This window comes from Talpa europaea, assembly GCF_964194135.1.
Source record: "Talpa europaea genome assembly, chromosome: 9".
Classification (NCBI taxonomy): domain Eukaryota; kingdom Metazoa; phylum Chordata; class Mammalia; order Eulipotyphla; family Talpidae; genus Talpa; species Talpa europaea.
In genome coordinates, this window is record NC_140076.1 from 106,939,140 (window position 1) to 106,994,259 (window position 55,120).

The 55,120-nt window shown below is 39.6% G+C and overlaps 2 protein-coding genes across 3 annotated transcripts; one reads left to right on the forward strand and one right to left on the reverse strand.

Annotated features, from left to right (window-relative positions):
* Nucleotides 1-12,361: 12,361 nt before the first annotated feature.
* On the forward strand, nucleotides 12,362-19,647 carry RBM15 (RNA binding motif protein 15; the record flags this gene model as incomplete). Of its 2 annotated transcripts, none has more annotated exons than XM_084243265.1 (2): nucleotides 12,362-15,218; nucleotides 19,613-19,647. In XM_084243265.1, the coding sequence occupies 2 exons, from the start codon at nucleotides 12,362-12,364 to the stop codon at nucleotides 19,645-19,647; spliced, it is 2,892 nt and encodes a 963-aa protein (XP_084099391.1). The 2 variants fall into 2 exon arrangements, with proteins under 2 accessions (XP_084099391.1, XP_084099390.1); XM_084243264.1 differs by lacking the exon at nucleotides 19,613-19,647 and adding an exon at nucleotides 18,441-18,520.
* Nucleotides 19,648-33,265: 13,618 nt separating this feature from the next.
* On the reverse strand, nucleotides 33,266-54,286 carry SLC16A4 (solute carrier family 16 member 4; the record flags this gene model as incomplete). Its single annotated transcript, XM_084243814.1, has 8 exons — nucleotides 33,266-33,423; nucleotides 42,467-42,560; nucleotides 43,537-43,748; nucleotides 45,537-46,058; nucleotides 47,309-47,470; nucleotides 47,642-47,785; nucleotides 48,499-48,631; nucleotides 54,263-54,286. 8 exons carry the CDS (start codon nucleotides 54,284-54,286, stop codon nucleotides 33,266-33,268), a joined length of 1,449 nt encoding a protein of 482 aa, XP_084099940.1.
* Between the last annotated feature and the right edge of the window lie 834 nt (nucleotides 54,287-55,120).

Sequence of the window (55,120 nt, forward strand, 5' to 3'; positions counted from 1 at the left end):
AATTCCTACTTCCTACCTCTTGGAGGAGGCTCAGTGGCCCAGAGCAGAAAGGCTTCCCTAAGAATGTTCTGAGGCTGCAGGGTCCTGGTGGGAGGAGAGGGTGACCCCGGTCTCTGGTGTCCCCATAGGGTCAGAATGTGAGCAGGAAATGAGATAATGCCTACAAAGTGGCGTGGGACACAAGGCAGGTCTTCACCCAGTGTTATCAACAGCCTAAGATCTCAACTCTGCAACGTTGGGATATTAGGATGAATCTGTGTTTATCTCCAGACATAAGATGGAATTGATTTTTTCAAAATAAACACATCACTTGTCTTTACATCTTCATTTTCCTCTTTTCTCTCATCCCTATTTACCTTTCTATTTATGTTATCCAATTTTACAGACCTTCAGGGAGAAAGGTCACACGATATAAAATTGCTTGGTGCTTCTTATCTGAAAAGAAAAAGAGAATCAATATGGAAATTGAACTCTGTTCTGCATTCCCAATGGTTATTTATAAAATCTACCTTGAGGGAGAAACAGAACTCTAAATATAAAAACCATGTGAAAACTTCCATTTACAGAGCCCCCAAGGACTTTATTTTTAATTTATTACTAAGACTGTGGAGGCCATTGCTAAATTGCAGACACTGTGGGGTGATGCGAAACCCTGGGTGATTTTTGCTCATACCCTCGCTGGGGCAAGAGGCAGAGAAGCGCTGTGAGCTCTTTCCTGCCCCTTGCAAGCACAGGCCAACACTGCCTGGGTGTAGATTCCACAGGTGCACTTTCCAAATATCCCAAAGCAGTGTTGAATCTGCAAACAGAAAGGTGATCCAGGGCCCAGGCATGCCCTGGGTATGAGAAAGCTGCAGCCAGTTTCCTGATCCTCAGGATAGCAAAGGAGTTCTTTGCCCACACAGACTCCCAGAAAACCTCTGCCCTTTCTCTTTCTCCTTTGACAATGGCTGGATGCTGTCTCTCCAGGCAAAAAGAATGGTTAAACATAATTATACCTGGCATCCGGGCACCACTTTATAGCCATTCATTAGTTGAATGTACACAGCGCCCTGTGTGTCTAAGAAGGATCCCTGGCTCTGTGCTGTGGGCAGGAACAAAGGGGTGGGGAGCAAGACCTCCGGCTAGTCCCACACCCTATTCCACTCTAGGCAACAGCAAAGGTCTTAGGTTTCTTCTCTCCCTGAAAGACAACAAAGTGGCAGTTACCTAAACCACTCATGCTGCAGTCATGGAAATTGAGAGCTGTGTGCTCTGGATAATCTCGATATTAGTCAGAGCCTCTGACTGACAGATCAGCTCTGATGATAAATATATCATATATATGTACCTCCCTGTGCTGAACATCCTGGGGAAAAGCAGGCCGCCAGCCCTTCCCGGAACAGCGTTCCACCTAGCTGGGGTGGAGAGAGGCAAAACAACATACACTAATAATCAGAGGGTGAGTTAAGATGGAGAGAGATGTGGAATGGAGTTTGCTGTAGGTCAAATGAAAGATGGGCTTGAAGTTGAGTCTGGGAGTCCCGAAGGGAAGGTATGCCTCAGTGGTATGGAGGGTCTACAAGGCACTGAGGCACTCAGACTACAAGGTCTGAGAGGCCAGGGTACTGAACCTCTTCAGTGAGGCACTGGTCACTCCAGCAGCTGTCCGCCTCTTGGGGGGCCTCCTCAACCTCAGAGAGTTGCCTTACCTGAGGTCATGTACTTTCCACAGGGGCCTATCTCACGACTGAGCAAAACAGAAATATAAAGGCCCAGTCAACTCAGTCCCTTCTGAGGGACTCTGCAGGTCACTAGCAGGACATTCTAATTCCTGTACTTCCCAGGGGGGTCAGCCCAGGCTGTTGTGGGACCTGCATGGCAGCTCCATTTTGTCTTCGTCTGATCCTGCTTCTGTCCCTTTCCTTCCACAGATGAGGATCCCCAAAGTCACTCCTTAAGAAACACCCTGCATGTTAACCTCTGTCTCAGAGCTCACTTTCTGGGGGACCCATTTATTAGAAAGAGATAAATGGACTTGTATGAGGGATGCACTCCAGAATGCCGAGTAGGAAAGTGGGATGTGGGGTTTGGGAACGACTAACCAGGCTGGGGTGTGCAACATGGGTAGGCGCAGGAGAGAGGAGGGAGGTAAGAAGAGTTGAGGGGTAGAAGGTGAGGAAGAGAGGGACCAGGGTGATGTCAGGGATGAAGACAATCCAAGAGCCAAGATGAAGGAGGAAGAAAATATAGGATTTGGTAGAAAGTTATTTATGGGGAGAGAAAAGTCAAAGATAAAAGTTTTGGTTTATAGTATTTTGTCAAAGTCACCACATTACCAAAGCAATAAAGTAAGACTACTGGTTGAAGGCTGGGATTAATCCTGTTTTAGATTTGCATATATATAAGAATATACATACTCTATTAGTCCTGTTTCTCTGGAGAACTCCTTAATACAGGGGGAGCACAAATAGCTTTTAAAAACGTGATCCCCAGGTGATATATTTTTAAATTTGTTTTATTCCAAATATGCTAAATTTTCCTTTTCCTTTTTTTTTCATTTTTAGTGATTTTGATTCTGACATGGGTTGCAAACCCTAACTTGTAAGATATAGCCCTCCACAAGCCAATATTCCATGGCCCCCATTTGTTGAACATAAAGATCTCACCATCACCCTCAAGAGGACAATGGCTCTGCCCAAGGGCCACTGTATCTTTTATATTTTTCCACCAGCTTTCTTGATTTGAGCTTTAATTTCTGTAATTCGCATTATAAAAATAATTTTATTCTCATTCTTGATATATAAATGTCTAAAATTGAACCTATACATTAATAATTTATGAACTGTGGTTTTAAATATTCATGTGCATAAAACTTATAAATTAAGTAGCAACAATAGGAAAAAATGTCTCTTTCATATAAATAGGATCCCCATTATCACCCCTTCCGTGCCCCAGAGAATCTGATCTGCTGCCCCACTAAACTGAAAACCACTACTGCAGCCACCAGGGCTCCCTGAATATTCCCTAGGCGTGCTGTCCTCTCTACTTTGGTTCCTTGAAGAAATATTTATTTAAGATTTAGCATGTGCCAGGCACTGTGTTACAGGATGTAGCTCCCTCCATCCCCACCCCAAGAGAAACAGCTGATTCCTTCTCCGACAGTCCAGTCGTAGCCCCGAATCTGTGCTTCTATCACAGCCTTGTCATTCCCTGATCTAGTTAGTTGTCTCCCTCACTAGGCTGCGCTGCTTCTTAGGTCAGGGGTTGCGTCTTGTTCTTCTTTATACATCTTTGTCTGTTTACTGGCACAGAGCCCGATAGCTAGTAGGAACTCAATTAATGTTGATGAACGAGTTAATAAATGAATGATGATAGCCCAGTGTCTGGCACATCACAGATGATCAATAAATATGGGTTGAAATGCAATTGAATTGAAAGCGCGAGTCACAGAAACAAGGGCAGAGAGGATTTCAAGGAGGGGTGGTTGAATACTCAAAAAGGAGGGTGAACGGGGTGGGAAGGTGGTGCTGAGGGGGAGAGAGAAATCATTAACTATGACAAAAAGGATGTTAATATTAAATCCTGAATAAATAGCATTTGAGTAGACTGACAAGATCAGCATTTCTTAATCCACCCCCTCCCCTCACAGTGCTCCTGGCCCCTCTTTAAATATCTATGGCTACAGGGCAAGCTCCCTTGAACTCTGAGGCTTATTATGCCATAGTCTGCACTAACTAGCTAGTAAAATGTCCACGCAATGTTTCAATGTTTAAATTTCTGCCACTCACACTTGGATTTTAAATTTAGTCATACAATGATCCTTTTTATTTATTTATTTACATCATTGCTCATTTTTAAACAATATTTGCTTCCTCCGACCCCCTCAGCTTTAGTCCCCATAGAGTTTCCTTCACCAATGCAACCATGCACCCTTATCCTATTTATGAAAAAATGGGACCACTGGCTGAGGTGAAGTTGCCCCTCAGACTTTCTCCCTTGGTTCATTCTCTGAACGAGTATTCATTGTGCTTTCAACAGGGCTGAGTGGATTCCCAGGGCAGTTTAACTGCTGGCAAATTCTAGATTAGTAAATGTGTAGGACTTTTCCTGTCGTTCACTGCATCCAGAAACAGCACTAATATGACTAGCTAGGGTAACCCCCTTGAGTAGACACATTACTCTGGTTTATATTCTGTGGTCAAATTAAGTTGAGAGCATCTTTACTCTGGCCTGGACTGGCCAGAGTCGTTTACGTGCAGAGATGAATGGGAGTACGGGTAGAAGCTTGGATAATACGGTAAAAGTGTTTGCTAAACTTATCTGACTTTTTTTCTTAGGACCATTTTATAGGATATTGGGAAAAAACACCATAGATTATATTTACTCACTCAGCAAGTTTATGTGTGTGCCAATTATATGCTGGGAAGCTGCTAAGAGCTGTAGATACTGTGGTGAGTAACCAGACACACAGACCTGTCCTTCTGAAGACTTGGATGGAGAAAACCATGGTCTTTGGGGCCTATCATTTACCCTGTGTGATTTTCAGTGGTTTCTGGCATCTGGGAATTTTATTTTATTTATATCTTTTTTTTTTTTGCATAGAAACTGGGGTGTAGGCCAGAGGTGCAGGGGTGGAGGGGGTGGGGTGGTAGAAGGTGAGATGATTCACCAGAGACAGAGTGGGGAGCAGAACGGACAGATTTCCTGAAATACACCGCAAAGGGGAACAGTGTGGGTGACAGGACAGGTCTGCTGCATAGTGTGTGGGTTGGCTACTTGGCCAGGGATCTAACTCAGGCCTAGAAGTGATAGCGCTGAGACTTAAATCCTAGGCCACTAGGGAGGCCCTGTCTAGAATTTTTAAATAAACACATACAACCTCCTGACTATGCCAGACTGCTATCACTAAACTTTTATACTTGACTTAATTTTTAAATTTTTATATTTTAGTAATTCAGTGACTAATTTTAAGTGTATCTCTGATTTTTGTCTACACCCAAGCAAATTCTGGTTAGGGACTGTGTCAAATAATTTCTCCTTGTATTTTCACCGTGCTGGGCACATATAATATGCTTAATATTGATTCATGCTTGAGTATATGTAGCATGATTATTTCCATCACATTTTTACAAAATATCACCTGCTTTAATCAATCAATTAAAAGTTTAGTCATTTCTTTAGAAATGAGATCTTTGATTTTTTAGGTGGACTATAGTAAATAAAGAATGCATTTCCTAGTCTTCCTTGCTGCTAAATGTGGCCAGATGTCTGTGTTCTGGCCAGGGAGATATAAGTGGAATTTAATGAGTTACTTCTAGGTAGTGTCTTAAGAGGAGGGGGGCAAGCTGTTGCTCTGCCCTACTGGTTGCTTGAAATGCTTGTTTGATGGTTGGAGCTCAGAAAATCATATAGATCATGAGGTAGCATTATGGACCACAGGACAAAAAATAGAAGGAGATGACCCATTCCTTGGAAATTTTTTGAGCCATTTAAAATAAGTTGGACATATTCATGTCCTTTACCCTTAAATATTTCAGTATGAATTTCTGAGATCAAAGGTAATATCATAATAACTACAGTATAATCATCAAAAGCAGAAAACATTACATGGATACATTACCATGAACTTACCTACAATAGACATTCAAATTTCATTAGTTGTTCTAGTATTTCCCCTTATGCGACAACTTACATTGATTTTGTCATGTCTCTTTAGTTTACTTTACCTTAGAGAAAACTCAACTTCTAGGCACAATTAAAAATGTTCAGCAAACAAGGAAAAAAGTGGATTTCCCTAATATAAGGGTAACAAAAATCAAACAATACCTGAAGTAAACATTATTCTAAATGGAGAAGCATTAGAAGGATTCCCTTTACAATCAGGAGTAATACAGGAGTGCTCACTGTCAAGATTCTACATAACATAGCAAGCCTAGAAAAACTTAAGATGAGAAGGATTAAAAAGGAAGAAATACTCATTATTTATAGACTATGATTGTCTGCACAGAAAACTCAGTTATTTATACATTAAAGTAACATAAATAATGAAACAGTGGCTGCACTTCAAATCATTGACAACAGGCAAATAGAAAGCATGTCTTTTAAAGAAAAAAGACATCATTAATAATAGCAATAAACCATAATAAAAGACTCATAAGAGCACTTACAAAATTATAAAAATTTTGTCAATGGAAATTAAATAAGACCTAATGAAATGAAAAGATATCCCTCTTCACTGAAAGAAAGACTTAATTTCATAAAGAGATCACTTTTCCTGAAATTAATTCCTAGATTTAATGATATCCCTGTCATGCATAGTTGTTTAGGGAAAATTGGTGATTGATTCTAAAATGTATAAAAAAAGAAAAAAAATAGTAATATAGGTTAAAATACTGATGGCATGGAAAGAAATCATCAAAATAACAAGAGAAATATTTTACACCATTTGTTTGGCAAAAAAGAAAAAGTTATAAAATGTCAATGACATGGATCAATAAGATCTCTTACACACTGTAGGTGAAACTGTAAATTGATAACTAACATTTGAGAAAATGATTTGGCATTATCTTGTAAAATCAAACATTCACTATACCCTTAAACCTAATAATTCCACCCCCAGATATCCATGTCCTTACCTACCACATCCCTATCCCATCCCAGAGAAATTTTTGCACATGCACCTTGGGACACATGAATATTCAGAATCTTCAGAGTAGCAGTATTCATAATAGCACAAACACAGGAAAAAGATCACATACCTATCAAAAGACTGGCTATATGCTTAACGATAGACTCAATAAAATTAAATATTGCACAGCAATGGAAATAAACAAACTATGGCTACAGAGATAATAAGGAAGAGTCTTAGTAACATTATGAATGAAAAATGAAAGTCTCAGATTATACACTGTATGGTTTTCAAATCTAAGTTTGTATGAAGTTCAAAAATAAGCAAAATTAAAACAATATATTTTTAAAGCAGCATCTGTGTACATGAGCACTCATCCACATAGGAACAATAAAATTCTTTAAAGTTCTCAAAAAGGGATTGCATAATACCAGGTGCAGGATGGTAGCTACTTATGAGGAAAGGCAGTGGATAAAAGTGAAGCATTTAGGTAATGTAAATTATCAGAAAGTTTCTATTTTTTGGATTGAGAGGTGGGTTCAAGGACATTCATCATGTTATTTATAAATAAAAGCTTAAAGGATGGACCCTTTGGTGGACCATCGAAAGACCACCATGCATAAACTATTGATGTTTGTGTGTTATGAATTAAGGATCATGATTAAACCAATTCTATGTGCTCAAGTTCAAAGAGAAAGTGTAAGTAATAGCAAATATTTATATAGTGTTAACCATGTACTAAATATACTGTTCTGTTTGTATGTTTTAACTCATGCGGTACTCCCAGTGAAGAAATTCCATGATTATTCCCATTTTGTAGATTAGAAAATCAAAGCCCAGAGAAATTAACAGTAACTCTACTGATACCCACAGCAGAGTTAGGATTAATCCAGGCTGACTGGTTCCAGAGTCCCTGCTCTTAACCACTGCTCTATAAGATGTTTAAATAAATGAAAGAGATAATTATATTAGGGGTTAGTCATGGAGGAGTAGTTATAGCAGAGTGTTTTCTATAATAATGTTAAAGGATTAAAAACCACTGAGTTGTATACTTTAAATGGGTGAACTTTATGGTATGTAAATTATGTCCTAATAAAACTGTTCAAAAAATAAACCCACAAGCCACAAAAGAATAAGTGACTTTATAATGCAAATTGGGTCCTAAATGATTGTTTGCTATTTTAGGGATTTCATATATGCCTATGGATAAAATGTGTACTTTTTCTGCAAACTAAACAAAACAAACCTGTCACTTTATGAAAAGAGATGAAATAGAAAATTGTCATCTGTTATTGTGGGTAAGAAAAAGTTCAATTGCAGCTTTAGTCCTTTTTGCATCTGACAAAAAAGAAATGGCTCTCAGTTCCCAAGATAAATTTCATATTACAATTAAAGTTGTCTATGTGTATACTAAGGATACACAAATAAAATGTAAGATGATGTAAAGAAGACATTTGACTGAAAACATACTAAGATCATTTAATTTTGCAGTTTTATTTTATAAGCATAACTTTGCTTTTTCCTTTTTTTAAAAAAAAAAAATTTTATTTATTTATGTATATAAGAACTGGGGTATAGGCCAGAGGTGTGGGGGGTGAGAGGATCCACCAGAGACAGAGTAGGGAACAGAACAGACAGACTGACTAAAATACACTGCTGACGGGAGCAGCAGGCCAGTCAGGAGAGGTCTGTTAGGCCATGTGGGTCAGCTCCCTGGTAGGGGATTGAACTCGCTCCAGTGGCTGTGGATAGCTTCATAGTGCTGCATCTTTTTTTTTTACTTAATATATTTTATTTTATATAATTCTTACATCATTTTTCATTTTTGCACAATGTATGCATTTTCATTTTGGCTACACATAGTGCTGCATCTTAACCCCTTGCGCCGCCAGGAGACCCTGCTTTTTCCTTTTAAATGTAAAACTAATTTGAAAGGAGATAAGCCACATCATCTGGAGAGCTAGTTGTGGCTACTCCCCTGCTGGCTGTATTCTTGTAGGGACTTTGAGTTGTACAGTTCCAAGGGGCCAGCACTGATGCCAGAACCAGCCACTGCAGCTTTTCCACCTCACTATTTCTTGGTTTTTGGCAAGGCACTAAGAGGAGAGACCAGCATTATGTTGCTGTGATACTCAGAAAATCTCTTCATAGCTTACCTAGGTTTTCATGACTATGAAAGATTTTTCTTACCCAGGTCAGCCTTAAAAAATTGGGCACAGATCACAAGGAGGCCAGATGTAAGCTTGGACTACCTCTCAACAACTCCATCACCAACATCACTGAAAGGATTCAAAGTCTTTGCCTGCTAAACTATGGGTCACTTTTACCCTTTCTCAGCCCTCTCTCTCAAGTACGAATGTGAAAATAGGCTGACACGACCTCACTAAAAGGGCTTCACACTTTAAAGAGCATAAAAGGAAAGGAAAACAAAACAACAATCATTTATTTTAATTACAGCACAGATCAACAAATTTTGCCATTGTTCAGTTCTGTCCTGGGCATTCTCTCTCCTACCCACACTCCTTGTTTCTCTCTCCTCACAGCCCCCACCCCACCCCAACACTAGCTGTATTTTGGCTGTTACTATCCATAGTAACATAATCCAGACCCTTTTCCTGTCTATGCATAAAATTTACCAATTCTTTTGACACACTATCAGTCTACAAGCCTTTCTGCTTGTAGATGCTACAAGCCGCTGTGGGCAGTGGCTTCCATCAAGCTCCCTATATTTCAAATGGCAAGTCACTTAGACTGACAGAGCCTTAGATACTGCCACACACCTTAATACCAGGCCCCTGAATTCTCTCCCTCAACTACAGTGCTTCCTCCATCTTTATCATGATGTTTGGGAAACTATACTGATTTGTTTGGTCATTACCTTTTTCTTTGATTAGTGAGTCACCTTCACAGGTCAATTTAGACCAAAAATAATCACTCTGGAGTCTGGTTTATTTGAATTGACTATTACATTGAATAATAAGATAATGGCTTTACTTCAATCTTGCATTGTATTAATATAAACTTGAAACAGATTAAAACCTCCTATGTAAGGCTTTTTCTTTGAATGCTCTGTGCTTTTACGAATAATGTGTTCATTTTTTTTAATCCTCTAGCATCCTGATTTTTATCTTTAAATATAATTTCCCACTAAAAGGAACCAGAACTCCTGGAGACATGGCTAATTCCATGTCTGGAGCAGGAAATATACCAGATAAGCCTGGAACAAAATAATGAAGTGAGGAGAGAATGGGAAGAGCGTAGATGAAACAATATTGACATGATTTGAAAATTGTTGAAATAGGGTGTTGAGTACATGTATTCTATTTTTGTATACTTTTTCCCTGGAAGTCTTGTTAAAGTTAAAAATTACTATTTAACAAAATTTACAGCATGCATGTGTTGAGACAAGGTTTTTTTTTTTTTTTTTTAGTAATTCATAAGGGTATAAAATAACAGAGTATTTCTCCCACCAGAGCCTCAAGCCCCACTTCCACAGTGTAGTCTTGGTAATGATTTCCCAAGTATTCTCAATGAAATTTCTATGAGTCTATTAAAATATGCATGTACATATATATTTTTAAACCTTCAAGTAGTAGCATATTATACATATTGCTCTCCACCTAACGGATCTTTATTTTATTTTTAAAGATTTATTTATCTATGTATACAAGAGCTGGAGTACAGGCCAGAGATGCGGGAGGTGAGAGGATTCACCAGACACAGAGTGGGGAGCAGAACAGGCAGATCCACTGAAATACACTGCTGAGGAGAAGCAATGGGTGAGTCAGGAGAGGTCTGCTGCGCCATGTGGGTAGCTCCCTGGCCAGTCCGGATCGAACTTGTGTTGCAGAGGCTGCTGATTGCTTCATAGTGCGTTGCTTAACCCCTTGCACCACCAGGGAGGTCCCAGATTTTTATTTAATAGCTAGTTTTAATACAATGAGGGTATCTACATACTACACTACCATGGATTTTTATTCTTTTATATACTGGGTTCTTTCAAGCTTCCTTGAACTGTATAAAAAGTCCACATCTTCCTTTCAAGATTCTTTAGAAAGAGAATAGCCAGGGTAGGGTTAAACAGATTGCATCCCTTATCTAAAACAGTTTTCGAGTTCAGGTTTTTGGGGGGACAATATTGGTACCTTGGAAAATGTCACGGGCAAATACATCCCATTCCCTAGGCGTGGAGAGGATCGGTACAAGATCTCACTCCCTCTGCCCCGAGTGCACCTGGGGAGACAGCAGAAAACCCAAGCGTTGTAAACTCCGCACTCCCCACCTCCACCAGGCGGAGAGCGGCGGGACAGAGCCCTTCTGCGATCTCCCCATCACCAGCCCTCGCACCGCTGTTGCATTGTCTGATTCTGCCAGGTCTGTGGAAAGAATGGAAGCCGGGTTATGGACAGACAGTGATGGCGAGAGCCAAAGGAAGTGAATTTAGACCGCAAGTTGGCCGAGCTACTGGATTCGACCATAAACTAACCGGATGCGGGGAGGCACCTGTGCATAGAGTGTCCCTTTCACTCGATTGCTTAACGGGGAGGGGCATTCGCTACAGAATAACAAAAAAAAAAAAAAAAAAAAAAAAAAAGCTGTAACACGGAATTTGAAAATCTACGTGCCCTGGCAACATAAAGCAGCCCACACAGACGCGTCTGTCGCGGAGCAGCCAGCCCGGCCAAGCCTGCGGGTGGCGAGGCTGGGCGCACCGTCACCCCCTCGGTACCCCGGGAATTTGGGCGGGAACAGGGAACCCCGCGAGCCGGGCGCCCGAGCGAGCCCGTCCGGCGCCGCTTCCCAGCGGCGGGACCTCAGGTCGCCCCGGGGCGTTAGTGAACCCCGACTTCTCGGCCGGCAGTTCCCGGGAGGCGCCGCAGGCGGCAGAGCCCGCGGGCCGCGCCTCCTCGCGCTCGGGAAGGTGGGGCTTTTCCACGCCGTTCGCGACGAGGCCACAGAGATTAAAATGGTGTCCGCCCCGGGATCTGTGGGCCCCGACAGCGTCGGGCCTGTCCAGTAGGGCGCGGGGAGCCCGAACGTCTCGAGCTCCGCGTGTGGAAGCGCAACCAAGCACGCCCGGGACGGAATAAACGTTTGAGGGGAAAGCGCCAAAAACGTGGGGAGGCGGGGCTGGCTGTCGGTCACCATTTCGCGACGTCTAAGTGACGTCGCACAGCATGCGCGTGCTCTATTCTTTCACCTTCAGTCCTCAGGCCCCCAGCCTACTCCTGCAAGCGAGTGATGGACAGTTACTTGAGCCTATCAACGTGCTCGACAACATCCAATCAAATTTAAATTTCTTTCAGCCGCCGGAGAAGTTGGTCGAACGGGGAGCGCTCTTTCTCTCGCGAGATCGCTGAGAGCCGGCCTCTCAGAGAAAAACGCTGGAACAGATGGCCCAACTTCCCAAATAGTGGGTTAAAGGACGGGACCACAAACCAATGAAAGGGATGAGGGGGCGGGACCACCGCTCTCAGCGCGCAAGAGGTACCGTTACAGGGCAGACTCTTTGTCCAATCAACGCCTCCAGATCTCGGGTCAGGTGACCACAGAGTGCGAGGGGCGGAGCTACAACCTGGCGCGAGGAACCGTTAAGATGGACAAAGAATATAGCCAATGAGATACTCTGACTAGGGCGTTGGGAACCCAATAACAGTGGTTGGGCGGGCGCCTTCCCAGAGCGCGGGGAGATGTAAAGACTGACAAACAGCTTTCCCAATGAGACTGTAGAAGAGGCGAGCCAGCTGACCAATGAAGACTGCGGGGCGGGATCCTTTGCCGCGGCGGAGTCCAAGATGGCGGCGTGCGGTTCCGCTGTGTGAAACCAGCGCGGGGCGGCGGGTTAGTCAGCTCCGCGGAGACGACCTCCGACGACCCGCAGCGATGAAGGGAAAAGAGCGCTCCCCAGTCAAGCCCAAACGCTCCCGAGGCGGTGAGGACTCGACTTCCCGCGGGGAGCGCAGCAAGAAGTTAGGGGGCTCTGGCGGCAGCAATGGGAGCAGCAGCGGAAAGACCGACAGCGGCGGCGGGTCTCGGCGCAGCCTTCATCTGGATAAGTCCAGCAGCCGAGGTGGCAGCCGCGAGTATGACACTGGAGGGGGCAGCTCCAGTAGCCGCTTGCATAGTTACAGCTCCCCGAGCACCAAAAATTCTTCGGGCGGGGGCGAGTCGCGCAGCAGCTCCCGGGGTGGAGGCGGGGAGTCACGTTCCTCTGGGGCCGCCTCCTCAGCTCCTGACGGCGGGGAATACAAGACCCTGAAGATCAGCGAGCTGGGGTCCCAGCTGAGCGACGAGGCGGTCGAGGACGGACTGTTTCATGAGTTTAAACGCTTCGGTGATGTAAGTGTCAAAATCAGTCACCTCTCGGGTTCTGGCAGCGGGGATGAGCGCGTAGCCTTTGTGAACTTCCGGCGGTCAGAGGACGCGCGGGCGGCCAAGCATGCCAGAGGCCGCCTGGTGCTCTATGACCGGCCCCTGAAGATAGAAGCTGTGTATGTGAGCCGGCGCCGCAGCCGCTCCCCCTTGGACAAAGATTCTTACCCCCCGTCAGCCAGCTTGGCCGGGGCTTCTGTCGGGGGTCACCGGCACCCCCCGGGAGGAAGTGGTGGAGGCCAGCGGTCCCTTTCCCCGGGGGGCGCAGCCTTGGGATACAGAGACTACCGGTTGCAGCAATTGGCGCTGGGCCGCCTGCCCCCTCCGCCTCCGCCGCCGCTGCCCCGCGAACTGGAAAGAGAGCGCGACTATCCGTTTTATGAGCGAGTGCGCCCGGCTTACAGTCTTGAGCCCAGGGTGGGAGCCGGGGCAGGTTCTGCTGCTTTCAGAGAAGTGGACGAGATCTCACCCGAGGACGATCAGCGAGCTAACCGGACGCTTTTCTTGGGCAACTTAGACATCACTGTGACAGAGAGTGATCTCAGAAGGGCTTTTGATCGTTTTGGAGTTATCACAGAAGTAGACATCAAGAGGCCTTCCCGGGGCCAGACCAGTACCTATGGCTTTCTTAAATTTGAGAACCTAGACATGTCTCACCGGGCCAAATTAGCAATGTCTGGAAAAATTATAATTCGGAATCCTATCAAAATTGGGTATGGTAAAGCTACACCCACCACCCGCCTCTGGGTAGGAGGCCTGGGACCTTGGGTGCCTCTTGCTGCCCTGGCACGAGAGTTTGACCGATTTGGCACCATACGCACCATAGACTACCGCAAAGGTGATAGTTGGGCCTACATCCAGTATGAAAGCCTGGATGCAGCTCATGCTGCCTGGACCCACATGCGGGGCTTCCCGCTTGGTGGGCCCGATCGTCGCCTTAGAGTAGACTTTGCAGATACAGAACATCGTTACCAGCAGCAATATCTGCAGCCTCTGCCCTTAACTCATTATGAATTGGTGACAGATGCTTTTGGACATCGGGCACCTGACCCTCTGAGGGGTGCTCGGGATAGGACACCACCCTTACTTTATAGAGACCGTGATAGGGACCTTTATTCTGACTCTGATTGGGTACCACCCCCACCGCCAGTCCGGGAACGCAGCACTCGGACTGCAGCTACTGCTGTGCCTGCTTATGAGCCACTGGATAGTCTGGATCGTAGGCGGGATGGCTGGTCCTTGGACAGGGATAGAGGTGATCGAGATCTGCCTAGTAGCAGAGACCAGCCTCGAAAGCGAAGGCTCCCTGAGGACAGTGGGGGACGACATCTGGATAGGTCCCCAGAGAGTGAACGCCCACGAAAACGTCACTGTCCTCCTTCTCCTGACCGCAGTCCAGAACTGAGCAGCAGCCGGGATCGCTACAACAGTGACAATGACCGTTCTTCCCGTCTTCTCTTGGAAAGGCCCTCTCCCATCAGAGACAGACGAGGTAGTTTGGAGAAGAGCCAGGGTGATAAGCGAGATCGTAAAAACTCTGCATCGGCTGAACGGGATAGAAAGCACCGGACAGCAGCCCCCACTGAGGGAAAAAGCCCTCTGAAAAAAGAAGACCGGTCTGATGGGAGTGCACCCAGCACCAGCACTGCGTCGTCGAAGCTGAAGTCTCCTTCCCAGAAACAGGATAGTGGGACAGCGCCCGCCGCAGCAGCCTCTCCGAAACTCTGTCTGGCCTGGCAGGGCATGCTTCTATTGAAGAACAGCAATTTTCCTTCCAACATGCATCTGTTGCAGGGTGATCTCCAAGTGGCTAGCAGTCTTCTTGTGGAGGGCTCAACTGGAGGCAAAGTGGCCCAGCTCAAAATCACTCAGCGTCTTCGTTTGGACCAGCCCAAGTTGGATGAAGTAACTCGCCGCATCAAAGTGGCAGGGCCCAATGGTTATGCCATTCTTCTGGCTGTGCCTGGAAGTTCTGACAGCCGGTCCTCCTCTTCCTCAGCCACGTCAGACACTGCCACCTCTACTCAGAGGCCACTTAGGAACCTTGTGTCCTATTTAAAGCAAAAGCAGGCAGCTGGGGTGATCAGCCTCCCTGTGGGGGGCAACAAAGACAAGGAAAACACCGGGGTCCTTCATGCCTTCCCACCCTGTGAGTTCTCCCAGCAGTTCCTGGATTCCCCTGCCAAGGCACTGGCCAAATCTGAAGAAGATTACCTGGTCATGATCATTGTCCGTGGTGCGTCCTAAAGTCCATGTGTAACTTGTATTTACTACTTTGACATGGGTCCTGTTTTGTGATATGTAATGGGATACAGCATCAGATGATATTTTCTTTTTGATTACTTGTTTAGTTGTAGCTTTTTTTCTTTTTTATATTTTTATAAACCTCTTTAAAATAGAAGTCAAGACAATTTAGCTGTATTTTAAGTGAAAGGGATGCCCTGAAGGTAGCAGGCAGCTGGGTTTGCTTTAATTAGGAGTTCCCAATTTTATGAGTAACTTTTTCCTCTCACTTTTTTTTTTTAAACCTCGAGCTTAAAAAAGAATTCCTCAAAGTTACAAAACCAAAATTTGGAAAAGTCAGGCTTTTGGAGGAGAGAGCCCAATGACTATATAAAGATGGTAATATACAACTAAAAATGGCTTGATTGGTATGTAGGTAAATAGTCCCTGTGCCAGAAATGTTATTTGTGTGGCTGAAATTTGATCAGGAATCTCAAAAGTGTAAGCTGGTAAATGGTATAGCAATATAATTTTAATCAGGTATTTGAGTATTTCTCTTAAAATATATGGTTTATTCCCAGAGAATTTCCTTAACATACACATTTTATCCTTAGTTCTTGAGTTCTGTATCCCATAAATGCACTTTTGGTTTGTAGCTGTAACTTCAGTAAAAATTGAGGCATATGTTACAAACCATTTATGTCTTACGCTTACACTAGTATGCAAGAAGTGATAGGTGCTTTTAACATCAAAATTCTTTGGTCGATTACTGGTTTGTGGTGGTGTTTCCAATGACTTTCAGAGAGGTGTAGAAGGTACAGTTGTCATTTCATTGTGCATATTTCAAAACTTAAATGTTTTCCATCCAAGTTAAGTTTTGTTTTTGTATCCATTCACATTTCTGACTTCAGTAATAGAAAGAAGAGTTGTCTGCAGGCTCATAAAGTCATCTTTTATTTCACTGGGCATTAATCAGCCATATTGAGATTACAGAATTTTTTAAAGTCATGGTGAAATGCCTTTGACATGCTCTGTAAAACTTTGGCTTGTATTTTTTTTTTTCCCCAAGCTTATACAGTAGTGGTTACATTGTTGAAATTGTTTCGATTACCTTGAAATTTCGTGTTTAATATTTTTACCAACCTCAGAATTGAAATGTCAGTGTAGGAAAACCCTTTTTTATTATTTTATTTTCCCAGATACCAGAAATTAATACAGAAGAGCTTAACCTACCCTCACAGGTTTTTATTTTTTTTTCCCAGAGCTGAAGATTCTATCAACTCCAGGTTCTTAACAAGGGCTTTTGCTGGTTAATAGTAATGGATAATTTTCCTTTTTGTTGGGATTGTTTTTGTTTTTAATCTTATTTTTCACCCTCCTGCCCCCACTCCTAGTTTCTCAGGTCATTAGTATATTTCCCCCCTTGGTTTAAATACCGAGGACTTTAGCTAAAGCCCTTGATAATTATGATTAGAAACTTTAGAAACTTTAGGACCTTTTGGATCATGGTCATGTTTCTGTTCTGTGAAAGTGACTTGTTGAAAGCCTGGCAGAAGCCAACTGTTTTCTTTCTGTTATCAAAGCTGGTAGTTTTGAAATAGCACCAATAATAACCCAGGGAAATGTCATGTAATTTATTATTTTCCGTTTTGACAGGTGTCTAAATGCATGTGAGCATGAGAGCCTCATCACTGCTGTGTCATCTATTTTGATTTTCACTATGCTTTTACAAATTTTTTAAGTTTGGAGGTTTTTGTTTTTAAACTGGAAAAATTAGCCATTTTGAGAGAAGGAAGATGAACACAACGGTTCTTGGTGTGCCTGTAGGGGAAAATACCTGAGATCCTACAGTTAAGACTTTCAGTGCTTTTTGCTTTTAAAAAGCTGTGATTGGCATGTCACTCGAGAGTAGACACCTGCTGAGAAACTAATGCAGGTGTGCATACATGGGGTCAGAGTACAATTTGTGACGAGATACATTTTTCCAGTTTAAATAATCTCACTAACCATTAACTTTTGAATATCTATTGGTAAGATGGCTGGACAAATGATTTTGCTCTTTTAGAGTGAAGTCCATGACTCCTAATTTTTACTGTAATACAAAATATGTGTGGTTTTCTCTTTTTTGTTTTCTTTTTAAGTTGATTGATGTGACAGCTTACTGTGGTTTTTGCTCCATGTTTGTTTGAATCTTTATCTGACATCAAGTCTTTTGTTAGATCTTGGCAATTTGTGCTTCAATGTTTTTTGAAACAATGGCTTGGTACATTTCTAAATGTATGTATTATAAATAACTAATTATGTTTAGTTTGGTGCTTACCTACCAAGTGCCATCGTTAGATGAATCTCTTATTTGTGTTGCCTATTCATAATATGTGTGAGCTATCTACTCAAACCTTCAGAATGGAATGAAAGCAAAAGTCCAAAACTATCTGATTCTAATTCTCATTGGCCAGAATTTCATAATCCCTACATTGGATGTTCTATGTGACAACCGATTTTACTTTTTAAAAAAATACTCGCTTACTTGATTTTTCTGAAACTCAGTTCAAATGAATGGAAAGAAATCTTTTCAATATGTATACCATTTAATGACTTATTAAGTGTTACTGGTGAAAAACTTCAAACTAATTAAGACTTTAGAACTCAACTTCAGAGTTGATGGAAAATTAGGCAATTGTTCAGCCCCTACCCGAATTTTTTTTTTATATTTGTTGGTCGTAATTGGGATTCCTATGAAGAATTTTCCACACAAAATTAAATACCTGGTGTAAGATGTATACTGTAACTGAACTGAGAGTAGATAGAGTTTTCCCTGTAAGGATTACATCTTAAAATTGCTTTGGTGACATTTTGAAGGTAATACACTCTGGCCCTTATTGGCTCAATTAGATCATTTGAGGAATAGTACAAGTAAGGTGTGTTTTCATTGCTTCCAGAGTCAAACACTGTTTAGGTTTATTTAAAAACTTTTATGAGCAAGTTTTCACTGATGATGCTTTTTTAAAAAAAAAAAATTAAATTCACGTTATTTAGACATGACTTGCTCATTATGCAAGTACGGTTTGAACTATAGTTTTTGGGTCCATATAGGAACCATTCACCAAAAACTCTGGTAACAGAATTAGGAAATCCTCTTGAGAAGAGGGCCTTATTGCTGCCTATATGGAAAAAAATTTTCTGGAGAGAATTTCTGGATTTTTTTTTTTTTTTTCTTTCTCTGTCTCTGCCACAATGTTTGGCTTTGAGATAGGAGTTAAGTATACAAACAAGAACAAAAGTGTGGAGCTGACTCTGTTAACATTCTGGTTATAGTGATGTCCCTAAAGGGAGAAATTTATTTCAGTAACCACAGTGAACTGTTAAGCATAATGAAGAATTTTATATGTATGATTTAAACAGAATTGATAAGTAAAAGTCCAAAAGTGTTCTTTGGCTGTTTAGCAATTGTATGAGTGTTTCTTAAAAGAAAGTAACAGCTGCTGTCTTTGGTAACACAGATGAAGGTGGATTTTTAAATGGCTTTATATCTTGAGCCCTTTCTACAAATAACGGAGTATTGTGTTGCTCCATTTAAATTACAGAATGAAATAGAGGAGATAAAAGTTTGAACTCCACCTTTACAGTTTCAAATCAAGTTTTTAAGTTATAATTCAATATATTGATTATAAACTTGCTTTTTCTGAAATTTCTTGACATGGCTTACTCAGTTACATGAGTATAAAGGATAGTTTCAGTCCTTTAATCCTAAATTAATTGCAGTCTTTTAGGAAAAAGCCCACCCTATTATACTTGTTATTTGTCTGTTCATAAAAGGTTTGTGCCAGTGGGTATTATTGGTGCTTTATGAAGTCACGGTGGACTGTCCAGGAAGGTCTTGTTAACGTTTATGTTCATCTATAATGGCATAGGGGAAATATATATATTTTTAATATTGTAAACATTTGTACTGAATAACCTTTTTTTCCCCCCCTGCAAGCAAAACTGGTGAACAGCAGATGAAGATACGGAATTCAAAGCTCTAATGGACCTTTTTGAAGAGAAGTTGTGGCTTATGTGGAGTTTACATGGGCCTCTTGATGGAAGAAAAAGCTAATCTGTTTAGTATTTGTGCATTTTACTAAAATGGCAGCTTAAAGTTGTGTATCTGCTATTGTGATGCCAATGCCGGTGTTTTAAGTGGAAAAAAAATGACCTCTTTGCTTTGTGCTGTGTACACAAGATTTCTGGAAAAGTAAAGAAAAAACCCTTTTTATGGCTCACACAGCTTAAAAGTAGCTGTCACTCAAACGTGCGCTCACAGTTGAGCTGCTTTTGTTTTATTCTAAATAAATTGTTTCTTTTGAGGAAAATGTTTTTCTGCCTGGAAGTGAATTGACGGCAAACCTTTGACCCCTTTGTTTGCAGCTGAGGGGGTACTTGCTGCTGCTCAGATCTTTTAAGTCTTGAGCAAGAAGCAGGGAGACCATCATTTTGACTATTGCGGTGTGTCGATGCTGAAGGATCACTAGTGTTACTGTGACCCCCCTTTGTTTGCAGTGAAGGGGATCATTTGCTTCTCGGTCCTCAACTTGCTGAGGAAATGGTGCTGTTTGCTGGCACACAAGAAGCCGGGGCAAGCACCGTAAGCCTCACCACAGTGCACGAGTCTGGGGCTTTGCTGGTTTGAAGAGCCGGAGTTGCTGAAATTTAAGTTTTGATTTATTTTGTTCACCCATCACGTTTGGCCTTAGTTTCATTTTTAATTTGAAGAAAAGTTTGAAATTGCTTTGTCTTGCACTTAACATTTGCACCAAATTGCCAAAAGAAGGAGAAATGCTCCGCTTGCTTTTAAAATGTTAATGATGATGTTAATAAAACCTTTCCTGACACATTTGAGGAGCTCCTCCATCTCCAGGGGCTTCTTACCAGAGTTATGCAGTGATGGGTTTAGTTCTGAATGGATGAAGAGTTCCTGAGAGCTAGCGTTTGTAATTAGAACCGTTACTTGGTATCTGTGCCTTATTTGACCTGTGGTTCCACATGCCTTGGATGTGCATGCACCGTGACGGTTTCATAGGTACGAACGCACACTCAGGCCCAGTCACTTCGGTTGGTAGTACAGATTGTGAGGAAAAAATGGAGGCATCCTTAAGGAGGAAAAAAGTGTTTGCCTTTAGTTCCTGCATTATCCTGTACAGGGGCTCCTGAGCTTTGGAAGCTGTTCCCAGTACAGGAGAACAACTCCCTGTTTGCCGCAGGAGACTTCGGTGCACAGTGACAACGCTGGAGTTCAAGAGGAAGCCAGCAGTGCTGCACCATTGGCTTCAGACACCATTGTTGTTTGCCAGTTTTAAACTTAACTAGTTGCAGACGAAGACCACCTTGAAATGCAGGCTTGTTGGGCTTGTTTTGAATTTTAACCTCGGATGGAAGAGCCCTAGTGCTGTCTTGCACCATGCGGGATGATGATTACTTAGGCAACAGGTGATTATCAACCGAGGATGCCACGGTTATACTCTGCAAGGTGGTGTTCCAGTGGCAAACAGCTGTATAAACTCTTGTAACCAGGTAAGAGGGTTTTTAGAGGTCAAGAATGCTTTATAATTAATAGGGTGAGGGCTTTTAATGTTTCAGGTATGTTTCTCTGGATGGAATGCCTTAGGCACTCTGCTGCCGTTACTAGCTTCCTCCCATCACCAAGTGTTGTATTTACAAATTCCAAGCCAGAATTTTTGTTCTCCTTGGCATTTTGATTTTTTAAAATATATTTTATTTGAAAAATTTATTTGGAAAAATTCTCTTGATGTGGGAGCTATGTATTAAAATCTTGGTTTTGAATTTGGGACCTACTGCCTTGAAGGCTTAACACTTTGGTAGATTCCATTAACTGTGGCCTTCACCCTAAGTTGTGGTTTGATGATGGTGGAAAAACTTGCTGCTGTAAAAATGTTGCTTGTTATAAACAATGATTTCTAAATCTCCATGTTAAGGATATTATAATACATAGCAAAAAAAAAATGTAATTTATGATACATAGCAAAGAAAAAAAAGTACCATCATACTGGGAGTGATAATTTAGCCAAATGGTTAGTTTTTTTTTTTTCTTGTCCCACAAAGAGATTAATTATAAAATTAGGCAATTGTAACTTTAGGGAAGTGAATAGGCAGTGTTGAGAAAAGCCTGGCTTTTGTCTATTCTTACCATTTTCATTGGTTCTTCTGAACAAAGGTCCTTCCAGCCTCTCGCCCTGACATTGAGTATTGAAACTTTGACATCTTAGCCCAAGCATAATTTTTTTAGTGTATAATACAACTTAGGGTTCCTTGCTTTGTTTTAAATGGGATCAAAAATTTTGAATAGAATTTTTCTTTTTTGTGATTTTTTTTTTTTTTAAAGATGTTTTTCATTTCTTCTAGAGGAGTGATTGTTGCTACAACAGTACATTTATATTAGCTACTCTCCCTTAGGTTTGATTGAACTCCTTGGCTTGTTTAGCTGGACAACTTATGTACATACATTTTAAAACAGTAAATATGGAAAAGTGAAGTCCAGAGGTTTTTCTTGGGTTCTCAGTATCATTGCAAAAGTTTTAAGCATCCATTCATGAGTTGGCTGCCCATCTAAAATTTTTGTTAAGTGATCTCTCACATTTCTTTAAACATTTTATGCCTGTTGGAAATGTGATTTTCCAGTGTATTTTGGTTCTCTGACTAGTTCACACTGAAAACTCATTATTTTTTCCTGTTGGTAAACATCTAGCGATTATGTATTTGGTATCTTTCTAAGGTCCAGGCTTCAGTTCCAAAAAAAAAAAAATGTTGCAAGAAGGGGTATTGAGACCATGTCATACAAAATAGTGTCGTACACGGCATTTCTGAAACTCATGAAATAACTTCATTTCCAGCTATTCTATGAAGGAAAATTAATTGGTTTGAGTGTTAGTTGTACAATCATTGAAAACTGCTCTTCTGAATTATTTGTGTGGTTCCCCAGTGTCTTTCCTATAATCCAAGTTTAGAAAATAGTCCTAGTGTAAAGGAAATAGTTCTAAGAGCCCCTCTGAATTGAATTGTGCTCATTTTGAAAACCTGGATGTAATTAAATTGAAAATAGGGATTATCCTAACTTCAGTAAAACAATCTAGATTTTATAAATTGCCACTTCTATAGGTTGTCACATTGTTTACAAGCTGTTTATCTGAGGCAATAAATTTAGTGCTTATGGCTTTTATGCAGCATTTTCTTTTTGAAAGAGTGTATCTGATTATGGCTTAGCTGACCACCATCTCATCTCCTATTCCAATTTACTCTTAAGTCTCCCTGATTAAAAGACTTTTTTAACTTGATAACTTGAATTATAACCTAATTTTAAAGTTTAGCAGAGGTATTTATTAATAATAAAGTTCCTTCAAACCTCAGACAAAATTGCTCTTAGATTTTGACCTTGAGGTAAAATCACTTGTTTCTGCAAATGGCTGTAATAGTAAGCTCTCAGGTAGGGTTTCTGTGAAATCATTTGAATGCTAACTGTTTAATAAGAACTAAGATGCTGAGCTTACAGAAGAAAGTATCAAATAGTCTCTACCGCAATCAAATTTATTCTGGTAGGGGGACACCAGATAAAAAAGTTAAATATCAGGGGAAAAGGTCATAGTTTAAAATAGCTATACGAAAGGTGTCACTAGTTGTTATTTGATTGATTACTAATGAATTGTTACAGTTCATATGAATAGATGAATGATTATACAAGCAGACTACTTTATTCTGGGATGGTTAAGAAAAGCCTTATGAAAGAATCTGTTGGAGAAGAATGTGGAGTGATGGAGCTAGGGTTTGAAATGTCAGGCAAACATGCATAAACAGTGATACAACAGATTGTTGATGATAGAGGGAAAAGATGCAGATCCAGGTTTTTTTTTTTTTTTTAAGATTCATTTTATTTTTATGCATACAAGAGCTGGGGTACAGGCCAGAGGCGTGGGGTGGTGAGAGGATTTACGAGAGGCAGAGTGGGGAACAGAACAGGTAGACTGACTGAAATACACTGCTGAGGGGAGCAGCAGGCAAGTCAGGAGAGGTCTGCTGTGCCGTGTGGGTTGCTTGCTGGCCGGGGATAGAACTGCTGCAGTGGCTGCGGTTAGCTTCATAGGTTGCGTCTTAACCCCTTGCACCACAAGGGAGGCCCAAGATTTAGGTTTTAACCTAGAAAACTAGTAGGATGGTTGGATCAACAAAGATAGAGACTCTTGAAGGGCAAGCCAGTTTGAGTAGGTGGGATGTAAGGAAGAATAACCAGTTGGTACATGCATAAAGCAGCAATGCTAAAAATAGCAATCATTTATTAAATACCCACTTTAGGCAAAGAATTATGCCAAGTTCTATATATATACTGTCACTCGTAAGTCACCACAGACCACAATCTGACAGCTAGTAAGTGATAGAGCAAGGGTTCTAATCAGATCTTTGTCCCAACTTGGGTTCTTGGTCACTGCTCTCATATCTCACTACTATTTTTTTTTTTTTTTTTAAGTCTGGGATGGAATTAAAGCTTCAAATTTGGCAGTGGATTTCAAACTGTAGAATGTATCAGATTTACGGTTCTTGGGAAGCATACAGGCCCTTGGCTCCTACCCCAGACATCCTGGGATTTGTTAGGGCCAGGATGACCCAGGAGTCTTTGTTCTTTTACAAGCTCCCAAGGTAAATCTGATGTAGTTTATGGTCAGTGGCCTTGTGTTGAGCAACACTGACTTGAGAGAGGAGGGTGCTGAAGTATAAACTTGAGGTGATGTCAGTTAAAGCATGGAAAGGGAAGGTGGCACTGGAAAAGCAGCACAGGTAGGAGAGCCAGAACAGTGTTCTGAGTCTGAAACTTAGAGGAAGAGCTTGCAAATGATAAAGTCAAAGCTGTGAACAAGGATAAGCAGAGTGAAACTTCCACAGGACCTGGAACTTATCATTTAACATTGTCACTTAACAGTTTTTAGTTGTGTGATTATTTCTCCAAGGAATTTAGACTAACTTAGTGTTTAATTTTACCTTACAACAGTCTGTGAGGAAGGGCCACTGTTTAATTTATGAAATGCTAAAAAGATACCAGAAAAGTTTATAATCATTCAGGTATACACAGCTAGGAACTGATTGAGTGATCTCTAAGTTTTCAGATGTTAATCTATAAATAATGTGACTTTAGTCTACCTTAAAATTGAAATTGACTCTAGGATTAAGTGTACATTTGTATCTACATATTTCAGTTATTTTCCATGAATGTTCCCTCACTTATCTCTACTTCCTCCTAACTGTTACTAATAAGAGTGAAACAGAAAGGAAATTATAGGTAAAGTTGAGTGTATCTTTGATTTGTCAGTGGTTGAAGGTTTCCATTTTGAATTATCTTTATGGGTTTGTTTACCATAAGTATAGCTAATTAATTCAAATATTTGGGTATCTGTTATATGCCTAATAGGCTTTATTTCTAGATTTTAATGTATATTGGTGAAGAAACAGGTTTTTTTCAAGTAGTTTACATTCTGAAGAAAGAAGAGATATAGACAGTAAATTATAAGTTAGGACCTTGCTCTCAAGGGTAAAGGCTTTGTATAGTGTTCTTAGTGCTGGCTGTAAGTAGAAAGTCATTAGAAGTTTTTTTTTTTTTTTTTAAGATTTATTCATTTATGCATACAAGAAATGACGTGTAGGATAGCCGTATGGGAGGTGAGAGGATTCACCGGACAGAGTGGGGAGCAGAACAGGCAGATTGAATGAAATACACTGCTGAGGGGAGCAGTGGGCGAGACAGGAGAGGTCTGCTGTGCCATGTGGGTAAGCTCCTTGGCTGGGGATCAAACTTGTACTGCAGTGGCTGCTGATAGCTTGATAGTGCCGTCATTAACCCCTGCACCATCAGGGAGGCTCCTGCCATTAGAAGTTTTAAACAGGGGGAGTAATGTGATTTGATCAAAATTTGACAGTCTTAGGGCAGTAACAGATTTCCTTCAGTTATTTCCCAAGATCTAGAAAAATGCATGATATATAGTATGTACCCAAATATTTGAAAAATTAATTAGCTATAATAGTCAAAGACAAATGCAATATAAGTAATTCAAAACAGGAACTCTTTCAGCCATTTACAAATCAATGATATTACTTCTTTCAAAAATAAATTAGTATAGCACATTCATGGAAAATAGCTTTAAATGTGTATCTACAAATAAGCTCACTTAATCCTAGAGTCACTTTCAGTTTTCATTTTTGGATTCTGTAAGACAGTTTTTTGTTCAGAGGTCATCAGTATTCTTTTATTTAAATACCATAATATAGATTTATTTTTCAAATCTATATAATATAATATAGATTTGTTTTTCAGGCTCATAATTGTTGGCCATCTTGAGGTTTCAAAAGTCTTCTTCCTACTACATCTTCATTTTCTCAATATGTTCTTTCAAATTCTTTCTGCTTTCAGCATATTGTCAGGACAGCTTCACCTGTAGTCATATAGTTTCTGACATGACGTGCTGACCTTGCTTTCTGTATTTCATATCTTGGGATTTTTCTAGTGCTATGAAACCAGATTTCCACACTGAAAATCAATTTAGATGGTCTTTAGGTAGAATGTCATCCTGTGTAAACCAGCAGAGATGTCTGTTCATACAATTTAAAGTGCTGCACTGATAATCTGACCTCAGGTGACCATTCTTTTACTTAGTAAAAGGACCTACTGAAAAACTTTTTGTGTATCTGCACATCTATGTCCATAGTAGAACTATCATTACAGCCAAAATTAATGTTTTGAGATGCTATATAAAATATGTATGTTATATGTAACACTTTTGTATATTGTATAAGAATGGATATGTTTATTACATTTGAAGGCACACTGGGAAAATTGATGTTTCGTGAAAGTTGTATTTCAGCTAATAGAAATAGACTATCAGTATTTTTACTTTGCTCCCAAGATAACTTTCTTATGCACTGTAGTTTGTGTATGTTTTTTTATGCAGAAATACTTAAGTGAACAATTGGCATCGTTCTGCTTTCAGTAGCAGAGATCTCAAAGTTGAGAACACGTTAGAGTCACCTGAGGAACTTTCTAATACCAATAACTAGGTCTATCTCTGAGAGATTCTTTTAAATTGGCCTTAAGTTGAGAGGGACTGTCAAGGCCAACTTTCATTTGCTTTGTTTTGTTTTAAGTGGCCCAGGTGACTAATGCGTAGCCAAGAGAACCACTGCGCTGGAGACAACTCTTAAACATACTTACAAACACACACATGATCACCTTCTTAAGTTTCGTTTGAAAATCAAAACCAAAAACTTAAAAGAACAGAATTTAGGTTCAGTGCAGTGCATGTATTGTTAAGTGTTTTAGAATCCTTGCTGTTGGAAGTGTGGTCCTCAGACCAGCATTATTAGCATCACTACCACCCTGCCTTGCTAGAAGTGCAGGATTTTAGGGCTTCTCTGTAGACCCATGGAATGGAATGAGATCCCAGATGATTTTGTGTGTGTTTTAAAACTTGCGGAGCACTTCTTATGTAAATATTCTGTGTAATAAAAATGGATAATTGGAATTTTATTGCTTACGCATAAGATTCTCAGATCTGTGCATTAGTCAGTGACATTTTCTTAAAATAGTCAAAAAATATTTTAACAAGAACAGTAGGGGCAAGAGTTGTTAGGTAGTGAGCTTAAAAGTTATTAGAGGTCTCTACAAGGCCAGGGGCTACTACTGCTTATCCTAGTTGGTTCTTTGGTTCTTATTTTGTTATGCTTCTATCTTTCTCTCTCCTTCCCATTCTGTTCTGGCCCACTCTTCATTGTAAGTTAGAACACATTTTTGACACATGTAGTTGAGGATATTTGTGATAATGTTTGAGAGGTGCTACATGGTTTAGAAAATTCGGTAGAGGTAGGTTTAGAGCTTTCTATGCAGGGATGGATATGGAATCAAGATTTAAGGAGTGGTTCTTAATTCCTTTGTTTTTTAATTGTAATAATAGTGACTTCATAAATAAGCTGATATTTCTCACAGAGGAACAAGAATCAAGAATCTGTTATTGAAGTTCACAGTGACAAAATACTGTAAGATTCATTCATATATATATATAGATATATATGAATGAATATACGCATATGTATGTGTGTGTGGAGAGAGAAAGAGAAGTAGAAAGAAAGAGAATGTGGAATGGTCAGTATGAATGTTCAGAGATTATTGTAAATTGCCATTGTTCTTATATCTAGTTGTTTTAATTAAGAAGCCTTAATTAACAAAAAACTTTGATACATATGGTAGTGGATCTACCTCCTTTTTAATAAATTGCCAAGTTTAAAAAGGGAGCATTTCTAAGTACAGTGATTAAACATCTCTTTTTCCTCCTGGGTTTCTCTTTAGGTTCTACTTGACAACACCTATAACCAACTTTGGGATATGGCTTTATTATTCAGCAACTAAAAGATGAATTCCAACGGGCAGACATCTGGCACTGGAACTTGTACTGTTTTTTTAGAAACTGGAAAATCATAACTACACAATGGAAAGGGTAAGTTTCTTTAATTCCATATTTATGTACCCATATCTTGTTAACTGTGGCGTGATGTAATTTTTCACATAAGGCTGTGAGTGAATTGGAACACAAATATGAACTGGTAGTTTTTGCTTGAGTGGAAACTGACATAAGTCATTAAATATAATGGAGGGTTTAAATGGATTTATTATTCTCATGATTCTGATTTCACATTTCTTGAAGTATGAACTTGGTATGTTATTTCTTTCAGTTATTTCTAATTTGGAGATCACAAAATTGATTTTTATCCTTTTAGATCTTATTTTGTTATACTTTTCTGGTAAGTACAATTGGGATATAAAATATATACAGAGGACGTTTTAAACTTGTGCGTGAATTATAATTCTCTTCTTTAGAGCAAAACTTGATTCTTTCCATTATAAAACAGCTACTGTATTACTGACCAGTGTTTTAGCCTTTTTGTTTTGGCCAACCAGGATAAGGTCAGCTGTTGGGCACATGCATTTGTTCTCATACAGGCAGACACCCATTGCTTCTAAGATTCCTGCCAATTGGTGAGTCATTTTATTGCTGTGACTTCAAAGGGCTGTGATGCATGGCTGACATATCTAAAGTTGAAACTGTTTAATCAAGTATGATAAACTCTGATCTACAGGTTGTTGTATGTAAAGAATTTATAATTGGTGCTAACTAGCTTTGAGGTGTTGGAGGATGGTAGTGTTAATTCTTGCTCTTTAAATGTAATTTTTCTTGTTTTCTTGGTCCTGAAATACTGATACTAAGGAATAGTTGTCTCTTCCCCACTTAAGGTGCGTTAATGTTGGTTGACATCAACTGAAGAATTGGATATATTGGAATTATTTCATCTAACATCATCATTTTTGTAAAAATAGTATATAAGAAGTGAAAGTTGGATGTTTTTCAACAGAGAAAGTGAATCTAGTTTTTAAAACTTCACTTTATATGTCAGTTAATGCCTAAGAGTGGATTCTCATTAAAAAATGTATGTCTCCTTTGCTTAATTACTAATGTGTATCCTTTTAGTTTCTGTTTGCTCACTGGAACTTGAATAGGTAAGAATAGAATTGAATTTGTTTTTTTGGGAAGGTGGCTAGAAAAACTTTAGTTTTTTGCTGCATGCTGTCAAGTGTCCAGACATCCCGATGGGGTCTCCTCTCCTTAGTAAGAGTAGCCAACTCATCAAATTGAAAGTTCTGAATCCGTCATTTTTAGCCAAACCCAAATAGTCGGTTACCCAATCTTAGTTTGTTCTCTACATCTATAAAAAGGCCTCATTTAGATTGTGATTGGTCATTATTTTGGAAAGGAGATTTTACAATATACTAGCTTCTGTTGGGGTATTAAGGACATGCCTCTTTTTTAAAGAAATAATTGTCCCAGTGATCCTAGGTAATGCCAGCCTACCTCTCAAAGAAATAAAACATGAATTTTAAACTGGTTTTAAAAGTTGATTCCAGGGTCTTCAGTTATTTTTCATTTGTATGTAATATGTTAAGATCATAGGTGATAAATAAAAATTGTTGGGCTTTGGTTTTATATGAAGTCTTCAGAGCCACTGTCCAAATTTTGCAGTCTTTCTTAAAAATAATTAAAATCAAATATTAATTTCTCACATGGAAAAAGGTGATTTTACAGTTAGACAACTTTGTTAACTAAGGTACTGTTTTTTTCAAACGTAGTATCACACACATAAGTATGCCTAGATTATTTGAAAAAAATCACAAAATCTTTCAGTCCATTTAAATAACATTGTTGCTTTTATTAAATTTTAAGCTACAGCATCATTCAAGGAGAAAGGCCAAGGATCATGATCTAATCAAATCAACACTTGTAGGTTTCACAGTTGGCTCTGATGAGGGCTGTCTAACTTTAGGCAAAGAGCTGGGTCTTAATTTGCTTTTGTTTCTTACGTAAGATAGGAATAATAACGATCCAAATTCCTTACATGATTGACATTGTGATAATGAGGTAGTAGGTGGAAAAAAAAGTCAAAAAGTTAAGAGCACATACTATAAGGTAGAGTTTTTGTATTAGAAATACTATTTAATGATCAGCATATATGGAAATTGCCTTTTATAGCAATGATATGGCGTTCTTTTAGAGTAAGCAGCAAGAAACGTCATCTTAACAGTTTTACTTATAAGTAAATGTAGCTGGGGAGAATAAGTAGCTGGGAGAAAGTATACTTTTATGTTCAAATTATGAGCGCAACTGAATTTTATTTATATAAATTTATGTAATATGTTAAGACCATGGGTGATAAATAAAAAGTGCTGGGCTTTGGTTTTATATGAAGTCTTCAGAGAAACCACTGTCCAAATTTTACAGTCTGTCTTTCTTAAAAATAATAAAAATCAAATAATAATTTCTGATGGAAGAAGGTGAGAAGTGTATATATATACACACACACTTATATATATTTTATTTCAAGTCTTAACGGTTTATAAACACCTCAATTAATTTTCCTTTCAGTGTTAAGGAATTTTAAGTGGCCTGGATGTTTAGGCATTACTTTTTTTTTTTTTTTTTTAAGATTTATTTATTTATTTATACAAGCACTGGGTACAGTCAGAAACACGGGAGGGTGAGAGAATTCACCAGAGCGGGGAACAGAACAGGCAGAAGGACCGAGGTACACTGCTGAGGGGAGCAGCGGGCGAGGCAGGAGAAGTCTGTCACACCATGTGGTACCCTCGCCGGTGGCCATGTTGGACCCTCACCAGTGGCCGGGGATCGAACCGGCACTGCAGAGGCTGTGGGCAGCTTCGCAGCCCAACGCTCAACCGCTGCGCCACCAAGGGAGGCCCTAGGCATTACTTTCTTTGGTCAGGTTCAGTGAATATTAGAACAGCTTAAAAAAATCATTTCTCTTAGGAAACAAAATGGGTGTACCATTTTGCTTTTCTTGAAACCTTGTATGTATCTGGGATAGTATTTCTAGATTATAAATTCTTAGACTTCTTATAATATTGTCTTTTTTTTATAATTAACTACATAATTTATTGGTACTCTTTTTTAAGGTAGTTGGAATTGCTGTGCAGTGACACTTCTAGGTTGAAGAAATTCCTTCATGATTTATTACAAATTGGATTTGCCATAAATATAGTCTCTAAGTTTTTTTCATTAGTGAATATTTTTTTTGTGAGTTAGAACTTTAATGATTTATCAATAATATGTTGTCTCTTACAAACACGTACACAGTTTAAGACAAAGGAGCAAAGAATATGCAATGGAACAAAGAAAGTTTGTTCAATAAATGGTGCTGGGAAAACTGGGTTGCTACATGTAAAAGAATGAAGCTTGACTACTACCTTATACCATGCACAAAAACAACTCAAAATGGATTAAACAACTAGACTTAAGACCTGAAACCATAAAATATGTAGAAGGAAATATAGGTGAAACACTACATGACATACACCTCAGCAACATCTTTAAAGACTCATCACCCAAAGCAGTGATAGCGAAGGCAAAGATAAACAGCTGTCAGGACTACATCAAATTAATATTGTCTTTTAAAAGTAGTAAATTAGGGCCTCCCTGGTGGCACAGGTGGTTGAGCACCGCTCTGTGAGGCTGTCCACAGCCTCTGCAATGCGGGTTCGATCCCAACTGGCATTGTATTTCGTAAGTCTGCCTGTTCTGTTACCCGCTCTGTCTCTGGCGAATCTTCTCACCCTCCTGCACATCTGGCCTGTACCCTGGTTTTTGTATAAATAAATAAATCTTAAAAAAAAGTAGTAAATTAATAGTAACAGCATAAAGTAATTGGTAATACAGTGTATACGTTAGTTATCTATGACTGTAGCTTCCTGTAGTCTCAGGATTTAGACTTTCTTAATACACACCTGTAGGTTTAGAAGAGGTTGTTACATTGAGTAGAATTACATAAGATCTGTTGCTTATCTCATATAGCTTATCTCATATAGTTTGTCTAAGTCAGAATTCAGCATGGACTTATTTTTACATAAAATGTACCCTTTGCAATTATAAGAGGAAATTATATGAGGCCCTGTGATGACAAGGGCCAGAACTGAAATTTATTGTTAACTATTGATGTCTGTGAGTGCAAGAGTCTGTGGTGTTTTTGTTTTATTCATATTCTTATATCTAAAATGTAAAAAGAATGTTAGACATTTGCATCTAAATGTAAAACTCTGCATACTAGATAGGGCCAACTATGGTCTTTAAGATAATTGAGATTTGAACCCAGATTAATTTGGCTTCAAAGTATATGCTTGGCCTTGGGGAATATAAAGGTAAATAAAACACCCATTGGGTTGATCTTGTGGACTAATAGAAGAGATTGACATATGAACTCAGAGTACTTTGTTAAAAGTTAGATGGGTTTCCAAATGAGAGAGTGACTTAATGCTGGGAAAGGTTTTCCAAGGGAGGTGGCCTTTGAATGAGTCAGATTGTAAAGGAAAAGAGAGTTTCCTGATGGAGAAGGGCTACCCTTTGGGATTGTAGCTGGCTGTAGAACTTGCAGAAAGGCACACAGAGGAAGTGAGAGGGGATGGCAGTGTGGAGCTAAAACCAGGCTTTCACTTTACAGTTTTTCTCTGTAGGGAAACAAAAAACAGTAGATATTTTAGGACAGAGATGGAAGGATATAATAATAACAATAATAACGGTTTTAAAGATGCATTCTGAAGGAAATTTTCAGCAGTTTGGTGTTGCAGAGAATTCTAGTTGTTTTCCCCTCTTAAAATCATCTAAGTACGAACGACCTCTCTATTCACATGTAATTGCTTATTCTAAGTGACATTTAGTTAGCATAATTATTCCATATTTAGGAAACTAAAATACTTTTAGTTTAAGTATTAAAGGCTCATTAAATAAGAACCCATTAAAAATTACCTATTCAACTTTTATATAAACTTGTAGTTCAAAAGACACATCTAGATATTTAACTTGAGTTTTTTAGATAATTAGATGTGGTAAAAAGTAATATTGTTTGGATGGGCAGAATACTATATAGTTTTCTTTTCAGCAGTTCTTTTTTAAAATTATGTAACGGCTTGCTTATCATTGAAATTTTAAGAAACAATAATGAAAACAAAGGTTACCTCTAATCAGTAACCAAAGATAACCTTTTGTGGTAGTACCCGTCATTAAGAAAGGTCTTAGCGGTCATTCAGGTTGCAGAATTCTGGTCAACCAATGGGCTATATCTATTACTTCTTTAAATTAAGAAAAAGTTTAGCATCTTTATTTTAGTGACTGAATTACCATGGTACAATTGAGAGTTTGGTTAAGTTCATTATTTTAGTGTACATTCTGATTTTCTTTTAATATCTAAGGTAGCTGCTTCAGCTGATGAAAATTTTAGCCCATTTGATTAAATACTAACACAAAATTTAGTTGAAGTTGCTATTACTGTTTTCTTACTATCATTTAGGCATTCCTCAGAACATGAAGCAAAAAAGTAACCTTAGAGGCTATCTGGTTCACCTTATTTTACAAATGAGGAAACTTTTCTTCCAAGTTTTTTTTTTTTCAGTGATTTATTACTTTAGATTTTCTTTGGTTAAGCTTGATTGCAGTTCTCTTTGCTTCTGGTCAAACTCTTGTTTTTCCATCTCTCAGCCATTGGTACAAAGAAAAAGGAGACTGAAGAGAGGAGATAGCATGTGCCAGCGAAGTAGAAGGAGCCGGTGTATGTCTGGGTATGATCATATAAACAACCTAGAAGGAAGGTATGGTTTCTGTTAGTGAAGCACATCAGCCAAGAACCTGCTCCTTGAAGGAAGAAGTCTCCTATACTCAGCAGTCTGTGTTGTGACCCATCAGAACATTAGTCAGTCCATGTACCTGTCTTACTTTCTATTGATAAAGTTTAATCACTTATTCCTTAGTAGGAAATTGAACCTGAGGGGACCCAAAACTTACCTCTGACCTTTTAATGGAAATTGGAGAAAATTAGGGACACATGCCTTTTCATGATGAATCCTTACTAGAAGGCCACTTTTATTTAAAAAATAAAAATCATGAATTACTACGACAGAAAGTCCTCATTTAACATTGTTGATAGGTTCTTAGAAACTTACGACTTCAAGTGAGACATTATAAACAAAACAAATTTTCCCACAGGCTGATTGATATAAACAAGAGTTAAGTTCTTGGCCTATCATTCTATTCATTTGTTCATTTATTTTCCATCATGCTTATTCCAGTTCAGGATCTTGGGTGACTAGAGCCTTTCTAGGCAGCTCAGGGTGCAATATGGGACCCAGTCTTGGACAGGATGCCCTTCCATCACCAGGCACACTCTGACACACTCACTCAGGGACAATTTAGACACACTAGTGAACCTAACATGTCTTTGTGGAAGGAAACTGGAGTACAGAAGCCGACGCAAGTGTGGGGAGAACTCCAGACTCCACACAGACAATGGCCCCAGCCTGAAATTGATTTTTTTTTCTCCTCATCAGCATTATAATTTGAGGACCTGCTGTATTTTCTAGGGGGAAAAAAAAAAAAACAGTTGATTACTACCTTTTTTCTTCACTGAATAAACATTTGAGTAACTTAATGTTCCTAGCAATATGCTAAGTTTTGAGGACATAAGGATGAGCTAAGATAGTCATGACCTCTTATCCTTGCAGATCTCACAGTTGATTATGGAGGTAGGTTTTAAAAATGTTAATTACACATGTGTTATGGACTATGAAGGGAATGTGTTTAGGAGGGAATGTGTTAAGTAGTATGTGAGAAGGAACTGACAACTTGGTAAGTGGGCTAAACAAGAACTGTTAGACCCCCTATAAGCAAAATGTTTTTTTTAAAAGCAAGAATGGGGCAGCTGCGCTTCTGCCCACCTGTACCCATGCAGGTGCTGCTCTTCACCATCCTTCTCCCTGGCAACAGCTCCCCTGCCCACTTGTGACTGTGTGGGCGCTTACTTCGCTTGCTTCCTCTCTTTGCAGAGGGGCAGAGGCAGTACTCCTCCCAAGGCTGCCTGCCTGTTGCTATGCAGGTCTCTCTTTAGCAAACTTGTCTCTTTCGAGGCAACTCTTTGTGCTTGCTTGTGACTGTGCAAGAGTCCTTTATTCTCTCCCTTCTTTATAATAAACCTACCGTTTTGGATGTTAAAAAAAAAAAAAAAGCAAAAATGGGAGGGTCCTCAAAATCATTTGGCTAATGGCACCAGAATTTAAGTGAAATGTGCTTTTTAAAAACTGTTGTGGCGGGCCTCACCGGTGGCACAGCAGTTGAGCGCTGGGCTGCGAAGCTGCCCGCAGCCCCTACAACACCGGTTCAATCCCTGGCCGCTGGCAAGGGTCCCACATGGCGCGCAGACCACTCCTGCCGCACACAGCTCCCTTCAGCAGTGTACTTCGGTCCTTCTGCCTGTTCTGCTCCCCTCTGGCTCTGGTGAATTCTCTCACCCTCCCGCGCTTCAGACTGTACCCAGTGCTTGTATAAATAAATAAATCTTTAAAAATAAATAAATAAATAAAAAACTGTTTTGGCAAAGCATATTTACGCAATGTGCCAGCAGTTAAGCATTGTTGCAAAGTCAACCCTCTGAAACAACAAATAGAGTCTCACTATTTTATGAAAAGAGTTTTGATCGTATAAACTTTCTGAAAAATTCTCAGGACCTTGGAGTACCAGCTGACAACACTTTGAGAATCTCTGTTCTAGAGTGTTGTATGCATGTTACGTTTGTAGTTGCAAATCACACTTTTGTAAGTTTTTATATTTAAAGTCATTTAAAAAACCTTTAGAATTTAAGGCTATCTAATCATTTATTTAGAAAAATTTGGTGCTACGTGCCAGTACAGTTCTGGGTACTGAAACAAATAGAAAACATCTTTCCTCCTGGAGCTTACATTGTATCTTTTGATTTTGTTTTATATCTCAGCATGATTTCTCAGTGGATGTGTTGAGTATACCCTTTTCTTCCTGTCTGATTATATATGTTATTGTCTCCTATCCTTTTTGTTCTCATTTGGCTCTAATCGTCTTTAAAACTTTCTTTTTGTTTGTTTCATTAGCTTTATGTTCCCTTAATGTAATGAATGAGTAGAATGTTTTATGACCTCTTAAAATTCAGCTTTGGGAGCAGTGCAGCGAATTGAGCGCAGAGCTGTGAACCTGTACAGAAGCTGTCTGCAGCCTCTGCAGCAAGGGTTCGATTCCCGGCTAGCCAGGGAGAGTCCCACATGGCGCAGCAGACCTCTCCCGTCTTGCCCGCTGCTCCCCTCAGCAGTGTATTTCAGTCAGTATGCCTGTTCTGCTCCCCGCTCTGTCTCTGGTGAATCCTCTCACTCTCCCGCGCCTCTGGCCTATACCTCAGCCAGCGTATTTGGAAAAAAAAAAAAAAAATTCAGCTAACTTTAAGTTGCTTTTTACTCATTACACATCATTTGATCAGTGACCTCAATTAAGTGTTTATTGACGTTAAACAAAAATGAAACCAACTCGGGCAAGTCATGATGTTGATTTTGATTGACCATTTGGTATAGAGAAATAGGTCATCAGTCTCTCAACTCTTCTAGAAATTTCTGGAAAGGAGGGTGGAAAATCTTATCATTCTTGACTTAGACCCATCAGTGTAGCAGATTTACTAGTAAATACATAACCTGTGAATTTTAAGACATAGGAATTAGAAGTAACACTCTGGGAGAGGAATAGGAACTCTTGGACAAGAGGATAGATGGTGCTGCTGAAGGGTAAGAAGGTCATAGCTAAAAATAATGAAAATGGGTTTTTTATAAAACCCCGAGGGACTAAAATAGTTTTAAGAGAAAACTGCTGCTAAATCACTTCACAAATCTGCCTGCTTCAGATTTACCTGAGATACATGTTAGACATACAGATTCTTTGACTTCCTCAAGCATACTTCATGCTCATAACATCCAGTTTTGGTTCTTGAATACAATAAATTATTATACACATTTACTTCTTATATCTTTGACTGTCACCCTTGTTTGGGACAGGCATGTCTAATGTTACTGTGATAATTTAAAACAACTAAAAAGTTGGGGCTCAACTAAAACAATTTTACAAATCAGTTTTCTAACATGCAACAAAAAATGATTATGGAACAATCTTTTGAGCTTGGTATTTATAGGATTCTAAATTCAGTTTTTTAATGTCAACATGTTCAAGTGATTCCATTATTTTATGTTAGGTCATGTTTAAAAGTTAAGCATCCTGTCTAAAAAGCATTCTGTACTTCTGTTATCTCAGGACTTGACTGTTGAGCTGAGTTAAAAGTCTTTTTTGTTAAGATTGGTACTGTAAGTTAAAGCTGGAAATAGCGCTATAAGACCCTTAATTCTTAAGTTCCTTGATGCTAGTTCAAATTAGTGTTTGAGAATCCTGTAAGTGACCTGGCCTGTGTTGAACCAGCTGTTGGGTTGCAACATAGTGGCAGACTCCCAAGGTATACAGTTAGAATGTCTTCCCTTGTCTCTAGGGCCACTAGAGCCACAGACTGCTTATTAGCAGCCCTGTCATTTTAGTTTGGATGGCTGTACAAATATTTTTTTTTCTTTTTTTTCCTTAAAGATTTGCATATTTATGTATACAAGAACCGGCGTACAGGCCAGAGGTGTGGGGGGTGAGAGAATTCACCAAAGACAGAGTGGGGAACAGAACAGTCAGATTGATCGAAATACACTGCTGAGGGGAGCAGCGGGCGAGTCAGGAGAGGTCTGCTGCGCCATGTGAGTTGCTTCCTGGCTGTGGATCAAACTTGTGCTGCAGTGGCTGTGGCAACTTCATAGGTTGCATCTTAACCCCTTGTGCCACCAGGGAGGCCCATTGTACAAATATTTTTTGTATGTGCCATAATGGGAAAATTTGGGGAGACTTGATTTAGTAAATTTAAACGTCAGGATTTTTTAAGATAGGAACTCTCTAGTAATAAGATTTACTGGGAATGCTTTAAATATTGGCTTTGTCCTGTTTTATTAAAAAGATTATGGTTTGTGTTAATGATTTTATAGTTTAAATCTTTGGCCTTGCAAAGGAATATATTTGGAAAGGAAGAACTACCTCCCTCCCCTTTTTAAAACCACAATGGAAAGCTATTTGAAATTCATTTTGGGGCCTTTCTGGTGGCTTAGCGGGTTGAGCTCAGCGCTGTGAAGATGTCCACAGCCTCTGCAGTGTGGGTTTGATCCTGGCCTGCCGGCGAGAATCCCCCAAGGTGCGGCAGACCTCTCCTGTAGTGCCCGCTGCTCCCCTCAGCAGTGTATATTGGTCATCTGCCTGTTGTGCTCCCTGCTCTGTCTCTGGTGAATCCTCTCACCCTCCTGAGCCTCTGGCCTGTACCCCAGCTCTTGTACAAAAGTAAATCTTTAAAAAATATTAATTTTTAATGTTTTTGTAGGTATTTATCAATCATAGGAATACTGAATCAAATTAAGATTCTGTGGGGCTTTGTTGTTTATAGGGAAAATGATCAGTGGGTAACTAACTAATCTGTTATTTTTCTTTGTTGTTGCTTCAGGGTATAGTATATTCCTCAGGATTTAGAGGCCAAAATCTTTGCTTTCCCCTCTCACTTGTGCTCCAGTTAGCCCCAACCTCCAGAAGGGATTTATAGCAGACTAAGAGGTTGAGTTTTGTTTTCCAAATAGAATTTTAGACCTTAAAAGATTCTTAACTGACAGGCTAAAGCCATAGAGGGCATGGTTGGCAAACAAGGATGTAACAGAGATAAGAAATAATCTGTCACTTCATGTTAATGGGACAGAGACAAGCTTAGATAAATTCCCATTTTAGTCATTGTCTTCTCTTATAAAACACAGATAAAGAATAAAGAACCAGTGCAAAGTTACCAGTTTTACTCCATGGCATTTCTGATGAGTTATAAGGTTGACAAATATTAACCAGAGAGAAATGTGCTTCTTCAAGAACTAGTTAACTTATTTTGGAGGATAATTGACTTAAAATTACTTTTGTGAAATATCTGCTTTATTGAAGGGAGGTTCAATATATTTTAAGATCATTTTAATGTCACAGTTAAGAATGACTTCATTTGGGGGGTGGGGGGGCGGGAGGGGAGGGATTGGGGTCAGAACGGGGGGGGGTTTGCAATTGTATGGGGGAATATAAAAATAAAATTTATTATGAAAAAAAAAGAAAATGCATACATTGTGCAAAAATGAAAAATGATGTAAAAATATATAAAAGAAAAGAAACTAAAAAAAAAAAAAAAAGAATGACTTCATTTAAAGGTAAGAAACATGGGTTACAGTACCTAACCAGATTTTCAGTGATGATGTAGAAGAATGCAAATTTGAATTCTCATTTTTAGAGGCTCTATACTATTGTTAGCAGTAAGTCCTGCAGTGTATGTGGCAGAGTAAATGCAATATCATGAACCAGTAGCTGTAGAAAATCACTGAGAAAATAGCTTTTGTTTTCTCTGCGTCCTGCTTAGCAGCTAGCAGAGTGCAGTGCTATTAAGTTGTTTGATACTTACTGAATGAATACTGAGTTATAACCTAGTACTTATTTATGATGTTTTATTGGAGTTTTCAAAAGATACTTCTGGTTGATGTAAATATGTATACTAGCATAATATGCATTTGTCAGTTGGGTGTGGGTGGGGTATGTAAAGGAGAGAGGGGAGCTACTGTCTGTTTTATTTTATTTATTTATTTATTTATTTGTTTGTTTATTGGTGGGACCCTCGCCGGAGGCCGGGGGAACGAACCGGTGCTGCAGAGGCTGCGGGCAGCCTCGCAGCCCAGCGCTCAACCGCTGCGCCACCAGGGGAGGCCCTGTCTGTTTAATTTTTTTAGGCAGCTGTATGGGCCCCTTGCTGGCTGTACCTTTAAGTGAAACTGAAGGTTTCTTTTTTGGGCTTATTAAAATATATGTATACGGCTAACTTGTTTTTCTGTTTCATTTCCATACAGGAAGGAGAAAAATATTGTTCATGTAATTGATGTTACCATTTTTAATGAGTGTTTTGACTGAGGATTATTGTGAAAAGTTTCACTGTTTGCTGGATTCCTAATTTAAAATGATTATAATCTTTTATAGCAATTTCAACTCTTGCAATTGGTAATAACAGATAATAGGTAAGTAAAAACTGAGAATCTCAGATAATCTCTGAAGATCTAAGTTTGATTGGGAATTTACTGTTTATAACCAATAATTCTTTTTAGTTAAAGCTCAAGACAATAATATAATGGGCTATGCTGTTGAGAACTGAGATTTCTTTGATAGTTGCTGTTGGAGTCATCTTAGGAACAAATCTAATGGCCTTTGAAAAAATCTCTCTTTTCAGAGAGGAATCAATCACTTACAGGAGCAAGAACTTTGTAAAGTTTCTCCTTTTAACAAAATGTTTAGCTTTCTAATGTAGTCAGTGAAAGATCAGGATATAGAGAAGGACATTTAATTGAATTTTGTATTGTCATAATCTTGTTTAAAATATTACAACTTCCAGACTAACTCTGCATAAACTTTTCAGCAATAACTTTATCACTTCCTTGGCTTTTTTGTAGAATCACTAAATTTATGATTGCCTAAATAATATTCCCAGACTTAGAGGGTAAAATGTATTATGAACTCTTTGTCCTTACTTATAGTGCCAGAGTATCATGGCCTTTGGAAAAGAAAAGGCTTGTAAATTTTATTTTAACTCATTGACAGAAAAAAATGTATTTTATATCACATATTTATATTACATGGGGGGTATGTATGAAGTAAAAGTTTCACAATAAAGTGGTGCACTCTGTTTTCTAATTTGCTCTATTGTAGTTCTATCCTTTTTTCATTAAAAAAATACTAAGGAAAAAAAAAATATTAAGGAAGCTCATGACCCAACAGATTGAGTTCAACACACACACAATGCATTTTCCTTTTAAGTAATGGTCCTTATAAAACTTACCTTGTCTTCAAATATTGAACTCTTTAAACTTTTGAAATGTATATAAAACCACATAGAGCAGAAGCTCTCTAAACATGTAGTTTTGTTGTTTACCTTCATCATTTGAGTTAGGTATTCTGTGTCCTGGTACTTACTACCTCCCTACGCTTGTGGCCTAATAGGCTTGAGAAGTTCTGAGGCATCATGGGGTCTGCCAGTGAACTAGGATCAAGAGTGAAAAAAAAGTGTCAGCAAACTGTATTTGAGCTCTCTTTTCTGAATCGTGTAAAACTAAGCCCTGGCCACAGAGGATCTCTGCTAGGGCACCTATGGTATTATGTCTCCTTGTACCATTTCCTATATAACAATCCTGGGCTTGGCTTTTTTATATGTAGTATAGGCTGAGTTAGACCATGGGAAAAGTTGTATTCGTAAGTACAAATAGAGAGTTGGTTGTATATTTGTATAAATTTTTCCTTTAAAATGGGTATGCCTAACGGAATCTCAGATAACGGTGAGTTTTTCCCCTAACAGTAATAATTTTTATCATCCCATGTTTATATACTTTTTCTTTTGCTATTTGCCTTTTCAAAGTGTTAAGTTTATAGAGATGCAAACCTAACATCATTATAAAACTTAATTTTTAAAAAATGATAATGAAGCGAGAGGAGAATTCTTTTCCTTTCTCATTTCAGGACTGAAAGAAATAAAGGAATTTTAGGCTGAATTCCTTTTTTGTGGTTAATTGGAAGTGCTGTGTTAATTTATATAGTCAAAATACATTGAGAACTACAGTGTGTAAAATACCAAAGTTATTTTTGTCAATCTTTTAATGGTCTTGTATTCAGCAAACACATAATGTTCAGTTAAGTAAAAAGGGAATGGAAAACATTGCTTCAACTTTAAAACTACCTTAAATAATCAGAACTCCCCCAGTTTTACTATACTTGTGTTTAATGTTTGCCTGTGGTCCCAGATACCCTCTTCACAGATCTTTAGGCCATGTGTCTTCCTACCTTTGATAGAACAGATAGACTGTGAAGGACCTTCATACTTGTTTGAAAATGAGAGATGTAGGGAAGCCCCAGATAGAACAGGACATGTAAGGCTAACCCTGTATGGCCCATCTGAAGAACAAACAGGTCAGGCTTGCTGCTTTCAAGGTCTATAAAAGTGACTCCTATTTAGATGAAAAATGGTAGTGGTTCTTTTTTTAAGTACAGTTCTTTATAAAAATATAAGAGAATATAAAAAAACTCTGAATGGTCTAAGCAACCAGACATTCATACAATCCTTGATCTGAGACTTTCAAGAGAATATAAGATTATGCTGAGGGGCTTCCCTGGTCGTGCAAGGGGTTAAATCTCAGCACTGTGAACCTATCAGCAGCCAGTGTAGCAACGGCAGCCACTGTAGTACGGCAGCCACTGTAGCACGAGTTCGATCCCCACCAGGGAGCTAACCCACATGGCACAGACTTCTCCTATCTCCCACTGCTCCCCTCAGCAGTGCATTTCATTCAGTCTGTCTGTTCTGTTCACCACTCTGTCTCTGGTGAACACACACACACACACACACACACACACACACACACACACACACCCTTTGGCCTATACCCCAGCTCATATATGCTGTATGCATAAATAAATAAATAAAATAAATCTTTTTTTTTTTTTTTTTTTTTTTTAAAGAGCATGCCGAATGCATATCTATTAACCCCCAGGTTCTCATATCTTGGTGATGGAGTCAGAAAGTTGGTACAGGGACAGCATAGATATCTTTGGTTTCTTGTACCCTGATACTGTCATTACATGTTACCATTATTCTTGGATCATTGGTTTCTTTCATTGCTATTGAACATTGCTGAGAATGTGGCTAAGTTGTTACCTGCGACAGGTGGTCCAGAAAGGACAGCCATCCCAGCAAAAAATCCTGCAAGTCCTAAAAACCTGTGTAGTTTGGAATTGCCAGACAGATCAACCTGTAGGGATTAGAATTCAGTGTTAGCTGTATTGAGGTTGAAATTCTTTAGACAAATACTGTCTTAAGTCATCTCAAACGGGTCAGTTGACTTCTGAGGAGATTTAAATGGTCTTTTGCCCTGATACTGTGAAAGATCTGAAGCAAATAGGGATTAGTAACATAACTAGGTGGGCATTGTTTTCAATTTATTAGTAAAAAACACTGGTTTTGGTCCTTTTCCTTTTTTTATCTCTTGGGTGTTTTCTCCTGGATCTTCATTCTCTTCTCTATTAGGAAATGGTATTTATAGTCAGAGCTGATAGTCCTATTCTTGAATACATCTCTGACTGAGTACCAGTCATTGGTTTGAAAGAATTCAAATGTCACAGGTGTTGATTTCAGCTTTGGAAAGCTTCGGTTTTACCTAAACCTTATATCCTGCAGCACTTTTGTTAATATTGCTGTTATTCCCAGGGATTCTGTTCTGGTACATTGGGGACCTAGTTCTGAGACAAACCCATGAGGTTCTCAACTGTAACAACTCAGAAGTATTTGTGAAAGTATTTCATTTCCATGTGAGTCCAGTACTTTTAAGTTAGTTTGGGGTGAAAATAGAGGAGTGTCCCCTTTAAGATAAACAGAACTTCTTAATACAGAGAAATCAAACTAGTCAAAAAGCCCCTTTTTCTCTCAGGGAACTCTTGTCTTACAAGGAGGCAGGAAATACTTGGAACTGAAGGAAAGTAGTGAACACACAGGTCTAACCTGGGAGACTGATAAGTCTCCCTGCAGATTCCTTGTTTGCTTTCATTTCTTTCTGTCCCATGTGAATAATCCTGTCATCATTCCTTCCTTTCCTAGGTAAGATGAATAGCTAGACGGGATGTATCTGTAGGATTTCGGAGGCCTTGGGTATCATTTTTCCTTTGGGGGAAATTATTACTAATTTTTCTTTTTACTAAATGGTTAACAATGTTAAATGAGTGTCTACTTACCAGAACAGGAAGTATCAATGATAGGTAACCACCAGAGAAAATGGCAAAGAAGACAGTGTAGGTCATCAGTAGTGGAAATGTGGTGGCTAACGGAGCAAGCAGGTTAGTGATGCCACAGAGGATGAGGTAAGACTTGTAGTAATGGTACTTTCTGATCCAGTTTTGGTCAGCCACCCATCCGGATATAATTTGACTGACTGTCTCTATGATACCTAGAACAATATTGAATAGGTCTTAGGAAATTGTAATTGTTTTCCTAGCCTGTTTGAAGAAATGTGAATACAGTAAGGCATCTTTTCCTCAGTAATACAATTTCATCCTGAGGTAAAGCTATGTGAGAAAAAAATTTTCACTTGGCTCTGTCACTTACCTATTTATTCCAAGGACTCACCAAGAGCAGGGTAAAACACCCATTTGAAGTTTTTTATGATCATGTTTGGTGAGCTTATACCATCAAACTGGGAACCCTGGTGACAAAGGACCCTGGATTCAGAACTCGGGAGGTCTTCCTTGAAGAGGTTCTACAAGTGAGGAGGTGAGATTTCTAAAAAGACTAGTTGACCCTCAGGTTAGTGTCATGTTGGAAGATTATAGTATGAAAAATTCTTATGTAAAAAACCATACGTATTGAGGCTCTGACAGTTTTGATAATTAAGTCCTCCTCCAAAGATGATTATGCTTAACTTGAAAATAAGGAAGTATGAAATGGGAAATCATAGTTTGAACGTTGGAGCTAGGGTATAATTTGAATAAAATTTAAGAACCACATTTTTCATTCAGTTTCATGATAGAATTCTTATCCTTTATCCTCTTACAAGCTAATGCAGCAGTTAAGTACTAAAAGAGATTTTCACCAAGAGAAGTATGAGCTGCAGTTTTGTACTTTAAATTTTTGTGGTTCAAACATAAATTGTTCTGCCCAAAAGGGGTGGAGGGGATGGGTTTTTGAAAAAAGCATACTATCATTTCTGTGCCTTTTTACAGTTATTCTTAAAATACATATTGAGACCTTGGTCCCAGTGGATAGCCCTAAGTTAGAATTTATACAACCAGGTATTTAGTGGGAAAAAAATTGGTTTAGCTCTGTATCTTTTCCTTGTATACTTAGGCTTATTTGAAACAGACTATCTGGAAATGGGGTGTGATTGCTTTTGTAAGGGCTTAGTAAACAGTGTTTTCAGGAAATTAGCAAGCAGAAAGTTAATGTTGAGTTACTGAGCACTTCCAGATAGTTTTACTACTAGTTCCATTTCATCCCTTTTCATATTTTTAGACTGCATATTTTGTCACTTGAGAAAACCCTTTTCTGGATCATGTTCTTCTGATTTCATAAATTATTTTTCTTACTAAGAGTTCAAGGGGAAAATACTTTGCAAATATTAATAAAACATTATTGAATGCTTGTGAGAGGTCAGATACTCTTCTAAACTCTACAGGCATTACTTGTTTAATACTGACAATCTTACACATTTAGGTAATGATATTCCATATTACAGATGAGGAAATGGAGGTACAGAGAAGGCATGTAACTTCCCCAGGGTCATACAGCTAGGAAATACAGAGCAAGGAACTTGAACCCAAGGAAGTCTATGTCTAAAACCAATCCTTTCAACCACTAGAAATGCTGTCAGAAATTTTTCTATATCTTGATATGGCACTTGGCCACTGAGCATCAGCTTTTAAATCCAGTATTTATCCAGCAGATACTTAATGTCTACTGTATCAGACAGACTCTGCCATATGCAAATGAATAAAACTTGGTTTGGGGGTCCGCTATCAGGGAGAGCCTGTGTGCAGAGTCCAGTGACATATCTGTGCAGAGAAATGCCTGGTGCCTTCCTCCTGAGTGAGAGCCTCCACAAACTTGAATTTCCTGGGGCACCCAAAGTTCTATTTAAGAAGTTGTTTTTCTTCAGCTTTTTAATAACATTTAAATTTTACCTTTGTAAAGCTAAGTTCACTTTTCCTTCTGGGTATAAGATTGAAGTTGACTTTCTTACCAGCTACAGAAACAAGATAGGAGGCTTTCATCACGTCAATCTCTAGTGTTTTGGCTCTGGCGACCAGGTGAAAGGTAGGGATGAAATATGCAAACTGACTGAGGAGAAAAGACCAGGTAAATATGTAGAAGAAAGGATTCTTAAGAAGAGAAGTATCAACGAGTTCTTGTTTACAGCTCCAGAAAGTGACCTTTTTCTTGTAACTTGCTTCATTTGTTTTTAAGAACAATCTTCTGTTCTTATTAGGCCCGTTGTTGAATTCTTCACCATGATCTTGTGAGACCGTTACACTTGTATCTGGTTGCCCAGCCTTCTGCACATTATTGTCCCTGGTGGTGGACTCTATTATCTCACTGCAGTGGGATGTTTCTACCCCACACTCTGCCTCTGGACCACTTGCAGACAGACGGCTGCCTTTGTCTTTAGGATTAGAATTGCTCGCACTTTTGATGTGGATGGGTCTTAAGAGCATACTAGATGGTACCAAATTCAGTATGATAGCTCCAAATAATACAAGGGCACCTAAGAGAGAGAATTTGAAAAGTCATTTCACAGCACTGTTAGATACTTGGCTCAGAAGATGTCCTGCATGAACTAGTCAAAGTGCAGTAATTCCTGAAAACACTATTCTGTTCCCTGAATTTAAGTCTCTTGACTTAATTGTTAGCTGTGCATATTGTGGTGTCTCTGTGAAAACAGCCCTTTGGAGGAGATTGAAAACCAGGAAGCTGTGACAACAGATGGCATGGAAGGAGTGTTATTTGTGCTAAAGGGAAAAAGAATGAAACCAGTTTTTTTGGGGAGTGGATATTTCAAATGTCGGAAAATTATAGTGTATTTTAAGTAGAGATTCTAAATAACCTGACAGGATCTAGATTTAGGTACATATAGCAAATATACAATTAGATGATGGGAATCATTTGGAAACTATCTTAGAACAGGAGACAGTCTCATTCATTAGAGACATTTTAAATTTCCTTGAAAGAAAACAGATGCCAATCTTGCCTTTGAAGCTGAGTAGTTACTTGGTTTCAGCATGTCCTGACCCATCTGTGATTGTGTATGGTTCTAGAAGTAGAATTGACTGTAGGTTCTGTCCTCTTGTCCTACGGATTTGTAGCTGGTCCTGTTCACCTTGAGTTTTTTAATGTAGGAAAGGTTCAACAAAACTGCTATGCAGATAGAAATAGGTATATATAATCACACAATATGCATATATTTTCCCAGTAATATAAAATTTAAATTCAAATGTTTTATGTCTGGTGTAAAGAAGTTGTGGTGTGAATGGTTTTAATCATTGGCAAAAATTTGTAGCTGGCAGTATGTAAAAATTTAACTCTTAAAGAATATGATCCTCTTTACCCACGTATTCCCTTCCATTGTAATAAGTCTGATGGAGGAGGCATTATTTAAGATGCAAACTACTTTTCTTGATAAAGTTTAAAAAATGTTTTACTGGAGGAGAAAGGGAAGACGGAATACTTGCTTCCCAGGAGTACCCCATTTCTGGAAGGGGTCTCCCCAACTGCACAGAACACCATATACCTCAGACATTGAACCCTGTGGTGAACTCTTGAGTTGTTGGTATGGGCTGCAAAGTCTGCAGGTTCAAGGTCTCTTCTGTGTAGTCTTAAGGAAGAGGAGTGTGTTTACTTTAGATATCATGTTCATTTCCTCTCTGACTGTAAATGTCTGCTTTTCCAGTTATCAGAGTTTTAGAGGGCTGAACACTTAATCTTGCAGAGATGTTTCAGAAGTTTAGAACGTCTCACCTGTCCAGTCGTATAGATCTATCAGGAATTTTGTAAAGGGTGCTAATAGAAATGTCAGTCCCATCCCCGAACGGGCAATAGCTGTAGAAAGACCCAACCGTTTTTTGAAGTATTTGGTAGTTACCACAGCAGCTACTTGGTATAAGAAAGCAGAACCCAAACCTAAAAGAAAAACAACAGCTTGGAATCACATTCATGTTAAGTGACTTGGTAACAGAGGATATATTCTCCGATACCAAAATAACTATGACTAGGCCTTTTGGACCCATGGACAGTTAAAAGGGAGGGTCCCTAGTTCCATCTTTCATAGTCTTGTTTTTACAATGGACTTACCAGGTAAAAATCCCATGGTCACACAAAGAAAGGGAATGCTTGTGGCCCAGCTGCTGATCAAGTATCCACCAGCAACAAGGAGTGCCCCAAGAATGGAGGTGGTTTTTTCTCCAATTATGTCACAAATAATGGCAACCAGGGGGCCTTGGGAAAAGAAAGAATGGTAAACACTATGCAGATGTGCTTCGCACCCCTTGTCTGCTGATTTGCAATCTAAGTCAGCAAGGTTGGAAAATCGGACTCTACTCTGGAGTATTGTGTAGCTTCAAAAAGTGAGCTGGGTTTCTTAACATTCCCATCCCATACTACTTTGCTTTTTGGAAGAGTTTTTATTTTTTAAGAAAGAACAGGATTGTAAACAATCAGGTTTGGAGGAGAAACTTACTGAACATACATAATAAAACCTCCACAAAATGAGATTGCATCTGGCGGCCTATGACTAGACCAAGTTTACATCATTAATCTGCTCCTCTGCCATGTTATTGCTACAAATAAAACTAGAGGAGGAAGAATTGGTTCTCTATTATGTCTTGAGTTTGCTTAGATGAGTAGAGCAGAACTTCATGGTCTGACTTTCCAGAGAAGCTGACTCATTGAACAGATACTAAGGCACTGTGAAAAGAAACAAGACAAAAAATTGTGTCATGTAATTAAATACTTGAAATCTTCAACTTTCTCTGAACCCTAATTTTTCCCATTTACCAAGTCAGTTGGGAGCTTTATGTATTACTATTACTAAATGAACCTGAGTGTTAGCAATACTTCAGTCTGAAGTGATTGGCAGGTGAGTCTTCTTGGAATTGCCCATTGTCACCGTGATCCTTCGCCGTGGACCGCACTTACTGACTCATGTATACCTGCAGAAAAACGGAGTGATGACATGATGGAGCCAATCCAGCCAATTTGCTCTGAGGTGCTGTCAAACTCTTCTTGAAAAACCACAAAGAAAATTGCAAAAGTCTTGGTGAGCCCCATCACAATCACATTTACCTAAATCAAAGCAGACCAGAGAGGCAGTGAGTGAACTATTGTAGAGGAGGTTGTAGTTGCTTGAGGTTATGAATCTGCACCCCCCCACTCCCCACCCCCCCTCCCCCCCACGCACACTAGTATTTGCCAGTTTGGTGGCTCCTGCTTATACATTTTAGGAGGTGGCTGTCACTTTAGAGTGTCTAGGCACTTTATATGAAAGTGTCTCATTTAATCCTCATTTGAAGGCTACAGGATAGGTATTAGAGGTCAGGAAATTGAGGCTTAGATTAAAAGTTGCTGAAGATGGAGTGCTGAAATCTGAACCTGGAGAGATTTACTCCAGACCCTCTCTCTCAACCGCCCTCTTAGAATATCATCTGTTAAAGAAGCTAACTCCAGTTACTTTGTGAAAGACAGTATTGTCCAAAATATAACTAATTATTCCTGTCAATTTTTAGGGTAGCTATGCTTTAACTCTGCTAATAAGCTGTACTCTGCTCTTTTACTTGATGTATTACTAGGGAGAATGTGTACTTTATCCGAATTGGAAAACTCTGAAAGCAAGAGGAAAACCTAATTTATGCCAGCATGTAAGGGAGGGTGAACCAGGATGTGTGGTCACCTTATGAATGAATCATGTGCCCCATCCTTTTCTTGGTTCCCACCCTTCCCTCCTTGCCTAGGTGATCTTCCCTTCCACTAGGCGGAGCATTCCATTGAGGTCACGTTTTCTTTCTATGGAGCCCTGATGTTTGTTAATTGAAATTCTGATTGGCCTGTAGTAGCTGTGCCTCCTCTCTTCCTTTTTTGCTTACCAACCAAACATCTTCTGCAGGGCTTGGAGGGAGAGCAGGACAAGAAACCTAGGCAGAGTCTTCAGTCATTCAGAGCCCAGGCACCACATGTACTCTTTCTGTCTCCAGGGGACTCCCTGCCTTCAGGGAGTTTTCCTTCCCCTTTCTTCAGTAGCCTTCGTTTTTCAAGGTTGCTTTCTCTACTTTCAACTTGGCCGTGCATTGTTGCTTAAGAACCACAGAACCCTGGGTCTTCTTTTACTTATCCTGCTTTCATTGTCCAACTGGTAAACATTTCCCCCCCTGCACTCATCTCAGTTTATACCTGCCCCATAGATAATTCACTCTCAAGGGCAAACTACTCTGCAGAAATTACACTTCTTTTGAAAAGAGGTAGAGGCTTATGGGACTAATGAAGATCAACTGAGAAGGTTTTGGTAAAATTCTTAATGTAATTTTGTTATCTTGTGTAAATACTACTTTCTCACAAGCTTCAGACTCCTTTTTATGACTAATATATCTTTCTAGCTTCAGTCCACTCAAACAAACCAAAACACATCTTTCCCTTCTCTTTTCCTTTCTCTTGATTGGTATTGTCTACCTGCTGAATCAAAAACCTTCCTCCACTTAGGCTCCTTCCCTCAGCCTTAAATAATCAAGACCTCCCCTGTTGAAAACCCCATCACCAGGTTCTTCAGACTAGTACCATTTTTTATCTGGAGTAAGGGACTAAGGATTAGTAGTGATGCTCTGAGGTTACAGAAGTTGGGGGTGGTAAGGAGGTATTCTCTTAATACATTTTCCCATTCTGAGTTGATAGAAAATAACGAAACGTTCCTTATTTAGAGTGAACAGCGCTCTGTGGGCTGTGTGCACACCAGGGCTGTATATTCAAAAGTGATAAAGGCATTTATCAGATGCTCATTCAGGTAATTTTTAGCCATAACTTTCCTCAGTGTGTTTCTCTGGAAATGAGAGGGTGATACAGATCTCACACAACCCAAACTGTCCCTCAGTTCAGAATTCACACAGTGGTAAGTATATACTCTCAAGAGCAGGGAACACACAGTGAAGCATCATTCTGTAAAATTATCCTTTTTCTGTAAACACGGTTTCTGTGCTGGTCATGATGCCGATCTTGATGTTCTTAGCTACCTGAATTTGGCTAATTTGGTCCCCCTAGTTCAGAGCCTTTCCTTCCTGGTTTGTCCTTGATGTCTGCGCATAGTAGCAGTGAATGAATACGATCTTGTCTGTAATAACTGGGTCTGCGTCGTTCATCTTATATCAAGAAGGCCAAGGACTTAGCTTTTTCATCTGCTTTGTCTCCTCTCCATTTTAGCCTTTCCAATTTTGTGTTTTGATTCCAAGATGCTGAAATTCCCAAGGCCTGGATTTTCCCTAGTTAATTAAGCACACTGGATAAGCCTGTCATCCCATGCCTTGGCTCACCATTGGGTTTTAGTCCTGGCCACATCAGGCATTATAAATGGACTTACCCCAAAATAAAAGTGCTTAGAAATTCTGCCACCAATCAGATCCAGTTCCCTTATTTACTTTTTGCCTTTAGCTTTTCTGCCCCCTCCAACTCCTCCCCACCCCTACCCCACACATACACCAAAAAAGAATTCCTGTACTAGATAACTCTAATTAGAATATTGTCTTGGGAAAGGAGATTGGATCAGGTATAGGAGCCTTTTTGCATACAGAACCTTAGTTCTTCCCTACCTTCACAGACAAACTAAAGAAGTCTGTTATTTCTACCTCTCATCCCAGCACTCCATGGTACTGATAAAGAGATTTCCTTGTTGCTAAACTGTAGCCATTATCATTTCTACCATATCCGACCTCAGCGGCATATGCCCCACACTTCTTCCTGAACATTCCTACCACAGCTTCAGTGATGATACATTTCTGGGTTGCTCTGGCTGCTGTTTCCTCTGTGGACTGCTTTGAACATCTCCTAGACATTGATTCTCCTCAGGGTTCTGTTCTTCTTGTTCTCCCTCTGGTGGTTTCATCCACCAGGGCAAACACATACAGGGCCATTACAAGTTTCAGTATGCAGGTCCTGTGCTCCAGAGGCATATGGCCTATTCCGAAAACACTGCTTTTGTCATGAGTCTCTCAGACTCGGTGAGAGAATAGCATGCTTCTTCATCTACCTTGTCCAAGCCAACAACTGAAGACTCCTTGACTCCCTCTCTCTGACACCATTACTCTCCAAGTCATAGGCCCACCTTTTCCCTATCATCTGTATTTTCTCTCTGTCCCTGTTGCTACTGCCTTAATTTTCTAACCTGGATTATTGCAACATTCCTTCAATGCATCTTAGTGCTTCTAGTCCTTTCCCCTACCAACCCATTGTTCACTTTGCAGCCAGAGCTACTTTCCTGAAATACATATTTATCCCATTACCCCTGCATAATTTTTCTCTTTAGTTCCTTTTAGCCTCAAGGTAAAACCCAGTGCTCTTAACATGTCCTCCAAAGTCCCTGCCTATCCCCCTATCTTTTATCACCTTATTTGTTGATTCCTGAGTGTGTCCATTAATCATGTTTATCCTTCCATCCACTAGTAGGTATATATTGAGTCTCTACTATATTAAAGTAGTGAACATAGATTGGTGAGCAAATAGACATGGTCCTTACCCTCATGGAACACTCAGTGAGACAGAATACAAAAACAATGTGTAAATATATTGCTATAAACTCTGCTAGGTTAGATAGAATGAATCCTTTTTTTTTTTTTCTTTTTTTTTTAAAGTAGGGAACTTCCAAAGAACATTGAGTTACTTGATTTCCTCCCCTTTTCAGGTTGAGGAGCTGAATCTTATTGGGTACATACACTTTAACTCATGCAGAAACAAAAGCATAGTCATCTAAGCACCTGCATTACAACTGTGGGCAATTAGACTCTGGTTTAATTGTTAACATTTTGAGAGCCCAGTGTATTTTTTTTTTTGTACTTTTATAAAGGCACAAAAGGTAGCATAAAACCCCAAAGTGGGATGATGTTTATTAATCTGGTTATAAGACAGTATTTCCTTATCAGCAACAATATTGGTGAAATATCTTTCTATCTCTTGGGGGATAAATTAGGAAAAGTAAGGGTGGTTACAGGGGGGAAAGATGGGAAAACTAGAGATCTTCACTCATAGCCCAGTTGTGCAAATCCTATGATTTGGGGAGGTGGCCCACCTGTAGGAAGGGCTTTTATTAATAGTTAAATTTTTTAGGAGGAAAAAAAAAGTCCATTATTTGGTAGTGAAGCTAATGTTTAACAGATAGTCTTCTAGTTAGTTTTGTGTTACATAAGTCCTATCTGACGACCTTTGCCTCTACTCTTCCCCCTTTTATCACTGGAGGGGAGGCATGGTGCATTCCCATTATCCTGTTTATAAAGAACTTAGTTATCCACATTGTAGACTACAGGATTATTAGTCACCAGGACCTGCCCTTCCCTGTGAGCTTCTTAAGGATGAGCAGGGAGGAGAGCTGGGAGGGAAAGGGTATCTCTCTGAGTATTCTTAGTTAACAACTGATTTGTGGGGGAGGGCCTCCCTGGTGGCCTAGGGGTTAAGTCTCAGTGCTGTCATCACTAGGGCCTGACTTCGATCCCCAGCCAGGGAGCTAAGCACATATGGTACAGCTGACCTCTCCTGTCTTGCCTGCTGCTCCCCTTAGCAGTGTATTTCAGTAAATCCACCTGTTCTCCCCACTCTGTCTCAGATGAAACCTCTCACCCCCCAGACCCCACACGTCTGGCCTACAACCCAATTCTATGCAAAACAAAACAAAAACAAAAACACCAACTCATTTGGGAATATTAAAAAGGAGTTGTGGAGCGGGCTTTTCTGTAGCTTCGTTTGGGGTGTAAGTATGGTGTGATGGGATTCACCAACGTTCTAGAACAACTGCTAATGACTCAGACTCAATGCAGGATCCCAACACTTTCTGGGTAAGAAAAAGAACTTAAAAATGGAGTGCCTATTCTAGTTGCTTATGGCTGAAGGAGAAAAATCAGACTCCAGTTTCAGAAGCCACATCCTCTTTTTCTTTTTTTTTTTTTTAAAGATTTATTTATTTTTATACAAGAGCTGGGTACAGGCCAGAGGTGCAGGAGGGTGAGAGGATTCACCAGAGACAGAGCGGGGAACAGAACAGGCAGACAACCAAAATACACTGCTGAGGGGAGCATTAGGTGTGACAGGAGAGGTCTGCCGCACCATGTGGGATTCTTGCCAGCAGGCCAGGATCAAACCCACACTACTGAGGCTGCGGACAGCTTCACAGCGCTGCACTCAACCCACTGCGCCACCGGGGAGGCCCCACATCCTTCTCTTTTTCCAGACAGAATGAGCCTAGTTCTTGTGTAAGCTATGGATGATGGGGCAATGTGGGAAGTGTATTTGCCAGCAGAATAGAAAGGAAATACCCCCATGTCCTATCAGAAGGTTGCTGCCACCAGTGTTAGGTATATGCTGAGCTGGACTGAGGAACTTGCCCTTCTCGCCTCCCCATAATCACTTTTTAGCACTTAGTAATGATACACCTGTGATGGATGTGTGATTGTCCTGTCAATGGTAGCTGGTGTCTGGAACATTCTGTAGGTTTAAAGCATGGTAGGAGTAGACTGGATGAGAATGCTGCTGCTTTCATTCAAGGGGGATGTTTTCAGTTTTCTCCTAGATTAAGTGTGGGCCACTCATGTTGGCAGTTGTTGGCAGTTCCTGGCCTTGCTCTACCTGCCTTCCCATTCATATGCCAGACATTTCATAAGTGACCTGGCTAGACTGCTCCAGTCTCTTCAGAGAACCTTTCAAGCTATAGGAAAGGGGGAGGTAAATTCTTACCAGGAAGAAATGCAGCACAATCATCCATCCCCAACCTCCATCTGGGGTTCTAGTGTAGTGCGGGCCTTCCCCTCTCTCTGCAGTATGGCACTTCATCTTGTTTAAATGCAGAAAATCCCTGTGAGAAATTCAAGATAAAATTGATTGTTTGACTGATTTAAACTTTTAAACTTTATCTTACTCTGTGGCATAAAACTACTTGCACTGCAATTCTTTTAAAAGCCCCCCCATTTAAAAATAGGTGATTTTCTCTCTTTCCCCCTTCCCCCTGCCAGGAAACAACATTGGGGTTTATTTAACAAAACAGGAGATTGGGGAAACAAAGCTCTGTCATTTCTTAAAGTTATGGACTAGATCTCAGCCTCAAAAATACAAGCAGGACATTGTACCATCAGGTTTTCTTTTTGTAGTGTTCTGGCTGCCTTCGGGTGACAAGTCCATGTGGCTTTGACAGTTCATTGGAGTATGTCCTTCATTACAAATGAAGTGTAACTGACTATAATGTCCCCTTATCTCTGCTTATGCCATAACCATGATCAAGGCAGAACCATGGAACAGATGAGAAAAAGCTAATAAAAGTACTGTGATTTGAGGGATAGCAAAACCACCACAAAATTCTCTTTTTCACCAGCTTGAATGGCATCTGAGAGATGACCACTCGTTTTACAGTTTATATCAGGCAAGAATTGCAAAAGAGTTAACTAGAAAGCCAGACCTCAATGATGTGGGCTTTCCTCTCCCTACAGTCCTCCAGTAAAACCTGGGGTAACCTGTGCATCACCCTCTGCCTCTTGGAGAGTTTTTGACTTTAGAGAAGTAAATAAGGGAGGGGTGTCTGGAGCTTAGTTAGGTATTCCT